At 42.5% G+C, this 72089-nt stretch overlaps 1 protein-coding gene across 6 annotated transcripts; it reads left to right on the top strand.

Moving 5' to 3' along the window:
- Positions 1-25143: 25143 nt before the first annotated feature.
- LOC124015796 (zinc finger protein 501-like) lies at positions 25144-49471 on the top strand. 6 transcript variants are annotated; one of them, XM_046331267.1, is made up of 2 exons: positions 25144-25725; positions 45312-49471. In XM_046331267.1, the coding sequence occupies exons 1-2, from the start codon at positions 25398-25400 to the stop codon at positions 46346-46348; spliced, it is 1365 nt and encodes a 454-aa protein (XP_046187223.1). In that variant the 5' UTR covers positions 25144-25397; the 3' UTR covers positions 46349-49471. The 6 variants fall into 6 exon arrangements, with proteins under 6 accessions (XP_046187223.1, XP_046187226.1, XP_046187225.1 ...); XM_046331270.1 differs by lacking the exon at positions 45312-49471 and adding an exon at positions 26609-26752; XM_046331269.1 differs by lacking the exon at positions 45312-49471 and adding an exon at positions 26582-26752.
- Positions 49472-72089: the final 22618 nt, after the last annotated feature.

Genomic DNA, 72089 nt, shown 5'->3' with positions numbered 1-72089 from the left:
GCTGCAGGACTCAATGGAGGACAGAGCAGGGAACGAACCAAACAAGACAGGCTTTTGAAAAATTAACTATTTTTTCATAAAATTGTACAGTTATCTTAGCTAGGTGAATTGCTAGCAGAATTGTTTACTTGTTGCTAGGGACTCTCCTGGAAGAAGCTAGCTAGCTTACAAAGAATAACAACAAAAAATATCTAGTTAACAGAAGAAAGGAAGACAAAATAAGGACAAAAGAAGGACAGAAGAAAAAGGAAAAGAAAGAGGACAACAAAGTGAAACAGTCAGCACTTCTATTGCAACTTCGTATTTCGTCGTCCTAACGTAGTCTACACTGCTATCTGCCCAGCAGCTAGCCAGCTAGCAAACGTCCACCGTCTACCGAATAGCAGCACTGTAGAAACTATTACACTCAACTGAACGACTTGATTAGTGTAGTGTTAGCTAGCTACATAGTTGTCTTTGCTGTCTTCGTATCCAAGATAATTGTGTAGTTTAGAGCGTGTAGTCTTAGAGTGATTATCTTAATTTACCGAGGTTAGCTAGCCAGCTATTTGTCGTCCTTAACTTAGGAGACACTGCTAGCTAGCCAACAGCTAGCCAACGTCTACTGAATAGAACTTCCGCACTCAACAACCCGGTCGCATTCCGCTTCGCTCCACAGGTTGTATCACATTTTTCATTTCATTTCATTACAGCACAACGGTTTGATTTGTTTGATCGTAGCTAGCTACATAGCTAGCTACATAGCCGTCTGTGTATCAAAGATAATTGTGTAGTCTAGAGCGATTTTCTAGGTTAGCTAGCCAGCTATTGTCGTTCTTTTAACGCAACGTAACGTAATCAACACTGCTAGCTAGCCAGCTAGCCCCCGAATAGCAGCACTGTAGAAACTACTACACTCAACGGAACGACTTGATTAGTGTAGTGTCAACAACGCAGCCACTGCCAGCTAGCCTACTTCAGCAGTACTGTATCATTTTTAATAATTTTAGTCAATAAGATTCTTGCTTTTTAAGCTTAACTTTCTGAACATTCGAGACGTGTAGTCCACTTGTCATTCCAATCTCCTTGCATTAGCGTAGCCTCTTCTGTAGCCTGTCAACTATGTGTCTGTCTATCCCTGTTCTCTCCTCTCTGCACAGACCATACAAACGCTCCACACCGCGTGGCCGCTGCCACCCTAATCTGGTGGTCCCAGCGCGCACAACCCACGTGGAGTTCCAGGTCTCCGGTAGCCTCTGGAACTGCCGATCTGCAGCCAACAAGGCAGAGTTCATCTCAGCCTATGCCTCCCTCCAGTCCCTCGACTTCTTGGCACTGACAGAAACATGGATCACCACAGATAACACTGCTACTCCTACTGCTCTCTCTTCGTCCGCCCACGTGTCCTCGCACACCCCGAGAGCTTCTGGTCAGCGGGGTGGTGGCATAGGGATCCTTATCTCTCCCAAGTGGTCATTCTCTCTTTCTCCCCTTACCCATCTGTCTATCGCCTCCTTTGAATTTCATGCTGTCACAGTTACCAGCCCTTTCAAGCTTAACATCCTTATCATTTATCGCCCTCCAGGTCCCCTCGGAGAGTTCATCAATGAGCTTGATGCCTTGATAAGCTCCTTTCCTGAGGACGGCTCACCTCTCACAGTTCTGGGCGACTTTAACCTCCCCACGTCTACCTTTGACTCATTCCTCTCTGCCTCCTTCTTTCCACTCCTCTCCTCTTTTGACCTCACCCTCTCACCTTCCCCCCTACCCACAAGGCAGGCAATACGCTCGACCTCATCTTTACTAGATGCTGTTCTTCCACTAACCTCATTGCAACTCCCCTCCAAGTCTCCGACCACTACCTTGTATCCTTTTCCCTCTCGCTCTCATCCAACACTTCCCACACTGCCCCTACTCGGATGGTATCGCGCCGTCCCAACCTTCGCTCTCTCTCCCCCGCTACTCTCTCCTCTTCCATCCTATCATCTCTTCCCTCTGCTCAAACCTTCTCCAACCTATCTCCTGATTCTGCCTCCTCAACCCTCCTCTCCTCCCTTTCTGCATCCTTTGACTCTCTATGTCCCCTATCTTCCAGGCCGGCTCGGTCCTCCCCTCCCGCTCCGTGGCTTGACGACTCATTGCGAGCTCACAGAACAGGGCTCCGGAAGGCCGAGCGGAAATGGAGGAAAACTCGCCTCCCTGCGGACCTGGCATCCTTTCACTCCCTCCTCTCTACATTTTCCTCCTCTGTCTCTGCTGCTAAAGCCACTTTCTACCACTCTAAATTCCAAGCATCTGCCTCTAACCCTAGGAAGCTCTTTGCCACCTTCTCCTCCCTCCTGAATCCTCCCCCCCTCCTCCCTCTCTGCAGATGACTTCGTCAACCATTTTGAAAAGAAGATCGACGACATCCGATCCTCGTTTGCTAAGTCAAACAACACCGCTGGTTCTGCTCACACTGCCCTACCCTGTGCTCTGACCTCTTTCTCCCCTCTCTCTCCAGATGAAATCTCGCGTCTTGTGACGGCCGGCCGCCCAACAACCTGCCCGCTCGACCCTATCCCCTCCTCTCTTCTCCAGACCATTTCCGGAGACCTTCTCCCTTACCTCACCTCGCTCATCAACTTATCCCTGACCGCTGGCTACGTCCCTTCCGTCTTCAAGAGAGCGAGAGTTGCACCCCTTCTGAAAAAACCTACACTCGATCCCTCCGATGTCAACAACTACAGACCAGTATCCCTTCTTTCTTTTCTCTCCAAAACTCTTGAACGTGCCGTCCTTGGTCAGCTCTCCCGCTATCTCTCTCAGAATGACCTTCTTGATCCAAATCAGTCAGGTTTCAAGACTAGTCATTCAACTGAGACTGCTCTTCTCTGTATCACGGAGGCGCTCCGCACCGCTAAAGCTAACTCTCTCTCCTCTGCTCTCATCCTTCTAGACCTATCGGCTGCCTTCGATACTGTGAACCATCAGATCCTCCTCTCCACCCTCTCCGAGTTGGGCATCTCCGGTGCGGCCCACGCTTGGATTGCGTCCTAACTGACAGGTCGCTCCTACCAGGTGGCGTGGCGAGAATCTGTCTCCTCACCACGCGCTCTCACCACTGGTGTCCCCCAGGGCTCTGTTCTAGGCCCTCTCCTATTCTCGCTATACACCAAGTCACTTGGCTCTGTCATAACCTCACATGGTCTCTCCTATCATTGCTATGCAGACGACACACAATTAATCTTCTCCTTTCCCCCTTCTGATGACCAGGTGGCGAATCGCATCTCTGCATGTCTGGCAGACATATCAGTGTGGATGACGGATCACCACCTCAAGCTGAACTTCGGCAAGACGGAGCTGCTCTTCCTCCCGGGGAAGGACTGCCCGTTCCATGATCTCGCCATCACGGTTGACAACTCCATTGTGTCCTCCTCCCAGAGCGCTAAGAACCTAGGCGTGATCCTGGACAACACCCTGTCGTTCTCAACTAACATCAAGGCGGTGGCCCGTTCCTGTAGGTTCATGCTCTACAACATCCGCAGAGTACGACCCTGCCTCACACAGGAAGCGGCGCAGGTCCTAATCCAGGCACTTGTCATCTCCCGTCTGGATTACTGCAACTCGCTGTTGGCTGGGCTCCCTGCCTGTGCCATTAAACCCCTACAACTCATCCAGAACGCCGCAGCCCGTCTAGTGTTCAACCTTCCCAAGTTCTCTCACGTCACCCCGCTCCTCCGCTCTCTCCACTGGCTTCCAGTTGAAGCTCGCATCCGCTACAAGACCATGGTGCTTGCCTACGGAGCTGTGAGGGGAACGGCACCTCAGTACCTCCAGGCTCTGATCAGGCCCTACACCCAAATAAGGGCACTGCGTTCATCCACCTCTGGCCTGCTCGCCTCCCTACCACTGAGGAAGTACAGTTCCCGCTCAGCCCAGTCAAAACTGTTCGCTGCTCTGGCTCCCCAATGGTGGAACAAACTCCCTCACGACGCCAGGACAGCGGAGTCAATCACCACCTTCCGGAGACACCTGAAACCCCACCTCTTTAAGGAATACCTAGGATAGGATAAAGTAATCCTTCTCACCCCCTCCCCCCTTAAAATATTTAGATGCACTATTGTAAAGTGGTTGTTCCACTGGATGTCATAAGGTGAATGCACCAATTTGTAAGTCGCTCTGGATAAGAGCGTCTGCTAAATGACTTAAATGTAAATCTTTGTAGGGAGTTGAAAGTCCGTGTTGCCCAGCAACAGCACCAAAACATCACTGCTCTAGAGGAGATCTGCATGGACGAGTGGGCCAAAATACCAGCAACAGTGTGTGAAAACCTTGTGAAGACTTACAGAAAACTTTTGACCTCTGTCATTGCCAACAAAGGGTATATAACAAAGTATTGAGATAAACTTTTGTTATTGACCAAATACTTATTTTCCACCATAATTTGAAAATAAATTAATTAAAAATCCTACAATGGGATTTTCTGGGAAAAAAATCTCATTTTGTCTGTCATAGTTGAAGTGTACCTATGAAGGAAATTACAGGCCTCTGTCATCTTTTTAAGTGGGGGAACTTGCACAATTGGTGGCTGACTAAATACTTTTTTGCCCCACTGTATGTATGTATATATATATATATATATATATATTAAATAAATATTGAAAGATAAATGGCAATGACATACAATGTAATGTAAAATAGAAGAATATATTGGAGAAAGCACTAGCCAATACAGTACTGCCATACAGGCCTAATATCACATTTCAAGATCTTTGTACACAAATTGTCTTTGTACACAAATTGTTCAAAAGAGGTAGTCTTGACACTGTATTAATACCATTATGCATTTGAACAGCTACCATATAAGATATTATTTTCCCTCCACAAGGGGGGTGGACATGCAACGTCTCCAAAATGGGACAGTATTGTACATGTAATGTTTCCAATATATGGGAAAGAATATAGTTCACGAAATAATCCAAACCTAGTTCTGCCTAGTTAGGACATAACGTTATCGAGCTAGATAACGGTACTGTACTGTAGCTCATACAACGCCGACGGTCAAACCCGGCTTTCTAATATTTACCATAATTAACTATAGTAACATTATGGAAGATATTCACAGAAAACCACCATTGTCTTTGTTATTCATTATTAGTATGTTATATTATTATATATAAATTATTTTAAGACATATTCAGAGCCAAACTTCAACCCAACTTAACCTTTTTAACTGTTGTCTCATCCAAACTTGTCACCATCGTTTTCAGTTGTAATTGCGAAGTTCCCGGAAGAAGTCCAGCAACAACGGAGGTTCCTCGATGAACTTTTGGGGCTGTTTTACATTGACCAAGAATCCTACGGTTCTTAGGGGATCTGAGAACAACTCCAGTTGATCCCTTCATTTTTAGAGTTGTAGTCGGCTCTATTTACTCTCAGATTCAAAACATGCAGATTAGCATCAACGATCAAGTCAGCTGCTGCTGCTCCAATACAGTATGAGGTGAGACGATGAACTGACGTTGGACTGGGCAGTCAGTCATTCATTCTGTACTATGAGTCTGGTCTGTCATTGTTGGTATTGAAAAAGCCTATTGCACATAGTGGTGGAAATTCTAACCAATCTGGAGAGACACTGTCATTTCTTTAAAAAATCAACCTTTATTTGATAAGAATTGCAATAATGTAGCTGGTCAGCCCTACACTCTGAGGTGGAAGGCCGAGAGCTCAATGACACAAGGAGTTCAGAATCCTTATATAGTCAAACTATCTTGTGCATATAGAAAACACGTGATCTTGGTATGTGTCCGTGTGTGGAGAACGAGACACAGATTAACTGTGAATTGGTCGTCTCATTCTGTAGCAACAGCTAGTTATTCTAGTTTACCAGTGAGGTGTCAAAATAACAGGAAATCACTCTCCACACAGTTCCTCTGAAGTAGATCAATGGTTCCTTGAATTGGACCAAGCAAGCGCCTTTGGCCTGTCTGCCCAGAAGGTGTTTCTAGAGCTCATCTGGAGATAAATCAGACCCAGTCTGAACTGTGTGATGTAGTAGGGAGTTCTAGTTTGTAAGTCGCTCTGGATAAGAGCGTCTGCTAAATGACAAATGTAATGTAATATAGTTTCTTATGATATAAATCAGACCGACTGAACTGTGTGATGTAGTAGAGAGTTGTAGTTTCTCATGATATAAATCAGACCCAGACTGAACTGTGTGATGTAGTAGGGAGTTGTAGTTTCCAACTGGCCAATGTTCTACATAGTTTAGCGCATAAAACATTGTAATTAACTACAATGACCATAATCAACTGCGCGCCAACTTGTCTTGTCTGTGTTTCTTTTACACCTGTGTTAAGTTCTAAATAAAGAGTAAAAACTCAAGACGATAAGTAAAGCTCAAACCAAGTTTATTCACCCACTGAGTCACACAGCTGCATAAGACCAAGACATATTCACACAAGCGCTGGTATTTAACCCTTTATGCTGAGTCTCCTCCTTACTGGTATTTAACCCTTTATGCTGAATCTCCTCCTTACTGGTATTTAACTCTTTATGCTGAGTCTCCTCCTTACTGCTATTTAACCCTTTATGCTGAATCTCCTCCTTACTGGTATTTAACCCTTTATACTGAGTCTCCTCCTTACTGCTATTTAACCCTTTATGCTGAATCTCCTCCTTACTCGTATTTAACCCTTCATGCTGAGTCTCCTCCTCACACCTCTGTTGCTAGGCAGAACTTTAGTCACATCAGTTCTTCCTCACTTCATCTGACCACAGCCTAAATTCCTCCCACCTCACGGCTGTCCTGTTGACTTGTTGACTGTGGCCCTTCTCCATCATATCTCATGGCTATCCTGTTGACTTGTTCTCCTTCCATAGGATCCCTGATATCTAACAATAACACATTTGGACAGAAGGTAAACGTTCTAAATTCCCCTCTCTCAAACAGTGACATGAATAAGGATATTTAATATTTTTAAGTTCAGAACCCATCACTTGCTATGTTAAAGAGAGAAGAATGCACAATGGTCAATGCTATCCAGGATCATTGGGGCATCCCTACCCTAAACCCTGCCTTAACCCTTTTAAATGTCAACTTCAATGGGTTAGGGACGTCCCAAGGATTTATCTCTACCTAGAAAAAAGCATTTTCTAAGTGATTGATAGTTGGTATTCAGCAGTCATAAAGCCTTATTTACTTGAATGAACTATTAAAATAGTCATTTTGTCAGACAGTAGCTCTACACTTTATTGACTGACTGATCCATTCATCTTTCCATCCCTCCTCAGCCTTCCTCTCCTCTGAAGATCCAGTGAGGGTGAAGCTCAATCAGAGAGCTGTTGAGGGACTGGTTAGGAAGAACACTTCTACAGCCAGAGAGGTGTGAGGTCACACATGGTTTAGATGGTAAATACTTATGTCCCCTTAGCAGTTCATCGTGTCAGCAAAAGGTAATATGTTCCATCTATGTTTATTTACATTAGTGCAAATTGACCACTGATATTGGTGTAATTTCTCACCCCTTTTGGCTGTATGAATGTTAATTTCCTCTCAGCCACACACATTTGAAACTAGCTCCCTGGTACACAGAAAATACCCGAGCTCTGAAGCAAGCTTCCAGAAAATTGGAACGGAAATGGCGCCACACCAAACTGGAAGTCTTCCGACTAGCTTGGAAGGACGGTACCGTGCAGTACCGAAGAGCCCTTACTGCTGCTCGATCATCCTATTTTTCTAACTTAATTGAGGAAAATAAGAACAATCCGAAATTCCTTTTTGATACTGTGGCAAAGCTAACTAAAAAGCAGCATTCCCCAAGAGAGGATGACTTTCACTTTAGCAGTGATAAATTCATGAACGTCTTTGAGGAAAAGATTATGATTATTAGAAAGCAAATTACGGACTCCTCTTTAAACCTGCGTATTCCTCCAAACCTCAGTTGTCCTGAGTCTGCACAACTCTGCCAGGACCTAGGATCAAGAGAGACGCTCAAGTGTTTTAGTACTATATCTCTTGACACAATGATGAAAATAATCATGGCCTCTAAACCTTCAAGCTGTATACTGGACCCTATTCCAACTAAACTACTGAAAGAGCTGCTTCCTGTGCTTGGCCCTCCTATGTTGAACATAATAAACGGCTCTCTATCCACTGGATGTGTACCAAACTCACTAAAAGTGGCAGTAATAAAGCCTCTCTTGAAAAAGCCAAACCTTGACCCAGAAAATATAAAAAACTATCTGCCTATATCGAATCTTCCATTCCTCTCAAAAATTTTAGAGAAGGCTGTTGCGCAGCAACTCACTGCCTTCCTGAAGACAAACAATGTATACGAAATGCTTCAGTCTGGTTTTAGACCCCATCATAGCACTGAGACGGCACTTGTGAAGGTGGTAAATGACATTTTAATGGCATCGGACCGAGGCTCTGCATCTGTCCTCGTGCTCCTAGACCTTAGTGCTGCTTTTGATACCATCGATCACCACATTCTTTTGGAGAGATTGGAAACCCAAATTGGTCTACACGGACATGTTCTGGCCTGGTTTAGATCTTATCTGTCGGAAAGATATCAGTTTGTCTCTGTGAATGGTTTGTCCTCTGACAAATCAACTGTAAATTTCGGTGTTCCTCAAGGTTCTGTTTTAGGACCACTATTGTTTTCACTATATATTTTACCTCTTGGGGATGTTATTCGAAAACATAATGTAAACTTTCACTGCTATGCGGATGACACACAGCTGTACATTTCAATGAAACATGGTGAAGCCCCAAAATTGCCCTCGCTAGAAGCATGTGTTTCAGACATAAGGAAGTGGATGGCTGCAAACGTTCTACTATTAAACTCGGACAAAACAGAGATGCTTGTTCTAGGTCCCAAGAAACAAAGAGATCTTCTGTTGAATCTGACAATTAATCTTAATGGTTGTACAGTCGTCTCAAATAAAACTGTGAAGGACCTCGGCGTTACTCTGGACCCTGATCTCTCTTTTGAAGAACATATCAAGACCATTTCGAGGACAGCTTTTTTCCATCTACGTAACATTGCAAAAATCAGAAAATTTCTGTCCAAAAATGATGCAGAAAAATTAATCCATGCTTTTGTCACTTCTAGGTTAGACTACTGCAATGCTCTATTTTCCGGCTACCCAGATAAAGCACTAAATAAACTTCAGTTAGTGCTAAATACGGCTGCTAGAATCCTAACTAGAACCAAAAAAATTGATCATATCACTCCAGTGCTAGCCTCTCTACACTGGCTTCCTGTCAAAGCAAGGGCTGATTTCAAGGTTTTACTGCTAACCTACAAAGCATTACATGGGCTTGCTCCTACCTACCTCTCTGATTTGGTCCTGCCGTACATACCTACACGTACGCTACGGTCACAAGACGCAGGCCTCCTAATTGTCCCTAGAATTTCTAAGCAAACAGCTGGAGGCAGGGCTTTCTCCTATAGAGCTACATTTTTATGGAACGGTCTGCCTACCCATGTCAGAGACGCAAACTCGGTCTCAACCTTTAAGTCTTTACTGAAGACTGATCTCTTCAGTGGGTCATATGATTGAGTGTAGTCTGGCCCAGGAGTGGGAAGGTGAACGGAAAGGATCTGGAGCAACGAACCGCCCTTGCTGTCTCTGCCTTGCCGGTTCCCCTCTTTCCACTGGGATTCTCTGCCTCTAACCCTGTTACGGGGGCTGAGTCACTGGCTTGCTGGGGCTCTCTCATGCCGTCCCTCGGGGGGGGGGTGTGTCACCTGGGTGGGTTGATTCACTGTTGTGGTCAGCCTGTCTGGGTTGGCGCCCCCCCCTTGGGTTGTGCCGACCTGAGCCCTAGGACCATGCCCCAGGACTACCTGACATGATGACTCCTTGCTGTCCCCAGTCCACCTGGCCATGCTGCTGCTCCAGTTTCAACTGTTCTGCCTTACTATTATTCAACCATGCTGGTCATTTATGAACATTTGAACATCTTGGCCACGTTCTGTTATAATCTCCACCCGGCACAGCCAGAAGAGGACTGGCCAACCCACATATGCTCTCTCTAATTATCTCTTTCTTTCTCTCTCTCGGAGGACCTGAGCCCTAGGACCGTGCCCCAGGACTACCTGACATGATGGCTCCTTGCTGTCCCCAGTCCACCTGACTGTGCTGCTGCTCCAGTTTCAACTGTTCTGCCTTATTATTATTCGACCATGCTGGTCATTTATGAACATTTGAACATCTTGGTCATGTTCTGTTATAATCTCTACCCGGCACAGCCAGAAGAGGACTGGCCACCCCACATAGCCTGGTTCCTCTCTAGGTTTCTTCCTAGGTTTTGGCCTTTCTAGGGAGTTTTTCCTAGCCACCGTGCTTTTACACCTGCATTGTTTGCTGTTTGGGGTTTTAGGCTGGGTTTCTGTACAGCACTTTGAGATATCAGCTGATGTACGAAGGGCTATATAAATAAATTTGATTTGATTTGATATTATGAAGGTAATTTGTGTAAAATGTACTTTTCCCCACTCATTCACCCTATCTCTTTACATTGCTGATGCATATTCAGTGGCCTGACTTGTCCAGACTATGTCAAAGGCCCATCCTGGTAGATCTGAACCTAATGCAGTTTGGAGTGATCGGATGACAGAAGTCACATTTAGGTGAATGAGTGTGGCATAAGAACATGACATAAGAACATGACATAAGCAGAGCTGTGGGAGACCACCTCAAGCCCCCGGTAGAGCCGGGGGTGGTGTTAACCACTCCATCACGCCTATAGCAGGCTAGAAAAGTGGGATTGATCCATTTGTTTGTTTCTGTTTTCAGTAGTTGAATCCTTTGGGATTGATGCTGATTTTCATACTAAGGACCAAGAGTCTTTCGATTGGTCGGTCATTGCGTTCATATATACACTGCTCAAAAAATAAAGGGAACACTAAAATAACACATCCTAGATCTAAATGAATGAAATATTCTTATTAAATACTTTTTTTCTTTATATAGTTGAATGTGCTGACCATAAAATAACACAAAAATAATCAATGGAAATCAAATTTATCAACCCATGGAGGTCTGGATTTGGAGTCACACTCAAAATGGAAAGTGGAAAACACACTACAGGCTGATCCAGCTTTGATGTAATGTCCTTAAAACAAGTCAAAATTAGGCTCAGTAGTGTGTGTGGCCTCCATGTGCCTGTATGACCTCCCTACAACGCCTGGGCATGCTCCTGAGGGATCTCCTCCCAGTCCTGGACTAAAGCATCCGCCAACCCCTGGACAGTCTGTGGTGCAACGTGGCGCTGGTGGATGGAGCGAGACATGATGTCCCAGATGTGCTCAATTGGATTCAGGTCTGGGGAATGGGCGGGCCAGTCCATAGCATCAAAGCCTTCCTCTTGCAGGAACTGCTGACACACTCCAGCCACATGAGGTCTAGCATTGTCTTGCATTAGGAGGAACTCAGGGCCAACCGCACCAGCATATGGTTCACAAGGGGTCTGAGGATCTCATCTCGGTACCTAATGGCAGTCAGGCTACCTCTGGCGAGCACATGGAGGGCTGTGTGGCCCCCCCAAAGCAATGCCACCCCACACCATGACTGACCCACCGCCAAACCGGTCATGCTGGAGGATGTTGTAGGCAGCAGAACATTCTCCATGGCGTCTGTCACATGTGCTCAGTGTGAACCTGCTTTCATCTGTGAAGATCACAGGGCACCAGTGGCGAATTTTCCAATCTTGGTGTTCTCTGGCAAATGCCAAACGTCCTGCACGGTGTTGGGCTGTAAGCACAACCCCCACCTGTGGACGTTGGGCCCTCATACCACCCTCATGGAGTCTGTTTCTGGCTCTGGCAGTGCACCTCCATGCTCCTTCCTTGCACAAAGGCGGAGGTAGCGGTCCTGCTGCTGGGTTGTTGCCCTCCTACGGCCTCCTCCACGTCTCCTGATGTACTGGCCTGTCTCCTGGTAGCGCCTCCATGCTCTGGACACTACGCTGACAGACACAGCAAACCTTCTTGCCACAGCTCGCATTGATGTGCCATCCTGGATGAGCTGCACTACCTGAGCCACTTGTGTGGGTTGTAGACTCCGTCTCATAATACCACTAGAGTGAAAGCACCGCCAGCATTCAAAAGTGACACAGCTAAAAGGTCTCTCTCCTATGTGGATTGTCTGATGAATTTTAATGCCTGATGATGAGGTGAATCTCTTCCCACAATCAGAGCAGCGGTGAGTTCTCTTCCCTGTGGGTCTCTGCTGGTGTTTCTTGAGGTGTTCTGATGTGGAGAGACTCTTCTCTGCCTCGTCAGCATCATGATGTTGTTGAAGCTCCCCAGAGGATCTACGATAGTCACGATAGTCACGTCTAGAATGTATGCACACATGTATGCACACATGACTGTAAGTCGCTTTGGATAAAAGCGTCTGCTAAATGGCATATATTATTATTATTATACGTCTCTCTCCTGGATGAACAACAAAGTCAGACAGATGGTTAAAGGCCAACAACAGCAGAAATACACTGTAAAAGTTCAAATGAAAAAAAAGTTACTTAAAAAAAAGAAGTTAAAATTAGCAAGAAGTCATAGTCATATTTTGCCTTGTTTTCACATTAGGTGTAACATCGATGATTGAGTTATTCAAGTTGTGGAAAACCCTAAGCAATGTGCCAGATGACTCTTGGTCTCCAATATCGGACAATTTTGGTGTTTGCTAAAATTGCGGCACGAGGGCAATGCACACCCAATTTGGTTGTAGAAACTCCTCCCTGCTAATGAGGAAACCGCTAGTTATGGATGCAGGTGAGAGGGTGAGGTCAAAAGAGGAGAGGAGTGGAAAGAAGGAGGCAGAGAGGAATGAGTCAAAGGTAGACGTGGGGAGGTTAAAGTCGCCCAGAACTGTGAGAGGTGAGCCGTCCTCAGGAAAGGAGCTTATCAAGGCATCAAGCTCATTGATGAACTCTCCGAGGGAACCTGGAGGGCGATAAATGATAAGGATGTTAAGCTTGAAAGGGCTGGTAACTGTGACAGCATGGAATTCAAAGGAGGCGATAGACAGATGGGTAAGGGGAGAAAGAGAGAATGACCACTTGGGAGAGATGAGGATCCCGGTGCCACCACCCTGCTGACCAGAAGCTCTCGGGTGTGCGAGAACACGTGGGCGGACGAAGAGAGAGCAGTGGGAGTAGCAGTGTTATCTGTGGTGATCCATGTTTCCGTCAGTGCCAAGAAGTCGAGGGACTGGAGGGAGGCATAGGCTGAGATGAACTCTGCCTTGTTGGCCGCAGATCGGCAGTTCCAGAGGCTACCGGAGACCTGGAACTCCACGTGGGTCGTGCGCGCTGGGACCACCAGATTAGGGTGGCCGTGGCCACGCGGTGTGGAGCGTTTGTATGGTCTGTGCAGAGAGGAGAGAACAGGGATAGACAGACACATAGTTGACAGGCTACAGAAGAGGCTACGCTAATGCAAAGGAGATTGGAATGACAAGTGGACTACACGTCTCGAATGTTCAGAAAGTTAAGCTTACGTAGCAAGAATCTTATTGACTAAAATGATTAAAATGATACAGTACTGCTGAAGTAGGCTAGCTGGCAGTGGCTGCGTTGTTGACTTTGTAGGCTAGCTGGCAGTGGCTGCGTTGTTGACACTACACTAATCAAGTCGTTCCGTTGAGTGTAATAGTTTCTACAGTGCTGCTATTCGGGGGCTAGCTGGCTAGCTAGCAGTGTTGATTACGTTATGTTGCGTTAAAAGAACGACAATAGCTGGCTAGCTAACCTAGAAAGTCGCTCTAGACTACACAATTATCTTTGATACAAAGACGGCTATGTAGCTAGCTATGTAGCTAGCTACGATCAAACAAATCAAACCGTTGTACTGTAATGAAATGAAATGAAAATGTGATACTACCTGTGGAGCGAAGCGGAATGCGACCGGGTTGTTGAGTGCGGAAGTTCTATTCGGTAGACGTTGGCTAGCTGTTGGCTAGCTAGCAGTGTCTCCTACGTTAAGGACGACAAATAGCTGGCTAGCTAACCTCGGTAAATTAAGATAATCACTCTAAGACTACACACTCTAAACTACACAATTATCTTGGATACGAAGACAGCAAAGACAGCTATGTAGCTAGCTAACACTACACTAATCAAGTCGTTCAGTTGAGTGTAATAGTTTCTACAGTGCTGCTATTCGGTGGACGTTTGCTAGCTGGCTAGCTGCTGGGCAGATAGCAGTGTAGACTACGTTAGGACGACGAAATACGATAATTACGCAATTATCTTTGATACAAAGACGGCTATGTAGCTAGCTAATAAGAAATTGCTAAGATTAGACAAATCAAACCGTTGTACTATAATGAAATGTAATGAAATGTAATGAAAAAAAAATGTAATGAAATGTAATGAAAAAGTTATACTACCTGCGGAGCGAAGTGCGGATGCGACCGCTCGCTCCAACCCGGAAGTACATTATACTTTTAAAACTTTTTTTTAAACACTTCAACCAGTAAAATGCTCTTTGGCTGTTCCATCAGCCTGACAATGAGGGTTTGTTCACTAAGTTTTTGCCAAATTGGCACAAAACTTCACCTAACAACAACATAGACCTACTGCAGGACCCATAACTTAACCTAACAACAACAAAGACCTACTACGCATATAGAAGTAGGACTAGTCTACCTGACAACACATATAGAAGTAGGACTAGTCTACCTGGCCGGAGCGCAAATCTAGGCCTATAAATGTGCCCATTTGGGATGTCTGATAGTATTTCTGATTGTCTTAACGCACCACCACTAATGAGTTGTGGAGCTTCTCAAAGCAAATTTCTCTTCACCTCTAACAGCATGTAAATAATGTCTAATCAAAATCAATTGCAAATGAGAATAGTTCCTTAAAGTATATATTTTTTTAAATCCAGCTCTCGCCATTTCGATAACCACTCGGCACAAAAGGGAAAAATGTAATGCGCTGATCCAGTGGAAATGATCAAGTCAAACAGTGAGACACTTAGTGGTATTTGAGAGATAGGAGAGAAAAGGGTTACTGTTTAAAATGATAAATATATATTTAAGAAATATATAAATAGCACAGATACTTCTTAAAGTAGATAAGACACTTGACAGAGAATTGGTACAGGATTGACATGAATGGACGCCCAAGGGAGAATTGGACATGTGGAAAATGAAAGGGGCGCTCCTACATGATGATGTCAGACATAAGGATAATTTACTAATCTTACCTAAGTCATTGTTTAGAGTAGGCAAGGTTGTTACCTGGGCAGAGCCAGGTAACAAAGGGGGGATGGGTAAATTGTGTTCTAGGATAGGATGTGACTACTGGATAATAAACTAATTTTTAAAAAGCTAACAAGTAGGTATATAAGTTAACGATATAATCAGATAGAACAAATTAGAAACTGTTTGTTAACCAAACCTGTATGTCCAAGATTTTATGCACTACAGGTGAATTACAGGTGAAGTCACTCAATCCAGTCCCTGAGGCCTGTTGGGGGGACCATACCAAGGACTCCTGGTGACAGCTAGCTGAAAGAGCTACCCGGATTCATATCACACTGTGGGAGGGTAAGACAGACGACCCTGTCGAACAATAACAGTGTTCGAGAGGAGAACTGGAGGCCATCTCTCAAATTAAGATTTCCTTTCCCGTCATTCCATCCCTGTTTTTGTTCATAGAAGTGAAAGTGTGTCTGGCTCTTGCTAATGATGTGTTCTCTGGAAGAGGGTGGGGTTTTCCTTGGGGTTTTGCCTGCTACATAAGTTCTGTTATAGTCACAGACATGATTGAACCAGTTTTAGAAACGCCAGAGTGGTTTCTATCCACACCTACTAATCATATGCATATAATATATTCCTGGCATGAGTAGCAGGAAGTTGAAATTGTGCACGCTATTTATCCAAAAGTGGAAATGCTGCCCCCTATCTCTAAGAAGTTTTAACCAAGCATAAGACATCTCTTGATCTGGATAAACAGGAAGTGAGAGTGGGAATGGGAAGGATGTCTCAGTGGAGTTCTATGTAGACCAAATGGGGCCTTTGACTCCTTGGCAGTTCAGGATTAAGAGCAGCTATTATGGAAGACATCTATGCAAGTCCCTGTGTAGTTCATGGGAACAGGTTATAGCTCACATCATGTGAGAGGGCTACATAAATCTACATACCCAGTATGAAAGAAGATGGAGTGTAGTGAAAGTAAGGGTTTCAGTTAATAATCTAGTGCATTCTGGGTAGAAAAAGTTAGAGCATATAATTGCTCTATAGTCAGCGGAATACAAGCAGAATCCCCCTGACAAAGCAGATACTGACTGTGGACTTGTCCAGAGCCAAGAGCCGGTGTGGATAGTTCAGATGAAAGATTCAATATATGGCCAGATCAATAGCTAAAGAAGCATAAATCAAATTCAAATCAAATCAAATTTATTTATATAGCCCTTCGTACATCAGCTGATATCTCAAAGTGCTGTACAGAAACCCAGCCTAAAACCCCAAACAGCAAACAAGGCAGGTGTAAAAGCACGGTGGCTAGGAAAAACTCCCTAGAAAGGCCAAAACCTAGGAAGAAACCTAGAGAGGAACCGGGCTATGTGGGGTGGCCAGTCCTCTTCTGGCTGTGCCGGGTAGAGATTATAACAGAACATGACCAAGATGTTCAAATGTTCATAAATGACCAGCATGGTCAAATAATAATAAGGCAGAACAGTTGAAACTGGAGCAGCAGCACAAGCATACTATGCTTGTGCCACAGCAAACCTCAGTTGACAACCATCCTTTTTCCATCAAATGGAATTAATTCACCTAAGGGTAAAGCTATTCATGGAAGCAGGAAAGCCAGATAATAACAGTTGTAATAACTATTTATATCCACATGTTCCTCTGAAATCTAATCTTCCTCCTTTCACAGAGGCACAGACTGTTTACTGTTTGATTCGGTATAGTACTTCTGGGAAATATGTGGGGAAAATCATTCCATGCAATAGGACAGATAATGTTACTTCTGATGCAGCAAATGAGTGATTTGGCAGGCTGGTTGAGATCTGGGGATTTCAGTAAGATAAGGAGGCCCAGGGCACACATCTGGTGGTGGTTGTGTGGGGGAATGATGTTATGGCTGAGTATTACTGGCTAATTGGACAGGGGTATGTGCACTGGTACATTTGAGAATGCCTTTCACACGCATTCAACACCATGACATGATGTTGACTAAATGGGAGAAAATAAGTACTCCGTCTGGGTCTTTTGATGATAGGGTTTGTATTAACCACTTGCTCCTACCTGGCACGCAGGCATCCCATCTAGAGCTCTGGAAATGCAAATGCGCTACGCTAAATGCTAATAGTATTAGTTAAAATTTGTAAGTCGCTCTGGATAAGAGCGTCTGCTAAATGACTTAAATGTAAATGTAAATGTTAAAACTCAAACGTTCATTAAAATACACATGCAGGGTATTGAATTAAAGCTACACTCGTTGTGAATCCAGGCAACAAGTCAGTTTTTTATAATGCTTTCCACGAAAGCATGAGAAGCTATTATCTGATAGCATGTAACACCACAAAAGACCCGCAGGGGACGTAAACAAAATAATTAGCATATTCGGCGCTACACAAACCGCACAATAAAATATAAAACATTCATTACCTTTGACCATCTTCTTTGTTGGCACTCCTAGATGTCCCATAATCACTATTGGGTCTTTTTTTTCGATTAAATCGGTCCATATATAGCCTAGATATCGTTCTGTGTAGACTGTATGATAAACAGAAAAAAAGAGCGTTTCATAACGTAACGTCATTTTTTAAAATTCAAAAAGTCGATGATAAACTTTCACAAAACACTTCGAAATACTTTTGTAATGCAACTTTAGGTATTAGTACACGTTAATAAGCGATACAGTTCATCAGAAGGCGATGTAACTTCTATAGGTGTCGTCTGGAAAAAAACATGGCCGAGAGAGCTCGACCAAAACATCCGGTCGGAGAACGGAGGGAAGGAGTTCCCTTGAACCGGTTAGACCAAGAATCAATTGCGAATCAAATGACAAGACTCTAGACAACGTGTGGTAGCTGTAGGCGCTGAAACCTCGGTCTCATGTAATTCGGTTCACTATGAACAATTCCTGGAAGTAAGCGCAAGGATATTTATTTCCATTTTCAGTGATCAGGTTTTCCTGCACTATTCGATGAAACTCACGCTCTGTTAAAGTCACAGCCGTGATTTAACCAGTTTTAGAAACGTCAGAGTGTTTGCTATCCACACATACTAATCATATGCATATACTATATTTCCGGCATGAGTTGCAGGGCGCTGAAATGTTGCACGATTTTTAACAGAATGTTCGAAAAAGTAGAGGTTCGACTTAACAGGTTAATAACATTGTGGGCCAGATGAGATCAAAGCTATAAATTAGATCCTGGCAGGATTAGAGTCGATTATTTTTGATGGTCCACTCTCAATGAGAATGTGGATTGGCTCAATTATATCTATTACAAATCCACAGCGCTTCACCAATTATATCAGAGATGTAATGAATGGCTTGGCAGAATAGAATAGTCTTGGATATGTTTGCTGGCTGAAAAGGGTGGGAGTGTATGGAGGTAGTTTGGGGACCGATGACACAGCTCGGGATGGATCAGTGACCAAGGCCTTGGCTGGTTTACACACTCTAGCTCACGAGTTGGCAGTGAACTCAGGGGTGAATACTTCTCTGACTAATTGGGTTGACAGTGTGTTTGGAAGATGGAAAATTGTTATGATTACTGTGGGATGGGCTACCGTCACCTGTGTGACTGTGTTAGTTTTGTGCGGATGTGTTTTGATTGCGTGTATGAAAGTTATCATGTCCAGGACTCTGGAGAACTCAATGACACTTCAGATGGTGATATATGGACCAACCCTAAGCTCTGACCAGTGGAATACAAAATACATTCACTCGCGAGGAGACCATATTTGATGTTTAGGGAATTTAGATGTTTCAATGCATAGACTGTTTTTCATGAAGATTGTAACGTAAAATCCTGATAAGTGGAGTTAAGATTCTGATGTAGGTTAGAACAGTCATTGAAGTTGATTGTGTGTACATACATGTATTGGGTTATCTTCTTCTAGTATATCATTGATATTTCCATGTAGTGTTTAATGATGGTATGAGTTGTTAAGTCATTTTTAGGGTGGAATGTTGGGAAAGTTATGATTAAATGACTGAACAAATCATTTTAAATGGAACTGTAACTAAGTAAACTAAAACTCTGTTTTATTATATCTGATTAACAATATGAGTTCATACGATGGGATTGTGTGACACAGACAAGGTTGTTAACCTGTGGTTGAACCGACGGAACTTAGCTCTGGGGTTTTTAGATAAGACAGTGAGTGCATTCCTAGGTTTTCTGTTAATTAGAACTGTCAGCTAAGTGGTGATTAATAATGTTGAGGGGTCAAAAGTTACCTGGGAGTGTGTTAGTAAGTTAGAATGAACTTTTCACCTCACTTTGTCCCTGTCGAGAGGAGGGGTTTCTGTTAAGCAATGAAATGACGTCATGTTTTGTATATAAACTGTTGATCGTGGTGAAGTGGCAGCGCGCTCCGAGAATAAATTCTGTTACCTATTATTGAAAAGACTGGTCTCTGTCTATTTTATGTAAACAAGAATCTTACAAATTCTCATGAAATAGATTAAGGGTTTTCAATTAATGAAAACTAATTGGCATCATTAAATTACAGTAACAGTAACACATTTAGTCATATTATACAGATACACAATCGAGAGCATCCTGTCGGGCTGTATCACCGCCTAGTACGGCAACTGCTCTGCCCACAACCGTAAGGCTCTCCAGAGTGTAGTGAGGTCTGCACAACGCATCACCAGGGGCAAACTATCTGCCCTCCAGGACACCTACACCACCCGATGTCACAGGAAGGCCATAAAGATCATCAAAGACAACAACCACCCGAGCCACTGCCTGTTCACCCCGCTATCATCCAGAAGGAGAGGTCAGTACAGGTGTGCATCAAAGCACGGAACGATAGACTGAAAAACAGCTTCTATCTCAAGGCCATCAGACTGTTAAACAGCCACCACTAATATTGAGTGGCTGCTACCAACACACTGACTCAACTCCAGCCACTTTAATAATGGAAATTGATGTAAAAAATGTATCACTAGCCACTTTTAACAATGCCACTGTTAGAGGAAATTATGGTTTAGATGATTAATTATGTGTACATTATTGATTAGAACCATTTATTCTAATACTATTATGTTATGGTATGAAAAGTAAAAGTTATTGGTTAAGCTGTTACTGAAAATGTAAGCAGAATGAATTAATTGTCTGGGCCTCTTGGGAAGTTAACGGGGGAGCGAGGCTATGGCTTGTCAGACAGATAAGAAATGTCTGGGAGAGTTTCCAGACCTAACACTAACAATAGGCTCTTGTGAGAATCGGAGAGAGGGTGGGAAACTGATGATGTCATGTTCAGTTTATAACCTGTGGAAATGTGTGTAAGCATTTAGTACTCTCTAGAATTAAACGCTCTTACCTGGCTTTTAAGACTGGTCTCGATCTACTTCATGCATAATTAATGAACTTACACATCATTAATGAATTAGAAACGAGTGCGAAATTGGTTTTGGCAATTAAAACATAAAGGAATTTAGAATTCCTCTATCAGCCACTTAATATAATGTTTACATACCCTACATTACTCATCTCATATGTATATGTATATACTGTACTCTATATAATCTACTGCATCTTTATGTAATACATGTATCACTAGCCACTTTAAAATATGCCACTTTGTTTACATACCTTACATTACTCATCTCATATGTATGTACTGTACTCTACTACATCTTGCCTATGCCGTTCTGTACCATCACTCATTCATATATCTTTATGTACATATTCATTATCCCTTTACACTTGTATGTATAAGGTAGTAGTTGTGGAATTGTTAGGTTAGATTACTTGTTGGTTATTACTGCATTGTTGGAAGTAGAATCACAAGCATTTCGCTACACTCGCATTAACCTCTTCAACCTATGGGGGCGCTATGTCATTATTGGATAAAAAATGTGCCCGTTTTAAGCGCAATATTTTGTCACGAAAAGATGCTCGACTATGCATATAATGGCAGCTTTGGAAAGAAAACACTCTGACGTTTCCAAAACTGCAAAGATATTATCTGTGAGTGCCCCAGAACTGATGCAACAGGAGAAACCAAGATGAAACTTCAAACAGGAAATGAGCAGGATTTTTGACGCTCTGTTTTTCATTGTCTCCTTATATGGCTGTGAAAGCGCCACGAATTAGCCTGCCCTTTCTATCGTTTCTCCAAGTTGTCTGCAGCATTGTGACATATTTGTAGGCATATCATTGTAAGATTGGCCATAAAAGACTACATTTACCAGGGGTCCGCCCGGTGTCCTTTGTTGAAATTGTTGCGTAATCTCCAAGCTGCTCGCTTTCATCCATGTGATTGAGACAGAGAGGAGACTTCCAGGAATGATATATCATGAAGAGATATGTGAAAAACACCTTGAGGATTGATTCTAAACAACGTTTACCATGTTTCAGTCGATATTATGGAGTTAATGTGGAAGAAAGTTTGGCGTTTGGATGAATGAATTTTCGTTTTTTTTTGGTAGCCAAACATGACGCAGAAAACGGACCGATTTCTCCTGCACAAATCATCTTTCAGGAAAACTGAACATTCGTTATCTAACTGAGAGTCTCCTCATTGGAAACATCCAAAGTTCTTCAAAGGTAAATGATTTATTGAATGTTTTTGTGAAAATGTTGCCTGCTAATGCTAACGCTAAATGCTAATGCTAATGCTAAATGCTAACGCTAAATGCTAAATGCTAGTTTGCTATGGTTGAGAAGCATATTTTTGAAAATCTGAGATGACAGTGTTGTTAACAAAAGGCTAAGCTTGACAGCTAGCATATTGATTTCATTTCATATGCGATTTTCATGAATAGTTAATGTTGCGTTATGGTAATGGACTTGAGGCTGTAGTCATGATCCCGGATCCGGGTTGGCCGTCTCACCTCATACTGTATTGGAGCAGCAGCAGCTGACTGCCCAGTTCAACATCAGTTCACCGTCTCACCTCATACTGTATTGGAACAGCAGCATTTGACTTGATCGTTGATGCTAATTTTGAATCTGAGAATAAATGGATCCGACTACAACTCTAAAAATGAAGGGTTCAACTGGAGCTGTTCTCAGATCCCCGAAGAACCGTATGGTTCTTAGTCAATGAAAAACAGCCCCAAAAGGATCTTCAAAGAACTTGTTAGATGGTGGGTTCATCGAGGAACCTCCGTTGTTGCTGGACTTCTTCCGGGAACTTCGCAATTACAACTGAAAACGATGGTGACAAGTTTTGGTTAAAAAGGTTAAGTTGGGTTGATGTTTGGCTCTGAGTATGTCTCGAAAAAATGTATTATTGTAATATAACATACTAATAATGAATAACGAAGACAATGATGGTTTCTGTGAATAGCTTCCATAACTTTTCTATAGTTAATTACCGTAAATATTAGAAAGCTGGGTTCGACCGTCGGCATTGTATGAGCTACAGTACAGTACCGTTATCTAGCTAGATAACGTTATGTCCTAACTAGGCACAACTAGGTTTGGATTATTTCCCTCAACTATATTATTTCCCATATATTCTATATCGTTTCCATAAAGCCAACATGGCTTTACACTTCATTAATGTACGTTTACAATCTAGAGCAGTTCTCACTTTTGTGAGAATGAACTAGCTAACGTTAACTAACTAACTAAGGACGGTGACCTGATGTGTCAATGAACTGAATCGTCAATGGAGGTCTTCCTCTTTATATAGCAAGCTACAGCATGCAATACTATTAACACACAAGGGGTCATAACATTACATGTACAATACTATCCCATTTTGGAAACGTTACATGGACAATACTATCCCATTTTGGAAACGTTGCATGGACAATACTATCCCATTTTGGAAACGTTACATGTACAATACTATCCCATTTTGGAAACGTTACATGGACAATACTATCCCATTTTGGAAACATTACATGGACAATACTATCCCATTTTGGAAACTTTACATGTACAATACTATCCCATTTTGGAAACGTTACATGGACAATACTATCCCATTTTGGAAACGTTACATGTACAATACTATTCCATTTTGGAAACGTTACATGTCCGCCCCCTGTGGAGGGAAATTAATATCTTAGATGGTAGCTGTAGATGGGATTCAAATGCATAATAGTATTAATACAGTTTCTAGACTACGTCTTTTGTATAAATGCCCTTCAGAATCCAAACACAGTATTGCCACATAGCAAAATGTTGCGTATAATCTTTCAAGTCAGCTTGATAAAATATTGAACAATTTGTGTACAAAGATATCTGGAAATTTGATACTAGGCCTGTATGGCATTACTGTTACTTTATGGCAGTACTGTATTGGCTAGTGCTTTCTCCAATATGTTCTTCTATATTACATTACAATTGTATGTCGATGCCATTTATCTTTCAATATTCATTAAAAAAAAAAAAATTTACACAATGCAATTGGGATCAAGAATAAGGTAAAATCTGTTGTAGGACAGCTGCATTTGAAGTGTACATTTAACCTACATAGCAGTCAGTACAAACTGACATCTATTAGCATACAAATGTGTGCAAATTATCTTTTCAGATCTTCTCAGAAATGAATCAAGTCCATTGAATGGATATAGACAAAAAGAGATTTCAAGGACAAGCAGAGGTAGAGAGGCAGGGGTGAGGACATCATCCTGCTATTTTGACAGTCCTGTGGAGCGCACAGTGTCTCCAGTGCGGGTGCATAGCCCGGTGCGGTACAGCGTCTCCTTGGGCCGGCGTACATGGCACCAGCCTTACGCATGGTGTCCCCGGTTCGCCTGCACAGCCCAGTGCGTGCTATTCCACCTCGCAGCACTGGCAGGGCGACCGGGAGCATTCAACCAGGTAAGGTTGGGCAGGCTCGGTGCTCAAGAGCTCCAGTGCGCCTGCACGGTCCAGTCTATCCAGTGCCACCTACATGCATCAGCTCTCCGGTGGCAGCCCCCCGCACCAGGCTTCCTGTGCGTGTCCAGAGCCCAGTACTCCCTGTTCCTCCTCCCCGTACTCGCCCTGAGGTGCGTGTCCTCGGCCCAGTACCACCGGCACCACGCACCAGGCCTGCAGAGTCTCCCGCCTGTCCAGAGCCGCTAGAGTCTCCCACCTGTCCAGAGCCGCTAGAGTCTCCCGCCTGTCCAGAGCCGCTAGAGTCTCCCGCCTGTCCAGAGCAGCCAGAGTCTCCCGCCTGTCCAGAGCAGCCAGTCTCCCGCCTGTCCAGAGCCGCCAGAGTCTCCCGCCTGTCCAGAGCCGCCAGAGTCTCCCGCCTGTCCAGAGCCGCCAGAGTCTCCCGCCTGTCCAGAGCCGCCAGAGTCTCCCGCCTGTCCATTTACCCAGACTACAAAGCACTACAGCCACTGACAAGTTCTGCTCTTTTATTGAGGGATCTAATCTAGATTAAACCTCATAGGAAGACAGTTTTATCACGTGGAGGTTACATTCAGGTCTCTGTTTAACGAGATACTCTGTCTTTGGCAGGAGCGAGACCAGATGCTCACTCTGACAGCGGGAAGAGTCCTTCAGAGGAACCAGACCCAGAGACATCCAAACCAGTGAGACAACACCACTGCTCCCACTGTGAAAATAGTTTTCCACCAAAATTTGCAAATAAATTCATTAAAAATCCTACAATGTGATTTTCAGGATTTTTTTTCTCAATTTGTCTGTCATAGTTGAAGTGTACCTATGATGAAAATTACAGGCCTCTCTAATCTTTTTAAGTGGGAGAACTTGCACAATTGGTGGCTGACTAAATACTTTTTTGCCCCACTGTATGCCTCTGGGGTCAAAATTATCCATGTTAGAAGTATTGTTCAATGCAAATATGTAGTGGGTTTAAAGTTTGTTTTAAATTCTCACTCATTAAACACGAATCAATCAACACATGCTTCTATTTGAACGATTTAATATGATATTACACTTTTATGAAATGCATGAAAAATAAACGTTTGGTTCCTCAACTGCGTTGCCCACTCCAGTTAGCAGATGGCGATGTGCGTCTTTTTGGTTCCGGCGACGCTGCCAGTGTGACGTATAATCTAGTGGACGGGACGCTCCTTCACCAACAGCTAGGCAGACACATCGGTAGCTTTCTAGCAAACATAGCTACAACATTCACTCTCTTTACACTGTTTAGGTGTATATTAGTCGCTGTGTATTAAACACACTTCTGTCGTATGTACTTGTTGGCCCATTTAATTATATATTTACGTTGTTTGTCAGCTAGCTGGTTTGCTCAGTTAGCTTAGAACTAGGCTAGTCGCTAATGCTAGCTAGCTAACATCCCCGACCATGAGTTCACAAAGCTACTCTCCTCCTGATAAAGAAGAGGTCTGCTGGACGGAGAAAGTAACTCTCGTTAAAGAGGAGGAGGAAGAGAAAGATGTCACACTACAAAAACAAGTAGAGGGTGAGGCTGTTACCGTGAAAGAAGAGAAAGACGTTTCAGTGAAAGAAGAGGAAGACTCGTTCAGAGTGAAAGAGGATGACGTTACAGTAAAAGAAGAGGAGGAAGAAAAAGGGGAGGATGCAGTTTTTGGTGTGAAAGATGAGGAGGGGAACATGACTGTCACATTGAAAGAGGAGAAGGAAGAGGAGGTTGGAGATCTGTTTAACACCAGTAAGTACCGTCTCTGCAGTCGTTGAACCAATATGCAGTAAAGGGGTTCTACACTTTAATGTTGTTCTGTAGGAATGGCTGAAGCTACACTGTAACGTGTAGAACATTCAGAGTTACCCATCAACAAAACGTTAACAATTTATCAAATGCATCCAATGACAATGCCTGAAATACGGTAGTCCTCAATATCTCCTATTCGATTAGCCCAAGATGTAGTCTTAAAGGGGCAGTCAGCAGTTGTTACATCCATTTTGGGACTTATACATTGACGATGTGTACCCATTAGGTTCTTTAAGAATTCACTTAAAGTGACTCATAGACAGAGAGTAGCAGCAGCGTAAAATAGGGGTCTTATACACAACTCACAATGCACTATTTCTCAACATCATATGGAGGATCTACTCTGTTCAACCCAGTTTGTATGCTAGCTTGGTAGTTAGCACAATCGTGCAAACGTTAGCCACACCTCATGCTTTTCATGCACTGTGTGGTTGTGTTATCTAGTGGGAACTCGTTAGCAAGGTAGGTTCTGGTGCCTTTTCCCGTGGGCTCAAAATGAAAGAGAAAATCATACCTGCTTGCTCCTTTTATTCTGTGTTTGTACTGAGTTTAAAAAAAGCTTATATTTTGCGTTCTGATGGGAGACGACAGTTTAACATTTACAGGCATTTATAACTCTACCTACATGTAACCTCAATTACCTCGACTAACCGGTGCCCCCGCATATTGACTCTGTACCGGTACTCCCTGTATATTGCTATTGTTATTTTACTGCTGCTGTTTAATTATTTGTTTTATTTTGTATTTTGTATCTAACACTCATTTTTCTTGACTTCTTTGTTGGCTTGTAAGTAAGTCTGTAGCCTTGAGCACCGATATGCAGTGTCTTACAGGTGCATCAAGGTGCATCAAAGCTGGGACCGAGAGACTGAAAAACAGCTTCTATCTCAAGGCCATCAGACTGTTAAATAGCCACCACTAACATTGAGTGGCTGCTGCCAACACACTGTCATTGACACTGACCCAACTCCAGCCATTTTAATAATGGGAATTGATGGGAAATGATGTAAATATATCACTAGCCACTTTAAACAATGCTACCTTATATAATGTTACTTACCCTACATTATTCATCTCATATACATATGTATATACTGTACTCTACAACATCGACTGCATCCTTATGTAACACATGTATCACTAGCCACTTTAACTATGCCACTTTGTTTACTTTGTCTACACACTCATCTCATATGTATATACTGTACTCGATACCATCTACTGTATGCTGCTCTGTACCATCACTCATTCATATATCCTTATGTACATGTTCCTTATCCCCTTACACTGTGTATAAGACTGTAGTTTTGGAATTGTTAGTTAGATTACTTGTTGGTTATCACTGCATTGTCGGAACTAGAAGCACAAGCATTTCGCTACACTCGCATTAACATCTGCTAACCATGTGTATGTGACAAATAAAATTTGATTTGATTTGATTTGATTCTTAGATATATAATATTCAGACAATGTTTTTTCATACCGTTATATTAAAGGCAAAACATACGTAGGTTTGAAACCTTTGTTTTAGAACCTTTTCAAAGTTTGTTCCTTGACGGATTTGTAAAAACGGTTTGTCAAACACGTATTTATTTAAATGTAACCTTTATTTAACTAGGCAAGTCAGTTAACAACAAATTCTTATAGACAATGACTGCCTAACCCGGACGACACTGGGCCAATTGTGCGCCGCCCTATGGGACTCCCAATCACGGCCGGTTGTGATAGCCTGGATTCAAACCAGGCTATGTCTGTTGTGACGCCTCGAGCACTGAGATGCAGTGTCTTAGATCCCTGCACCACTCGGGAGCCCCAAAATCATGTTCTTGTGCTGTCACCAACTAAAATAAATCTTGGTCAACCAAGAGTCATCTGTTCTTTCTACCAATCGCCCCATGTGTTTTTATAAAATCAACTATATGTACATAACTTGTCTGATGCTTTAAGCACATTGTTTGATTAAATAATTACAGATACACACATTATTAGAGGGAGCCAGTCATCAATATAACCTAAACAGAAGAAGAAAATGATACAAAACTTTTATTGCCATTGCCAACTAGGTAAAAACGAACATTCTATCAACTGGTTCGGCCGAAACTCGCGATAGTAAGCTTGCGACATTGTATAAAATATTCTGGGCCCTCAGTTTTCCAGTGAGTTCGGGACAGACACAATTTTAGGCTATTTTTGCAAAGGATAAGAAGTAATCTTAAATATTGGATCTTGTTGTCAGACAGCTTTTTTGTATTCAGATCTCTGAAATGCACTTGAACTACTTAACATTTCGTGTCTCCTTGTTCAACTGTTATCAACTGATTCAAGAAATCATTTTCTGAATGACTGTCAAATGACAAACATCACGACATAGGTATATTTGTTGTTTGGTGACCTTATGGGTTCTACAGTAGGTCTATGCTATTGTTAGGTAACCTTATGGGTCCTACAGTAGGTGTATGTTATTGTTCGGTGACGTTATGGGTCCTACAGTAGGTCTTAGAATTGCAAGAGAAAGGGCATACTGAAAATTAGCTCCCAGGATGCAATTCCTATGGCTTCAGAGGGTGTCAGCAGTCTATGTTCAAGGTTTCAGGCTTGTAACTTCCAAAATGAATAAGAAATATCAGTTTTCGTACAGGGACACAGTCTTGGAAATTCGTGTTTGCACGCTCGACATGAAGACAGGACGCACCTGCTAAAGTCGGTTTCCTATTGAACATACTTCTTTCCGTAAGAAATATTATAGTTTGATTACATTTTACGGTATCTGAGGAGTAAATAGGAACGTATTTTCACTTGTTGAAACAAAGTTTAGGGTTTAGCTTTTTGGATTCCTTTGTCTGCATGTTGAACGAGTCGATTTCTCAACAATTGTTTACAGACAGATTATTTCACTTATAATTCAACGTATCACAATTCCAGTGGGTCAGAAGATTACATAAACTAAGTTGACTGTGCCTTTAAACAGCTTGGAAAATTCCATAAAATGATGTCATGGCTTTAGAATCTTCTGATAGGCTAATTGACATTGGAGGTGTACCTGTGGATGTATTTCAAGGCCTACCTTCAGACTCAGTGCCTCTTTGCTTGACATCATAGGAAAATCTAAAGAAATCAACGAAGACCTCAGAAAAGTAATTGTAGACCTCCACAAGTCTGGTTCATCTTTGGGAGCAATATCCAAATGCCTGAGGGTACCACGTTCATCTGTACAAACAATAGTTCGCAAGTATAAACACCATGGGACCACATAGCTGTCATACCGCTCAGGAAGGAGATGCGTTCTTTTATTTATTTTTACATTTTTATTTCACCTTTATTTAACCAGGTAGGCAGGTTGAGAACAAGTTCTCATTTACAATTGCGACCTGGCCAAGATAAAGCAAAGCAGTTCGACAGATACAACGACAAAGTTACACATGGAGTAAAACAAACAGTCATAATACAGTATAAACAAGTCTATCTACGGTGTGAGCAAATGAGGGGAGAAGGGAGGTAAAGACAAAAAAGGCCATGGTGGCAAAGTAAATACGATATAGCAAGTAAAACACTGGAATGGTAGTTTTGCAATGGAAGAATGTGCAAAGTAGAAATAAAAATAATGGGGTGCAAAGGAGCAAAATAAATAAATTAAATACAGTAGGGAAAGAGGTTGTTGTTTGGGCTAAATTATAGGTGGCCTATGTACAGGTGCAGTAATCTGTGAGCTGCTCTAACAGTTGGTGCTTAAAGGTAGTGAGGGAGAAGTGTTTCCAGTTTTAGAGATTTTTGTAGTTCGTTCCAGTCATTGGCAGCAGAGAACTGGAAGGAGAGGCGGCCAAAGAAAGAATTGGTTTTGGGGGTGACTAGAGAGATATACCTGCTGGAGCGTGTGCTACAGGTGGGAGATGCTATGGTGACCAGCGAGCTGAGATAAGGGGGGACTTTACCTAGCAGGGTCTTGTAGATGACATGGAGCCAGTGGGTTTAGCGACGAGTATGAAGCGAGGGCCAGCCAACGAGAGCGCACAGGTCGCAATGGTGGGTAGTATATGGGGCTTTGGTGACAAAACGGATTGCACTGTGATCGACTGCAGCCAATTTGTTGAGTAGGGTATTGGAGGCTATTTTGTAAATGACATTGCCAAAGTCGGGGATTGGTAGGATGGTCAGTTTTACAAGGGTATGTTTGGCAGCATGAGTGAAGGATGCTTTGTTGCAAAATAGGAAGCCAGTTCTAGATTTAACTTTGGATTGGAGATGTTTTATATAGGTCTGGAAGGGGAGTTTACAGTCTAACCAGACACCTAAGTATTTGTAGTTGTCCACGTATTCTAAGTCAGAGCCGTCCAGAGTAGTGATGTTGGACAGGCGGGTAGGTGCAGGTAGCGATCGGTTGAAGAGCATGCATTTAGTTTTACTTGTATTTAAGAGCAATTGGAGGCCACGGAAGGAGAGTTGTATGGCATTGAAGCTTGCCTGGAGGGTTGTTAACACTGTGTCCAAAGAAGGGCCAGAAGTATACAGAATGGTGTCGTCTGCGTAGAGGTGGATCAGAGACTCACCAGCAGCAAGAGCGACCTCATTGATGTATACAGAGAAGAGTCTGTCCAAGAATTGAACCCTGTGGCACCCCCATAGAGACTGCCATAGAGACTGCCAGAGGTCCGGACAGCAGACCGATTTGACACACTGAACTCTATCAGAGAAGTAGTTGGTGAACCAGGCGAGGCAATCATTTGAGAAACCAAGGCTGTCGAGTCTGCCAATGAGGATGTGGTGATTGACATTGTCGAAAGCCTTGGCCATATCAATGAATACGGCTGCACAGTAATGTTACTTATCGATGGCGGTTAAGATATCGTTTAGGACCTTGAGCGTGGCTGAGGTGCACCCATGACCAGCTCTGAAACCAGATTGCATAGCAGAGAAGGTATGGTAAGATTCAAAATGGTCGGTAATCTGTTTGTTGACTTGGCTTTCGGAGACCTTAGAAAGGCATGGTAGGATAGATATAGGTCTGTAGCAGTTTGGGTCAAGAGTGTGTCCCCCTTTGAAGAGGGGGATGACCGCAGCTGCTTTCCAATCTTTGGGAATCTCAGACGACACGAAAGAGGTTGAACAGGCTAGTAATAGGGGTGGCAACAATTTCGGCGGATAATTTTAGAAAGGGTCCAGATTGTCTAGCCCGGCTGATTTGTAGGGGTCAAGATTTTGCAGTTCTTTCAGAACATCAGCTGAACGGATTTGGGAGAAGGAGAAATGGGGAAGGCTTGGGCGCGTTGCTGTTGGGGGTGCAGTGCTGTTGACCGGGGTAGGAGTAGCCAGGTGGAAAGCATGGCCAGTCGTAGAAAAATGCTTATTGAAATTCTCAATTATGGTGGATTTATCAGTGGTGACAGTGTTTCCTATCTTCAGTGCAGTGGGCAGCTGGGAGGTGTTCTTATTCTCCATGGACTTTACAGTGTCCCAGAACTTTTTTGAGTTAGTGTTGCAGGAAGCAAATTTCTGCTTGAAAAAGCTAGCCTTGGCTTTTCTAACTGCCTGTGTATAATGGTTTCTAGCTTCCCTGAACAGCTGCATATCACGGGGGCTGTTTGATGCTAATGCAGAACGCCATAGGATGTTTTTGTGTTGGTTAAGGGCAGTCAGGTCTGCGGAGAACCAAGGGCTATATCTGTTCCTGGTTCTAAATTTCTTGAATGGGGCATGTTTATTTAAGATGGTTAGGAAGGCATTTAAAAAAAATATCCAGGCATCCTCTACTGACGGGATGAGATCAATATCCTTCCAGGATACCCCGGCCAGGTCGATTAGAAAGGCCTGCTCGCTGAAGTGTTTCAGGGAGCGTTTTACAGTGATGAGTGGAGGTCGTTTGACCGCTGACCCATTATGGATGCAGGCAATGAGGCAGTGATCACTGAGATCTTGGTTGAAGACAGCAGAGGTGTATTTAGAGGGCAAGTTGGTTAGGATGAAATCTATGAGGGTGCCCGTGTTTAAGGCTTTGGAGAGGTACCTGGTAGGTTCATTGATAATTTGTGTGAGATTGAGGGCATCAAGTTTAGATTGTAGGATGGCTGGGGTGTTAAACATGTTCCAGTTTAGTTCGCCTAGCAGCACGAGCTCTGAAGATAGATGGGGGGCAATCAGTTCACATATGGTGTCCAGAGCACAGCTGGGGGCAGAGGGTGGTCTATAGCAGGCGGCAACGGTGAGAGACTTGTTTTTAGAGAGGTGGATTTTTAAAAGTAGAAGTTCAAATTGTTTGGGTACAGACCTGGATAGTAGGACAGAACTCTGCAGGCTATCTTTGCAGTAGATTGCAACACCGCCCCCTTTGGTAGTTCTATCTTGTCTGAAAATGTTGTAGTTTGGAATTAAAATTTCAGAATTTTTGGTGGTCTTCCTAAGCCAGGATTCAGACACAGCTTGAACATCCGGGTTGGAAAAGTGTGCTAAAGCAGTGAATAGAACAAACTTAGGGAGGAGGCTTCTAATGTTAACATGCATGAAACCATGGCTATTACGGTTACAGAAGTCGTCAAAAGAGAGCGCCTGGGGAATAGGAGTGGAGCTAGGCACTGCAGGACCTGGATTCACCTCTACATCGCCAGAGGAACATAGGAGGAGTAGAATAAGGGTGTGGCTAAAAGCAATAAGAATTGGTAATCTAGAACGTCTGGAAAAGGGGGCGATAAATAGCATCAAGGTATAATGTACAGACAAAGGTATGGTAGGATGTGAATACAGTGGAGGTAAACCTAGGTATTGAGTGATGAAGAGAGAGATATTGTCTCTAGAAACATCATTGAAACCAGGAGATGTCATTGCATGTGTGGGTGGTGGAACTAATAGGTTGGATAAGGTATAGTGAGCAGGACTAGAGGCTCTACAGTGAAATAAGCCAATAAACACTAACCAGAACAGCAATGGACAAGGCATATTGACATTAAGGAGAGGCATGCTTAGTCGAGTGATCAAAAGGGTCCGGTGAGTGGAGAGGTTGGTTGGGGGTCACGGCGATTTAGACAGCTAGCCAGGCCATCGGTAGCAAGCTAGCATAGGATGGAGGTCTGTTATTAGCCACCTTGCGTTCCGTCAGTAGATTAGTGGGGTTCCGTGTGGTAGAGGGGTTAATCCAAATCACACAACGACAACAAAATAAAAACAATAGATATAGTTATAGAGGCCCAAGAAGAAAACATAATAATAATACAAATAAATAAATAAATTATCCCATTGTCTATTCAGATAGCAGCCGATAAGACAGCTAACGGTTAGCAAGCCGCAGATGGGCGTTCAGGTAACGTCGCGAAGGAGGAGCCAACCAGAGTTTAAATGTTTCGGGCTACAGTGTATGTAAACGTCTGACTTCAACTGTATATGTACCTAAATGTTTAATATCCATAATTTTTATGATTATAAATTTGAATTGCACGCCCTTCAGTTTCACTGGAAGTTGTCACGCTAGCGGGACGCCTCGGCTTAAGAATGTGAATTTAAATAGACTGAAGAAGTTCATGTGAGTTTCCTTGAGTAGGCATCCTGATCTTGCACTGATAGTGTGCTGTAATATTCAGAATACATTGTGAAAAACTAAAATCTTTGCTCACCATTTTTGCTCCAGGCAGATATGCTACATCCAAACTAGCAGTTTCCTCATTACTACATCTAGCCAGCTAACTACTCACCAGAGAACACACACAGGAAATAATCCTTATAGCTGTACTCAATGTGGGAAGAGTTCTACTCAGTTAAGCCACCTGATATTACACCAGAGAACACTTACAGGAGATAAACCGTATCAATGTGACAAGAGATACTCTGATAAAAGATATCTGATTAAACATCAGAAAATACATGCATGAAGGAGTTTTTTCATTATATCAAACATTGTAGGTGTATTTGTTTGCTGATTGTCTCAAGGGTGGGCAGTCAAACAGTTTTGTGTTTTGCTTTTAGCCAGTGCATCACAATTTATTTTGACTGCAAGTTTTTCCATATTGGAGATGAGTTTGGTTTGGGCTCGTTCCAAGGGGACGAGAGTTCTAGAAGCTAGTGAGTTTTAGGAAGAAGAGAGTTCTCGAAGCTAGTGGGGATGTGTGTTTCTTGTTTTTAATTGTTGACAGCCAGTAGACACCATGTTTATATTCTAAGTGAAGCATTGTAGTTTATTATAATGTGAAATTGAATTTGTTTTCTGTTGATGGTAAGCATTCTCTTAAGTTGTTAGTCTTTGGTTTTTCCATTTTATGTTTTGAGGTTGGACTTTAGCACGTATAGCTCATCAGCACGGAGGGTGCACTGATTGGTGTAACCTCGCTAGTCAGTATGTGTTACACCTGTGCTGGCTTGTCCATCTCATTAGTGGGAAGGTGTTTCACCTGAGCTGGTCCAGGTTATATGTAAGAGTATCTGGCCCAGTGCTCCAGTTGTCTTGATAGATGTGGAGAGTCAACACCTTTAGTTGTTCCACCCTTTTGGTTTGCTTCCTGTTTTTAAGTTTGTTGTGGGTTTTTATTTTGTTTGATGCTTGGGCAGATTTACTGGGTCTCATGGTGGGTGTCTTTTAAGTCCCAGTTGTTTTTACTAGTCAACTTTCAGTGGACACCCCGATAGTGTCTTATAACTATTGTGTCTGTGTGTTCTACTGAGGATGGGCCTCTGGGAGAAAACACTGTCAGGAGATTTACAATGTATTTTGGGTGATAAAACCTAAAGAGACCGCATTCCAGAGCTTGAATTAATGTTTCTGTTCTATATGGTACCAGGGAGAGTTGACCCCAGGGCCAGACCCGGGTCTCTTCACAAAGAGTACTCTTTTTACAGCAGATACTGTCTACTGAGAATTATAAGTGTCTTTCATACAGATCTTAACCTTGTGACCCGTTCTATACATCTGTTAGTCATCATGTAGGTTGAAAGAAGAGTATCTTGGCAATAAAATACATTTGTACTTTGTCCCTCCTTTGATGGAAGGCAGTCTGTTCTGTGTTCCATGTAGGACTAAAGATCAAGACCACCAGTGTTCCATCTTCCTTAGGATGTAACACAACAACATTTGGGACACGTCAAGGGGTGTGAATACTTTCTGAAGTCTCTGTATATATAAAACTACCCCTACACAGCAGTCTAATAGCATCAGTGAAATCTGTTGAAATAAATCCACAGATAAATGTCAAATCTAATAGCATCAGTCAAATCTGTTGAAATAAACCTACAGATAAATAGTACAATTAAACAATACATCAGAATACAGCAGAAATAGTTACACACTATAGAGATCCATTCGTGGATGTACAGGTCTGTTGGATAAATGTTCAGAAATGTCCACTGCTGATTTTTTTCCAGGTGCCTATAGCGGACACCCTGGCCCTGTGAATCCTGGCCATGGACAAAGTCAGAACACAGCCTCTCTATTCTCTCATGTGATTTCAGGTCCTCTGACTGGGAAAATGTCTTTTCACAATGAGAGCAGTGGTATGTCTTCTCCTCCTGTGTATTAGTATGTTGGAAAGGCTTTTCTCCTGTGTGTTTTCTCTCATGCTTTTTCAGGACCCATAACCACCTAAAACTCTTTCCAAAGTGGGAACAGTGATAAGGCTTCTCTCCCGTGTGTGTTCTCTCATGCATCATGCATTTTCAGGCTCCCTAACCACTTAAAACTCTTTCCACAGTGGGAGCAGTGGTATTGGTTAGGCGTCTCCATGTCTGTTTCCTCTGAGGAACTCTTCCCGCTGTCAGTCTGGTCTCTCTCCTGCCAAAAGACAAACAGATTATTTAGTTAAACAGAGAGACCTGAATGACACCTGCATTAAATAAGTGTCTTCCTCTTTTTATTTTTTATTTTTATTTCACCTTTATTTAACCAGGTAGGCTAGTTGAGAACAAGTTCTCATTTACAACTGTGACCTGGCCAAGGTAAAGCATAGCAGTGTGAACAGACAACACAGAGTTACACATGGAGTAAACAATTAACAAGTCAATAACACAGTAGAAAGGAAAAAAAGAGTCTATATATATTGTGTGCAAAAGGCATGAGGAGGTAGGCGAATAATTACAATTTTGCAGATTAACACTGGAGTGATAAATGGTCAGATGGTCATGTACAGGTAGAGATACTGGTGTGCAAAAGAGCAGAAAAGTAAATAAATAAAAAAACAGTATAAAAACAGTATGGGAATGAGGTAGGTGAAAATGGGTGGGCTATTTACCAATAGACTATGTACAGCTGCAGCGATCGGTTAGCTGCTCAGATAGCAGATGTTTGAAGTTGGTGAGGGATATAAGTCTCCAAATTCAGCGATTTTTGCAATGAGGTTTAATCTAGACTAGATCCCTCAATAACCTGAGGTCAGTTTTCACAACATTACATCATTAAAAATAAACTTGGTGACGGTGAGATTTACGAACAAATGACGTAGAGCTCCAAATCTAATTTCTCAGGGAATGTCTTGATGTCATAATAAGAGCTCTATAATAGATATTGTCATGTTTATAGGCTGAGCAGATCTCTAAAATAATAGAGTCATGTTTATAGGCCGAGCAGAGCTCTAAAATAATAGATAATGTCATGTTTATAGGCTGATCAGAGCTCTATAATAATATATAGTACTATTTCAGGCTTCATTTGATCCAACGTTTTGTTGGTGTCCCACTTCATCTCTAAAGTAATAATGACTAGCTTTTCTAAATCATCATTCTGTAGTTCAGCCTTTCCTTCAAATGGCTATTTTGCCCATGTTTTTTGTCGACTAACAAACATTTACTAATATGTTCAGTCTCCCCAAAACGCTTGTCCTTTTGCTAACATGTTTAGTCTCCCCAAAACACATGTCCTTTTCATATCAATGTTTTATTTTCTGTATTTCTCCAACATGATTTAGAAATCTGCTTTTTGCGTATTTACACACTCCATGCAAGGTCTACAATAGACACACGTCAAACGTTTCATTTATAACTTGTTTGCCATTTGTGATTTTGTGGTGGGGGGGGGGAGACTCTGATGGTATACACATGTCACAGTTAAGCAATAAGACCCGAGGAAGTGTGGTATATGGCCAATATAGCATGGTTAAAGACTGTCCTTATGCACAACGCAACACAGAGTGCCTGGATACAGCCCTGAGCCGTGGTATATTGGCCATATATCAGAAACCCGAGGTGGATTATTGCAATTATAAACTGATTACCAACGTAACCAGAACAGTAAAAATACATGTTTTGTCATACCTATGGAATACGGCCTCACATACCATGGCTGTCAGCCAATCAGCATTCAGGGCTTTAACCACCCATTTTAAAACGTAGCTTTCACATTATATAACAAATTCCTGTAGTACAGAACATTTTCAAGTATAGAATTTCAGTAGCATGCTGCTACATTCGTTCAAAAAAGTTTGGAGAGTTAGTGCCCTTTTTTAAGACAGTACTTACTGGTGGTAATCAGATCTCCTGACTCTGTCAATACGGCAGTTCTCTCTCTCTTTCTCCTCATTCACTTCAAACTGCATCCTCTTCTTTCACTGAAACGTCTTTCTCTTCTTCTTTCACTGTAACATCCTCACCCTCTACTTCTTATTTTACTGTAACATCCTCCTCTTCCTTCTCCTCTTTCACGACAACGTTCAGCCCAGAGCTTCTTTCTCCGTCCAGCAGACCTCTTCTTTAGCAGGAGGAGAGTAGCTTAGTGAGCTCATGGTCGGAGATGTTAGCTAGCTAGTTGTTAGCATGAGCGACTAGTTTAGTGCTAGGCTAACTTATAAAGCCAGCTAGTTGACTAACAATGTACGTGTAACATTTAAAACGGGGCAATTAACTAGATGTCAGAAGTATATTTAAAACACAGAGGCAAATATGCACAGAAACAGTCTAAATGTTTCGGCTGTTGGCTACCAAGGTGGCAGACTCGTTGTTGTTGATTGCAGTGTTCCGTCCACTAGATTATACGTCACGCAGGCAGCAACGCCTGAAAGACGCACATCGCCGTCTGCTGACTGGAGTGGGTAACGCAGTTAAGATACGTTTGTTTATTTTTCATTCCTTTCATTAAATAACAATATTATATTGAGACGTTTAAATAGAGCAGTGCATATTGAATGAGAATTTAAAACATACTGTCCTTCATATCTTTATATAAGGCAGTTTCATATTCATTCATTTAAAAGAAACCCACTGGTCACACTGGTTACACTGCGACTTACAGTCATGTGTGCATACATTCTACGTATGGGTGGTCCCAGGAATCGAACCCACTACCCTGGCGTTACAAGCGCCATGCTCTAGCAACTGAGCTACAGAAGGACCACGCTCTGCAGCCTAGTTTAACAGTGATCTATGTTCTATGAAAGCAGCTGGGAGCAAACTGGAGAATAGCTAGATGAAAACAAAGCTAACTGTGCATCTCCAAGCCCTGGTATATCACTAGACTGCATACAAACCTAACTGCATCCCCAGTCCCTGGTATATCATCAGACTGAATAGAAACCTAACTGCATCCCCAGGCCCTGGTATATCATCAGACTGCATACAAACCTAACTGCATCCCCAGTCCCTGGTATATCATCAGACTGAATAGAAACCTAACTGCATCCCCAGTCCCTGGTATATCACCAGACTGCATACAAACCTAACTCCATGCATAGTCCCTGGTATATCACTGCATCCTTATGTAACAGACACACTCATCTCATATGTATATACTGTACTATACCATCTACTGTATGCTGCTCTGTACCATCACTCATTCATATATCCTTATGTACATGTTCCTTATCCCCTTACACTGTGTATAAGACAGTAGTTTTGGAATTGTTAGTTAGATTACTTGTTGGTTATCACTGCATTGTCGGAACTAGAAGCACAAGCATTTCGCTGACGTGACAAATGATTTGATTTGTGACAACCCTCCCACTCTGTCTGCCGAATTCTTTCTCTTTGCTCTTGTTTTCCTTAATAGGATGTCGGTGGGCGGAACCGGGAGGGTAGTCAGTGAAATGGGACACACCTGGGCTCGGGTGTGTCCCAGGATAAATGTACCTCTTCCCCATTCATTGAGGAGACTCTTTCCATGCAGACACAGACATATTTTGGTTGTTTGCATTGGCACCTTTCAACATGTCATTGATCACGTGCTGCTGATAAAGTGATACAGGCATCCGCACACTGCTTAGAAGTTTACTGCTTAGCGATTTGGACGCATGCCGCGTAGCTCCGGGTATCAAACGTAACATCCCTACCGAAAAGTTTACAAAACAAAAAGGAGCAAGCTGGTATGATTTTCAAAACTCATGCTTCCTACACTTTAACTTGTCTGAAAATGTAATATACATTTTACTCAACTGCGTTACCCACTCCAGTCAGCAGATGGCGAAGTGAGACTTTAAGTCAATGCTGTTGGTGTGACGTATAATCTAGTGGACGGAACGCTTCTTTAAACAGCAGCAACCGTTCGTCACCCACCTCGGTAGCTTGCTATACAAAATATCCGAACCAATAAAGCTCTTTAGACGCTTTAGTGTATATTAGCAACGGTGTTTTAAACCCACTTATGTCCTCTAGTTAATTATCCGATTTAATTTAATATTTACGGTGTTGTTATTATTCAGCTAACAAGCTGGTTAAGTTAGCATTAGCCTAGCTAGCTAACATCCCCGACCATGCGGTCACTAAGCTACTCTCCTAAAGAAGAGGTGGGTATCACAGTAAAACAAGAAGTAGAGGGTGAGGCCGTTACTGTGAAAGAAGAGGAAGACACGTTCAGAGTGAAAGAGGAGGAGGATGCATTTTATGGATTGAAAGAGGAAGAGGTGGAGATGACTGTCACATCCACAAAAAAGGAGGAAGAAGAGAAGGAACCTGGATATCTGGGCCCGGTTTCCCAAACGCATCTTAAGGTGTCTGATGGTTCTAACGGTGAATTGAGAAACCGTTCCATGATTAACACTAGTAAGTACTGTCTTAAAAACAGAGGCACAAACTCTGCAGTTGTTGATCTGATGTTTGGTGTCAAAGCGGGAAATCTGCAATTGCTACATCCATATTGTGACTTTTAAATGATTCATTTATAGCCATTGATTATTGAAGAATATATATCGCATGCCTCATAAGCTTAGTTCAATTGTTGTAAACACTGTATAGCCTCAACATGGTTAGAATTATAATGTTGAAATCATGGATGGCCAGTCCTTGCATCCATAGGTCTGTCTATGAATTTGAGAGTAGTTTCATTTCTCCATCCCCATCCTTCATCTTATTAGTAACAGTGGTGGAATGACATATTTGTTATTGTTTGAACTGCTATTGCTGGGTTGTGTTTTTTTTAAAACATCAACAAAACAGCTGCCCAGAGACTTGGTTTGGTAAACAGCTGAGGGATTGGGGCTGGAGAAATGTAACCACTCTCAAATTAATAGAGAAAGCTATTGTAGCAACCGTAACCCAACACCTAACCTCATCAAGAAATTCAGACATCTTGGCGTAACAGTTGTAAGGTGTTGGCTTGACAGTCGCTGGACTCAGGTTTGAGTTCAGCTCAGGGCTACCCCCTGAATTCACTACACTATGAATACAAAGACCGGCCATCCATGAGGTCAAAATTATAATTTTAAACAGTTTGAGGCTATATAGTATATTCTAGAATTCATCCATGATGTCATAATGATAGTTTAACCAGGATTCTAGGCTATATACAGTGAGGGGAAAAAAATATTTGATCCCCTGCTGATTTTGTACGTTTGCCCACTGACAAAGAAATGATCAGTCTATAATTTTAATGGTAGGTTTATTTGAACAGTGGGAGACAGAATAACAACAAAAATCCAGAAAAACGCATGTCAAAAATGTTATAAATTGATTTGCATTTTAATGAGGGAAATAGGTTTTTGACCCCCTCTTAATCAGAAAGATTTCTGGCTCCCAGGTGTCTGTTATACAGGTAACGAGCTGAGATTAGGAGCACACTCTTAAAGGCAGCGCTCTTAATCTCAGTTTGTTACCTCTATAGAAGACACCTGTCCACAGAAGCAATCAATCAGATTCCAAACTCTCCACCATGGCCAAGACCAAAGAGCTCTCCAAGGATGTCAGGGACAAGATTGTAGACCTACACAAGGCTGGAATGGGCTACAAGACCATCACCAAGCAGCTTGGTGAGAAGGTGACAACAGTTGATGCGATTATTTGCAAATTAAAGAAAGAAAAGAACTGTCAGAACATTCTTTTTTAGATGAAGAATAAATCCTATATACACATGGTGCTAACCTATAGCTAGTACCGTAGAATTTCAACAACTTGTTCTTTTCCATTTCTCTTGATACCTTCCACATTGTACTGTTTTTTTCAATCTCCCTCGGCCTGGGGCTCCATGCAAGATCTCACCTCGTGGAGTTGTAACCACGGTCATGAGAACGGTGAGGAATCAGCCCAGATCTACACGGGAGGATCTTGTCAATGATCTCAAGGCAGCTGGGACCATAGTCACCAAGAGAACAATTGGTAACACACTACGCTGTGAAGGACTGAAATCCTGCAGCGCCCGCAAGGTCCCCCTGCTCAAAAAAGCACATATACATGCCCGTCTGAAGTCTGCCAATGAACATCTGAATGATTCAGAGGACAACTGGGTGAAAGTGTTATGGTCAGATGAGACCAAAATGGAGCTTTTGGCATCAACTCAACTCTCCGTGTTTGGAGGAGGAGGAATGCTGCCTATGACCCCAATAACACCATCCCACCTGTCAAACATGGAGGTGGAAACATTATGCTTTTGGGGTGTATTTCTGCTAAGGGGACAGGACAACTTCACCGCATCAAAGGGACGATGGACGGGGAAAAGTACCGTCAAATCTTGGGTGAGAACCTCCTGCCCTCAGCCAGGGCATTGAAAATGGGTAGTGGATGGGTATTCCAGCATGACAATGACCCAAAATTTACGGCCAGGGCAACAAAGGAGTGGCTCAAGAAGAAGTAAATTAAGGTCCTGGAGTGGCCCAGCCAGTCTCCAGACCTTAATCCCATAAATCTGTGGAGGGAGCTGAAGGTTCGAGTTGCCAAACGTCAGTCTCGAAACCTTCATGACTTTGAGAAGATCTGCAAAGAGGAGTGGGACAACATCCCTCCTGAGATGTGTGCAAACCTGGTGGCCAACTACAAGAAACGTCTGACCTCTGTGATGGCCAACAAGTGTTTTGTACAAAGTAATGTTTTGCAAAGGGGTTAAATACTTATTTCCCCCATTAAAATGCAAATCAATTTATAACATTTTTGTTGATGTTATAAAGTCTTTATGGATTTTTTTGTTTTTATTCTGTCTTTCACTGTTCTAATAAACCTACCATTGAAATTATAGACTGATAATTTCCTTGTCAATGTGCAAATGGGAAAAATCAGCAGGGGATCAAATACTTTTTTCCCTCACTGTAGTATATTCTAGAATTGCCAGTGTAGATTTCCAAATTGTTACAGCTGTTGATAAGTCATTGTATAATATTCTGCCTATTTATTTTCATGCCATTACGTTAAAGTTGAAACATACCTAGATTCAGTTACCTTCATGAATTGGTTTGAAACCTTTGTTTTATAACCTTCTCAAAGTTGGTGCCTTGACGGATTTGTAGAAAATGGTTTGTCATAAAACAATATTTTTTATTTATTTAAATGCAACCTTTATTTAACTAGGCAAATAATTTAAGAACAAACAGTTATTTACAATGACTGCCTACCCCGGACGACTCTGGGCCAATTGTGCGCCGCCCTATGGGACTCCCAATCACGGCTGGTTGTGATACAGCCTGGATTTGATCCAGGGTGTTATAGTGAGGCCTCAAGCACTGAGATGCAGTGTCCGCTCCACCACCCGGGATCCCTAAAATCATGTTCTAGTGCTGACCCCAACTAGAATATATCTTGGTCAACCAAGAGTCATCTGTTCTTTATACTAATCACCACATGTTTTAATACAATCAACTATATGTGCGTCTGATACTTTAAGCATGCTTTTTTATTAAATAATTACAGATACACAAATTACTCAAGGGAGCCATTCATCAATATCACCTAACCAGAAGTAGAAAAACTCTCCTCCTCCCGCTGCTGCTGGACGTAAATTCTGCCGTTATGCTCCTGAAGTTTTCAGTAATACACGGCACCAACGGTCGTCAAACTTTTTCCATTAATGAGTGCTAATTTATCTTACCATTTCTACCAATCTGCATGCAAGTTATGATTTTCATGTGCTCATTTTTGTGGATCAGATTCATTTAATTTATAGTAGTAGCTCAAAATCATCGTCTGTGATACATTTTTGTTCATTTATCCGTTATTTTACCAGGTAAGTTGACTGAGAACACGTTCTCATTTGCAGCAACGACCTGGGGAATAGTTACAGGGGACATTAATCTACATGCTATATGAATCTAAATGAAAATTATACAAATCGAAAATAAACTTTTATTGCCATTGCCAACTATGTAAACTCGTGATAGCAAGCTTGCAACATTGTATAAAATATTCTGGGCACTCAGAGGTTCCCGGCCAGTGAGTTTGAGACAGACACTGCTGTCTGCTATTTGTGTAAAGGATAAGAAGTAATCGGGTAATTTATGACATTTCCACTTGATCAAAGCATTACATTTTTCCCTTTTATGCTGAGTGGTTATCGAAAGGGCGAGAGCTGGAAATATTTTCTGAAAATACTTTGAGGAACTATTGTCATTCGCAATTGATTTTGATTAGACTTTGTTTACTTGCTGTTTGAGGTGAAGAAAAAATTACTTTGAGAAGCTCCAACTCATTAGTGGTGGTGCGTTAAGACAATCAGAAATACAATCAGAAATACTATCAGACATCCCAAATGTAACTTTGACTTTAATTACTCTTCCCTGAAGGAGGGAAACGAGGTACAACACCTGTTTGAACCCGCCATTTCCTGGGTCAGTGAAGAGCGCTATTAAATGTAAGGAATAAATCCGAGCCTCTCGCTCATCACCTGTGGAAGGTGGGGATTCCAACGAGGCGTGGGTTTAATAATATGTTGTACCTAGTTTCCCTCCTTCAAGGAACATTAGTTATAGTCATAACGTGTGGATTTAATAGTATGTTCCGAGTTTCCCTCCTTCAGGGAACAGTAGTTATAGTCATAACGTTAAGCTTGTCATATGATGAACTTCAACTTAAATACTGGATCTTGCTGTGGGACAGTTTCTTTTTTTGTATTCAGATCTATGAAATGCACTCTAACTATGTAACATTTAGTGTCTCCTTATGTTACGCTGGGAAAACAGTTTTCATGGGCACAGGAATTCTAAATCATTTCAGAGTTTGCTTAATCCAATGGTTCTAACAGGAGAGTCACCTTAACTTTATTGACAACACCCAAATGGATACTGTCATTTACGCGGTTCTTCAATAATTACATATCATTTTTAATACTGTTGCAATTTAGTTAGTCACATGATCAACTATCATCAGCTGATCCAGGAAATCATTTTCTGAATGACAGTCAAATGACAAACATCACGACATGCAACAACAACCAAAGTGCTTCTTCATTCATTACTCTGGTAAAGACGGTTATGACGTGCTCCACATTCGATCCAACATCCCTAACAAATTTATGTTTATAGTTATTGTCTGCTTGATTTATAGTAGGGTCTCGTTAGTCTGTTTGTACACAGAGATACTTATCTCATAATGTGTAGAGAACTGTTCCTTGATGGATAGACTATTGTACAACACACAGAGCTATTTTCCTTTATTCAGGACATTTAGAATGACAACGCATTACAGAGTAGCCTAGTGGGATTATTGACAAAATTATTTGGTGACCAGATTATGAAATGTCATGACAAAGGCATTTTAGTTTCCATGTTTCACCTGAAATATTGAATTATTTATAGTCCTTGGTATATGTTGTTGTTAGGTGAAGTTATGGGTCCTACAGTGTTGTTGTTGTTATGGGCAAATTTGGCAAACACTTAGTGTACAAAACCTCGTTGTCAGGCTGATGAAATATCTAGCAAAAAAGAGCATTTTACTGGTTGAAGTGTTTTTTTAAAAACTACAAAGCGATTGATTTGCGATGATGACACAAACATATTAAGCAGGACATTCAAGCGAGGCTTACAATTATAATCCAAAGTAGTGTGAAATGCTCTCATAAGCTTCCTGGAAATGGAGGTTACTTCCCTGAGTTTTCCCCCATTCACATACAGAATACATTGTGAAAAACTCAAATCTTTGCTCACCATTTTTTCTCCAGGCAGATATACTACATCCATAACTAGCGGTTTCCTCATTAGCAGGGAGGAGTTTCTACAACAAATTGCGTGTGAATCGACGTCATACCGCAATTTTAGCAAACACAGAAAGCGTCCTATATTGGAGAACAAAAGTCGTCTGGCACAATGCTTAGGATTTCAACAACTTTAACAGATGTCTAGCCTACAATTATCAGTTAATACTAATGTGAAAATAATCCAAAATATTCATATTCTTGCTAATTTTGTGGGCCTTTAACCATCTGTCTGACTTTGTGGTTCACGCAGGAGAGAGACGGGACTATTGTGGATCCTCTGGGGAGCCTCAACAACATCATGATGCTGATGAGGCAGAGAAAAGTATCTCCAGATCAGAACACCTGAAGAAACACCCGCAGAGACCCTCATGGAAGAGAACTCACATCTGCTCTGACTGTGGGAAACATTTCAAATTTTCATATGAACTTAAAATACACCAGAGAACACACACAGAAGAGAAACCTTATAGCTGTGCTCAATGTGGGAAGAGTTTTACTACATCTTGCAAGCGGACTAGACACCAGAGAACACACACAGGAGAGAAATCTTATAGCTGTACTCAATGTGGGAAGAGTTTTTCTCAGTCAACCACCCTGATATCACACCAGAGAACACACACAGGAGAGAAACCTTATAGCTGTGCTCAATGTGGGAAGAGTTTTTCTCAGTCAACCACCCTGATATCACACCAGAGAACACACACAGGAGAGAAACCTTATAGCTGTGTTCAATGTGGGAAGAGTTTTTCTACATCTTGCAAGCTGACTAGACACCAGAGAACACACACAGGAGAGAGACCGTATAGCTGTACTCAATGTGGGAAGAGTTTTTCTCAGTCAACCACCCTGATAGCACACCAGAGAACACACACAGGAGAGAAACCTTATAGCTGTGCTCAATGTGGGAAGAGTTTTACTACATCTAGCAACTGGTATAGACACCGGAGAACACACACCGGAGAGAAATTGTATAGCTGTACTGAATGTGGGAAGAGTTTTTCTCAGTCAACCACCCTTACATCACACCAGAGAACACACACGGGAGAGAAACCTTATAGCTGTGTTCAATGTGGGAAGAGTTTTGCTACATCTTACAAGCTGACTAGACACCAGAGAACACACACAGGAGAGAAATCGTATAGCTGTACTCAATGTGGGAAGAGGTTTTCTCAGTCAACCAGCTTGATATCACACCAGAGAAAACACACACAGGAGAGAAATCTCATAGCATTGCTCAATGTGGGAAGAGTTTTGCTACGTTTAGCAAGCGGACTACACAACCTGTAACACACACAGGAGAGAATTCTCAGCTGTGATCAGTGTTTGTCCTTGATAAAATACCTCTGATCAAACATCAGAAAATACATGGTGTTGTTTCATGATATCAATTAATTAATGTCACAGTGTAGAACGTTTCAACATTGTAGTAGGAGTATTTTAGTCATGTCACGATGTTGAACCCTAAAAGTTTGCCCCTTTTCTATTGATTTGAACTTGATAGGGATGTTAGCTTCATGGAAAATTCAGGCTCTGAATTGAAAGAGTACTATTTATGTGATTTAACAAAAATTGACGAGTTGTGTTACACTTACGACGTTGATGACCCACTTGAGTAAAAAAAGCGACACTTCAAAATGTAGCTAGCTGTTTTCTACAAATTGTCCTCTAACCAGGGATGTACACATTACACTCAGATTCTGTGTGGTTTTTGAGCTGTTAGTTTTAACAGGACGCGTAACCTCCTCTCCCTCCTGTCGCACACTTGATTTCAACATGATATTGAGGAGTTATGACAAATAAGTGTTGTGTTCCTTTGTTTAGCGACCCCTACATTATTTAAATGCATCTCTCCAAAATGTTGCTGACTGTCTTCTGCAGGTTGTCCTCTAACCAGTGAGGTAAAAGATATCTCCCATTTCCATGTGTTTTGTTTTTTAGTTGTGTTAGTTTCAACAGAACGAGCAACCTGATTTCCCCCCCCCCCCCCCCCCCAATTGATATCAGTGATTTATTGCTACTTGTCAAAACAGCGTTTCTGGTGCTTGTGCAGTTTATAAGGAGTTTGTTTAAAAAAATACAAGTAATGTGATTATTGTGGCAGATTTTTGTGTAAATAGCCCATTTTATGTTTAGGTTTTTAAATTATCACAAACTTTTTCTGCATATTGTTTATTGATTTAGACACATTAAAACTGTTTTGACATTGGGGCTATCCCACTTAGCAAAATGTAATTGAAAAGATGTTGAAAATAAGACTATGCAACCAAATATTTCATATTCACAGTTCATGTAACATTTAGTAATCATAATTATTTATGTAACCAACTGCATTTTTTTGGGCTACAATTATATTGACATTGAACCCTGATATTCTAAGCAGGGAAACATTCTCAGATGTGCCAACCCAAATGTACTAGAGCGTGACTGGGACCCGATCCAACAATATGCCTTTCTAGTGAACCCTGAAAAGAAAGAGAAGCTCCGCCGTGAGTTGGGAAGTTACTACGGATATTGCAGGAGTTTCCTCTTGAAATCAGACATGTCCTTGGTAACGACAACTTGGTTGTTGATTGTCCCAAGGGTGGGCAGTCCAAAAAGTGTTGTTTTGCGCTTAGCCAGTGAGTTGCCATGGATCACAATTGATTTTGACTGCACGTTTTCCGTATTGGAAATTATTTTAGTTTGGGCTCATTCCAAGGGGGCGGGACTTCTAGAAGCTAGTGGGGGAAACATTTTTGTCTTGTTTTTAATTGTTGATAGCCAGTAGACACCATGTTTATATTGGTGAAGGATTGTAGTTGATTATAATGTGTAATTGAAGTTGTTTTATGTTGGTGGTAAGCATTCTCTTATTAAGAGGGAAGGTGTTAGTCTTTAGTTTTTCCATTTATGTTTTGAGGTTGGACTTTCACCTGTAGAGCTCGTTAGCACGTAGGTTGCACGGATTGGGGTCACCTCGTTAGTCAGTATGTCTTACACCTGTGCTGGCTTGTCCATCTCGTTAGTGGGAAGGTGTTTCACCTGAGGTGGTCCAGGTTCTATTTAAGAGTGTCTGGCCCAGTGCTCCAGTTTTCTTGATACACCTTTAGTTGCGCCACCTATTTGGTTTGCGTCCCTTTTTTACATTTGTTGTGAGTTTTTCTTCTGTTTGCCTCTTCTTGGGCAGATTTAGTGGGTCTCGTGGTGGGTGTCTTTTTGGTCCCAGTTGTTGTTACTAGTCAACTTTCAGTGAACACAGAGCAAAACCGCAACATTATGTTATAATACTTTTATTGCATCAAATGGTTGTTTTATGCAACAGAATAGAGGAGTCTTGTAACTATAGTGTCTGTGTTCTACTGAGGATGGGCCTCTGGGAGAAAACAATGACAGAGATTTACAATGTCTTTTGGTGATAAAACCTAAAGAGACCGCATTCCAGAGCATGAGTTAATGTTTCTGTTCTATATGGTACCAGGGAGAGATGAACCCAGGGCCAGACCCTGTAGCAAAGAGTACTGTTTTTACATCAGATACTTATAATTCTCAGCAGACAGTATCTTTCATACAAATCTTAACCTTGTGACCCGTTCTATACATCTGTTGTTTGTCATGTAGGTTGAAAGGGGTGCATCTTGGCTATAAAAGACCTTTGTACTTTTGTATCGGGGCTCTCAACGAATCATCTGGGGGTGATTCGTCGACCAGCCATCATTATCGTAGACCACTCAATTGATTAACTTTGTGTACGTTGTCTTGACCTGCTCCCTTATTATTAAGTGAATAAAGATTTAGTTCAAGTATAACTGATACGTGATACGTTTGTCACCTCATTTGATATGAAAGAAATCAACAACCACATTTGGCGATGAGGGCGTGAATCTTGACTTGGTGACTGACGACCTGGCTAAATGGTGCACGAGAAATCCCTCTAACTTGGGATTTCAGGGAGTCCACACTTCGGGAATGGAGCAGATGAACCCACCTTTGATCTGAGTGGATACCACAGCTCGAACCTAGTTTTTTTTTTCAATAAAGAGGTGAGTGAAACACGCAAAGTGTCGTTTTTAGAAAAGACTCAGGCTCTGAGTGTGTATTCCTGTGTGGAGGTGTAGGCCGTCACAAGGCTGAGGCTGAGTCAGCTATCTGTAATTATTTTTAACATTTACTTGTTTTAAACCTGTACCCCATTTTAGAAGTATTAAAACATGTAAATGTATGAGTTGCATTATCCTAGGAACTAACCAGAAATGTGAAAATATTCCTGCAGGTTAAAATATTGTTGAAAACAACTAATTGATTAGGTATGTTTGGGAATAGCATTGCATCACTGTGGAAATTAGTCTTAATCTGACATTTGGATAGTAACATATAGAAATATGCTTAATCGGATGATTGAAACCATTTTGTTTCTGGTGTCCTTTGACAGCTCTTTGGTCTTGGCCATAGTGGATTTTGGAGTGTGACTGTTTGAGGTGTTTAATACAGGTGGAGGACAGAGGAGCCTCTTAAAGAAAAAGTTACAGGTCTGAGAGCCAGAAATCTTGCTTGTTTGTAGGTGACCAAATTCTTATTTTCCACCATAATTTGCAAATAAATTCATTAAAAATCCTACAATGTGATGATTTTTTTTTTAATTTTTTTTCCTAATTTTGTCTGCCATAATTGAAGTGTACCTATGATGAAAATTACAGGCCTCTCACATCTTTTTAAGTGGGAGAACTTGCACAATTGGCTGACTAAATACTTTTTTGCCCCACTGTAGGTAGAGTTATTAAAGTAACTATGCATAGATGATAACAGAGAGTGTGGGAGGCTTCCTCTGACACTGCCTGGGATAGAGGTCCTGGATGGCAGAAAGCTTGGCCCCAGTGATGTACTGTGCTTTACGCACTACCCTCTGTAGTGCCTTGCGGTCGGAGGCAGAGCAGTTGCCATACCAGGCAGCGATGCAACCAGTCAGGATCCTCTCGATGGTGCAGCTGTAGAACGTTTTGAGGATCTGAGGACCCATACTAAATCTTTTCAGTCTCCTGAGGGGGATTAGGTTTTGTCGTGCCGTCTTCACGACTGTCTTGGTGTGCTTGAACCATGATAGTTTGAGGCCCCTGTGTTGAGGATCAGCGTGGCGGATGTGTTGTTACCTACCCTTCAAAAACATGAGCTGGCGCACACCCAGAAAAATAGTGTGTGAGGAAGTGCTGACTAACGGAGAATAAACTATAAAAATAAAGTCTCCATGTCTAAACTCCCAGCAGTTTAATGGGTTTTTACCAACGTTTCAGCATCACTGTGCCTTCCTCAGGGTGATGTCATGAATACTTGAACCAGGTTATGTAGACAAACAGTGCAAATAGTAGTGTAACCAATGACAATAGTGAGGGGTGTGTCATAATTAAGTTAATTCAAATGAATTAGTGAAACTGTTAAATACTATATGGCGTATTAAATATACTACTCTTGTTATCATATAGAAATATCATGGAATATTGTACATCATATTAGCATCAGCATACATTATTGTTTCATTCTAATTTCACATAATAAGGATATTTTAAAGTACAGAAGACCGAACCCATCGCCTGCTATGTAAAAGAGACAGAATAATGCACAATGGTCAATGCTATCCGGGATCCTTGGGACATCTCTACCCTAAACCCTACCGTAACCCCTAACTTAACCATTTTAAATGTCAACTTCAACGGGCTAAGGACGTCCCAAGGATGTATCTCTACCTGAAAATACATGATCTAAGTGATTGATAGTTGGTATTCAGCAGTCATAAAGCCTTATTTACTTTAACTATAATGCAGACATGATCTAGTAGTTCATATGCATCTGGTTGAGTGACAACACAGCAGGCCAATTAGTAGTTCTATGCTCAGGTGGGAGCTCCCTCAACATTATCAGGACAGAGAAACCAGACACGCGCTCCCTCAACATGATCAGGACAGAGAAACCAGACATGCGCTCACTCAACATTATTACATTTACATTTAAGTCGTTTAGCAGACGCTCTTATCCAGAGCGACTTACAAATTGGTGCATTCACCTTATGACATCCAGTAGAACAGTCACTTTACAATAGTGCATCTAAATCTTAAAGGGGGGGGGTGAGAAGGATTACTTATCCTATCCTAGGTATTCCTTAGAGAGGTGGGGTTTCAGGTGTCTCCGGAAGGTGGTGATTGACTCCGCTGTCCTGGCGTCGTGAGGGAGTTTGTTCCACCATTGGGGGGCCAGAGCAGCGAACAGTTTTGACTGGGCTGAGCGGGAACTGTACTTCCTCAGTGGTAGGGAGGCGAGCAGGCCAGAGGTGGATGAACGCAGTGCCCTTGTTTGGGTGTAGGGCCTGATCAGAGCCTGGAGGTACTGAGGTGCCGTTCCCCTCACAGCTCCGTAGGCAAGCACCATGGTCTTGTAGCGGATGCGAGCTTCAACTGGAAGCCAGTGGAGAGAGCGGAGGAGCGGGGTGACGTGAGAGAACTTGGGAAGGTTGAACACCAGACGGGCTGCGGCGTTCTGGATGAGTTGTAGGGGTTTAATGGCACAGGCAGGGAGCCCAGCCAACAGCGAGTTGCAGTAATCCAGACGGGAGATGACAAGTGCCTGGATTAGGACCTGCGCCGCTTCCTGTGTGAGGCAGGGTCGTACTCTGCGGATGTTGTAGAGCATGAACCTACAGGAACGGGCCACCGCCTTGATGTTAGTTGAGAATGACAGGGTGTTGTCCAGGATCATGCCAAGGTTCTTAGCGCTCTGGGAGGAGGACACAATGGAGTTGTCAACCGTGATGGCGAGATCATGGAACGGGCAGTCCTTCCCCGGGAGGAAGAGCAGCTCCGTCTTGCCGAAGTTCAGCTTGAGGTGGTGATCCGTCATCCACACTGATATGTCTGCCAGACATGCAGAGATGCGATTCGCCACCTGGTCATCAGAAGGGGGAAAGGAGAAGATTAATTGTGTGTCGTCTGCATAGCAATGATAGGAGAGACCATGTGAGGTTATGACAGAGCCAAGTGACTTGGTGTATAGCGAGAATAGGAGAGGGCCTAGAACAGAGCCCTGGGGACACCAGTGGTGAGAGCGCGTGGTGAGGAGACAGATTCTCGCCACGCCACCTGGTAGGAGCGACCTGTCAGGTAGGACGCAATCCAAGCGTGGGCCGCGCTGGAGATGCCCAACTCGGAGAGGGTGGAGAGGAGGATCTGATGGTTCACAGTATCGAAGGCAGCCGATAGGTCTAGAAGGATGAGAGCAGAGGAGAGAGAGTTAGCTTTAGCGGTGCGGAGCGCCTCCGTGATACAGAGAAGAGCAGTCTCAGTTGAATGACTAGTCTTGAAACCTGACTGATTTGGATCAAGAAGGTCATTCTGAGAGAGATAGCGGGAGAGCTGACCAAGGACGGCACGTTCAAGAGTTTTGGAGAGAAAAGAAAGAAGGGATACTGGTCTGTAGTTGTTAACATCGGAGGGATCGAGTGTAGGTTTTTTCAGAAGGGGTGCAACTCTCGCTCTCTTGAAGACGGAAGGGACGTAGCCAGCGGTCAGGGATAAGTTGATGAGCGAGGTGAGGTAAGGGAGAAGGTCTCCGGAAATGGTCTGGAGAAGAGAGGAGGGGATAGGGTCGAGCGGGCAGGTTGTTGGGCGGCCGGCCGTCACAAGACGCGAGATTTCATCTGGAGAGAGAGGGGAGATATCAGGACAGAGAAACCAGACATGCTCATTGCTCACATGGAGAACTCCAAACAAAAAGACAATGAAAAAAATGGACGAATCTTGTAAATGATGGTTCAGAAATAAACCAAAACTGGTTTCTCACAAGTGTAGCAGGTTTTGAACAGAGAACGTTTCCACTCCGACAATGACAACGGTAAATAACGGTAATTAATACATGCATTAACAGAAATGAATGCTACTAAATAACAGGAAGTAACGGTACATTTACTGTAATGGGGAATTGATCAAATACACTCAATCAATTCACACAATGAAACAATGAAGCGCAAGAATTGGTGGAAGCCAGCACCACCACACAACCCTCCCCTTCTCCTTGTCTCAACATTTTAAATTATACTCAAGAAACATTATCTTCACACATATTTGAGATGCTTTTCACTGACAGCTGCAACTCAATAATCAGCGAAGCCTATTGCCACACACACTGCCCAAATAGGCATAAGCCTACAAGCTTCATTATGGGGTAATGTGATGTAATTATAGGGTATTGTGATGTCATTATTGGGTATTGTGATGACATTGTGGGGTATTGTCATGTCATTGTGGGGTATTGTCATGTCATTATTGGGTATTGTGTGTAGATTGAAGAGGGGTAAAAAATTATTTAATCCATTTTAGAATAAGGCTGTAACGTAACAAAATGTAGAAAAAGTGAAGAGGTCTGAATACTTTCCGAATGCACTGTAGCATCATTGCCTTCCTCTTGCAGGAACTGCTGACACACTCCAGCCACATGAGGTCTAGCATTGTCTTGCATTAGGGGGAACCCAGGGCCAACTGCATCAGCATATGGTCTCACAAGGGGTCTGAGGATCTCATCTCGGTACCTAATGGCAGTCAGGCTACCTCTGGCGAGCACATGGAGGGCTGTGCGGCCCCACAAATAAATGCCACCCCACACCATGACTGACCCATCATGCTGGAGGATGTTTCAGGCAGCAGAACGTTCTCCACGGCGTCTCCAGACTCTGTCACGTCTGTCACGTGCTCAGTGTGAACCTGCTTTCATCTGTGAAGAGCACAGGGCACCAGTGGCGAATTTGCCAATCTTGGTGTTCTCTGGCAAATGCCAAACGTTCTGCACAGTGTTGGGCTGTAAGCACAACCCCCACCTGTGGACGTCGGGCCCTCATACCACCCTCATGGAGTCTGTTTCTGACCGTTTGAGCAGACACATGCACATTTGTGGCCTGCTGGAGGTAATTTTGCAGGGCTCTGGCAGTGCTCCTCCTGCTCCTCGCACAAAGGCGGAGGTAGCGGTCCAGCTGCTGGGTTGTTGCCCTCCTACAGCCTCCTACAGCCTCCTACACGTCTCCTGATGGTCTGGCCTGTCTCCTGGTAGCGCCTTCATGCTCTGGACACTACGCTGACAGACACAGCAAACCTTCTTGCCACAGATTGCATTGATGTGCCATCCTGGATGAGCTGCACTACCTGAGCCACTTGTGTGGGTTGTAGACTCCGTCTCATGCTACCACTAGAGTGAAAGCACCGCCAGTATTCAAAAGTGACCAAAACATCAGCCAGGAAGCATAGGAACTGAGAAGTGGTCTGTGGTCACCACCTGCAGAACCACTCCTTTATTGGGGGCGTCTTGCTAATTGCCTATAATTTCCACCTGTTGTCTATTCTATTTGTAAAACAGCATGTGAAATTTATTGTCAATCAGTGTTGCTTCCTAAGTGGACAGTTTGATTTCACAGAAGTGTGATTGACTTGGAGTTACATTGTGTTGTTTAAGTGTTCCCTTAATTTTTTTGAGCAGTGTATTATAGTTAACCTGGAAATCAGCCAATCCTCTGTTGTTAATTCAATAGAATGGTAAAATGCTTCATTATCTAAAAGTTGAAAGTGAGTGGACGAAGGAGAGAAATAAAATGGTGCTGATGCGGGCGCTGGCCTGGGTGTGTTCTAGTGGGTCTGGGCAGGTGTGATGTAGTTAATGGAGATGGAGGTGTGTTCTAGTGGGTCTGGGCAGGTGTGATGTAGTTAATGGAGATGGTGTGTTCTAGTGGGTCTGGGCAGGTGTGATGTAGTTACTGGAGATGGAGATGTGTTCTAGTGGGTCTGGGCAGGTGTGATGATGTTAATGGAGATGGGGCTGTGTTCTAGTGTGTCTGGGCAGGTGTGATGTAGTTAATGGAGATGGAGGTGTGTTCTAGTGGGTCTGTGCAGGTGTGATGTAGTTAATTGAGATGGTGTGTTCTAGTGGGTCTGGGCAGGTGTGATGAAGTTAATGGAGATGGAGGTGTGTTCAATCAATCAATCAAATTTGATTCATATAGCCCTTCGTACATCAGCTGATATCTCAAAGTGCTGTACAGAAACCCAGCCTAAAACCCCAAACAGCAAGCAATGCAGGTGTAGAAGCACGTTGGCTAGGAAAAACTCCCTAGAAAGGCCAAAACCTAGGAAGAAACCTAGAGAGGAACCAGGCTATGTGGGGTGGCCAGTCCTCTTCTGGCTGTGCCGGGTGGAGATTATAACAGAACATGGCCAAGATGTTCAAATGTTCATAAATGTCCAGCATGGTCGAATAATAACAAGGCAGAACAGTTGAAACTGGAGCAGCAGCACAGTCAGGTGGACTGGGGACAGCAAGGAGTCATCATGTCAGGTCGTCCTGGGGCACGGTCCTTGGGCTCAGGTCCTCCGAGAGAGAGAAAGAAAGAGAGAATTAGAGGGAGCATATGTGGGGTGGCCAGTCCTCTTCTGGCTGTGCCGGGTGGAGATTATAACAGAACATGGCCAAGATGTTCAAATGTTCATAAATGACCAGCATGGTCAAATAATAGTAAGGCAGAACAACTGGAGCAGCAGCGTGGCCAGGTGGACTGCGGACAGCAAGGAGTCATCATGTCTGGTAGTCCTGGGGCATGGTCCTAGGGCTCAGGTCAGTTGAAACTGAAGCAGCAGCATGGCAGCATGGATGAAGTTAATTGAGATGGTGCAGATGGAGGTGTGTTTAATGTTTGCAAGCTTGAGCTAGATATCGACCTAGTGTGACCTTCCTGGTCCCGTCTCTCAAGTCAGTGAGTCAACACAGGAAGGTGTTCTTCCTTCTTCTTTCAACAGCAGCAACAGTTAGTCAGCCACCTCAGTAGCTTGCTAGACAAAATAGACGAACCAAGTAAGCTCTTTAGACACTTTAGTGAATATTAGCCACTGTGTTTTAAACCCACTTCTGTTGTCTAGTTAATTATCCGATTTAATTTTATATATACGGTGTTGTTGTTATTAGTCAGCTAGCGGGCTGTTTACATTAGAATTAGCCTAGCTAGCTAACATCCCCGACCATGCGGTCACTAAGCTACTCTCCTCCTGCTATAGAAGAGGAGGATATCACAGTAAAACAAGAAGTAGAGGCTGAGGCCGTTACTGTGAAAGAAGAGGAAGACACGTTCAGAGTGAAAGAGGAGGATGTTACAGTAAAATGAGAGGAGGATGCAGTTTATGGAGTGAAAGAGGAGGAGGGGGAGATGACTGTTACATCGAAAAAGGAGGAGGAAGAAGAGGAGGAAACTGGATGCATTAGCGGTTTCTCAAAACCATCTTATGGCTACGTTCATCGATGTCTGGGCCCGGTTTCCCAAATGCATCTTAAGGCATCCAATGGTTCTAACGATGAACGTAGCCATAAAATGGTTTTGAGAAACCGTTCCCCAGATTAACACTAGTAAGTACTGTTTTAAAATAAGAGGCACAAACTCTGCAGTTGTTGAACTGATGTTTGGTGTTTAAGGGGAAATATGCAATAGCTACATCCATATTTGGACTTAAGTTATTTATTTATAGCCAAACTCTTTTTTACTCCAATGTTTAGAAACAATGTAAATCAACACTGTATAGCCTCAAAATGGTTAAAACTATAATGCTGATTTCATGGATGGTCAGTCCTTGCATCAATAGGTCTGTCTATGAATTTGAAAGTAATTACATTTCTCCAACCCCATTATCTTATTACCAAAACAGTGTTTGAACTGCAGATTGGTTGATTGATTGCTGTGTGGGTTTTTTAAACAGCAACAAAACGGCTGCCCAGAGACTTGGTTTGGTAAACAGCTGAGGGATGGGGGCTGGATAAATGTAATCACTCTCAAATTCATAGAGAAAGCTATTGTTGCAAACCTTCAGGCTATTGTTGCAGGAATTAAATTCCTCGGTTTTAATACCCAATTAAAATGAATCACTCTCAATTCATAAGAGTTTGTAAGACCCTTATTTGTCTAAAATGGACAGAGACCAGTCTTTGAAATCAACCAGCTGTGTTTATTCTCGTGAGTACTGCCCATGATACATTTTATCACAGGTTATAAACTGAAAATGACATCAGCGTTTTCTAAACTGTTTCGTCTTCCCACATCGTCTAGAGCCAAGGTCAGCCAGTGTATATAAGCATTCTAGCCAGTCTGGCGATATAGTTAATTCATTTCTACCAAGGAACAGACAGTTATTGTTCTAATTCTTGATTATATTTACACACATTATATTCAGTATTAGGATTAAAAAGAAAATTCATACATATACAGTAACATAATAGTATTCTGATTAGTCAGTCCTGATGATTTAAATGTATACATAATTAGTCATTATTGATAAAAATTCCCTTAACAGCTATCCTCTGAATTCACTACACTATGAGTACAAAGACTGGCCAATCCATGAGGTCAGAATTACTCTTTTAAACAGATCGAGGCTATATAGTATATTCTAGAATTCATCCATGATGTCATAATGATAGTTTAACCAGGTTTCTAGGCTATATAGTATATTCTATAATTCATCCATGATGTCATAATGATAGTTTAACCAGGTTTATAGGCTATATAGTATATTCTAGAATGACCAGTTTAGATTTCCTGTGGGGGTCAAATTGTTACAGCTGTTGATAAGTCATTGTATAATATTCAGCCAAATTATTTCATGCCATTATGTTAAAGACGAAACATACCTAGATTCAATTACATTCATGAATTGGTTTGAAACCTTTGTTTTACCTTCTCAAAGTTGGTGCCTTGACGGATTTGAAGAAAATGGCTTGTCATAAAACATTTTTATTTATTTATATTGTAACCTTTATTTAAATATTTATTTAAGAACAAATTCTTACTTACGGCGCTGGGCCAATTGGATGCCGCCCAATCACAGTCAGTTGTGATACAGCCTGGATTTGAACCAGGGCCTCAAAAGCACCGAGATGCAGTGTGTTAGACCGCTGCGCCACTCGGGAGCCTGGAAATCATGTTCTAGTGCTGTCACCAACTAAAATAAATCTTGGTCAACCAAGAGTCATCTGTTCTTTCTACCAATCACCCCATGTTTTGATAAAATCAACTTTATGTACGTAACTTGTCTGATGCTTTAAGCATGCTTTTTGATTGAATAATTACAGATACACAAATTACTCAAGGGAGCCAGTCATCAATATAACCGAGAGAAACTCTTCCCTACTCCTCCTCCCGCTGCTGCTGGACTTTGTAAATTCTGCCGTTATGCTCTTGAAGTTTTCAGTAATTAACTACACCAGCGCTCGTCAAACCTTTCCATTTAGAGTGACAATGTATCTTACCATTTCTACCGATCTGCGTGCCAGTTATGATGCTCATTTTTGTGGAACAGATTCATTTAATTTATAATAGTATCTCAAAATCATTGTCTGTGATTAATCTACATTATTATCTAAATCTAAATAAAAATTATACAAATCTAAAAGTAACTTTTATTGCCATTGCAAACTATGTAAAAATAGCTGACACAAAGCCAACAAATAAAAACATTGCAGCCTGCAGGCAGAAAATATCCTGATAAAAATAAATATCCTATAAATCACATTGGCTGCACATGGCCTGTCTTCAACGAACTTTAAACATTGTAACAACTATCAACTGGGTTAGCCCGATACTCGTGATAGCAAGCTTGCAACATTGTATAAAATATTCTGGGCACTCAGAGGTTCCCGGCCAGTGAGTTTGAGACAGACACTGCTGTCGGCTATTTTTGTAAAGGATAAGAAGTAATCAGGTATTTTATGACATTTCCACTGGATCAGAGCATTGCATTTTTCCCTTTTATGCTGAGTGGTTATCGAAAGGGCGAGAGCTGGAAATATTTTACGAAAATACTTTGAGGAACTATTGTCATTCGCAATGGATTTTGATTAGACTTTGTTTACTTGCTGTTTGAGGTGAAGAAAAAAATGCTTTGAGAAGCTCCACAACTCATTAATGGTGTTGTCTTAAACCAATCAGAAATACTACCAGACATCCCAAATGTAACTTTGACTATAACTAGTCTTCCCTGAAGTAGGGAAACGAGGTACAACACCTGTTTGAACCCGCCCTTTCCTGGGTCGGTGAAGAGTGGTATTAAATTTAAGGAATAAATCCGAGCCTCACGCTCATCACCTGTGGAAGGCGGGGCTTCCAGCGAGGCGTGGACTTGATAGTATGTTGTACCACTATCAATGTAAATAAACATAAATGGATCATATTCCCTTTTGCTGATGTGATGAACCACTAAGGGGACATAAATATTTACCATCTAAACCATGTGTGACCTCTCACCTCTCTGGCTGTAGAAGTGTTCTTCCTAACCAGTCCCTCAACAGCTCTCTAACTGAGCTCCATCCTCACTGGGTCTTCAGAGGAGAGGAAGGCTGAGGAGGGATGGAAGGATGAATGGATCAGTCAGTCAAAAATGTGTAGAGCTGCTGTCTGACAAAATCACTATTTTAGTAGTTAACTGAAATACCACTCTTGGCTTTGGACAAAGGACCAACACAGTCCACCAGAACCTTGCTGAAAGGTTTGTCAAAAGCAGGAAGAGGCTGCAAAGGTGCAACTGGTACGGCTTGGTTCGGTTTACCTGTCCGCTGGCAAACGCCACAGGATTTACAGTGAGCCACAACATCCTGTCAACATCTGTTGACCCCAAGATGACCTGCCATACTACCATCGTGAGCCAACCTCAGTATCTCTTGTCGAAGTGCAACTGGAACAACAATTTGAGATAAACTGGGCCAATCGTCTTGTCCAGAAGTGGTGTGAGAACACCATGTGTCACACCCTGACCTTAGTTATCTTTGTTTTCTTTATTATTTTGGTCAGGTCAGGGCGTCACTAGGGTGGGTATGTTAGTCTTTGTATGTTTTTTAAATCTTTTTTATATCTAGGGGTTTTTGTAAGTCTAGGTTTATGTAGGTCTATGGTGGCCTGAATTGGTTCCAAATCAGAGGCAGCTGTTTATCGTTGTCTCTGATTGGGGACCATATTTAGGTAGCCATATTCCTTGGGTATTTTGTGGGTTCTTGGTCTATGTTTAGTTGCCTGTCTGCACTACCCATATTAGCTTCACGGTTCGTTTTGTTTTGATAGTTTGTTCAGTGTTCTTTCTTTAATTAAAAAATAATATATGCTTACCACGCTGCGCCTTGGTCTCCTCCATACAACGACCGTGACAGAAGAACCCACCATAAAAGGGCCGAGCAGTGTGTTCAGGAGGAGCAGTCAGTATGGACATGGGAGGAAATACTGGAGGGAGCAGGACTCTGGACACAGCCGGGGGAGTATCGCCTTTCTAAGGAGGAGATAGAGGCAGCGAAAGCGGAATGGCGATACTACGAGGAGAAGTACCGAGGGGACAGGACTCTGCCATGGAAGCAGGTAGAAACAGCGCAGGAGGAACGACGACGATATGAGGGGACACGGCTAGCACGGAAGCCAGAGAGGCAGCCCCCAAGAAATGTTTTGAGGGGGCACACGAGGAGATTGGCTGAGACAGGTTGGAGACCTGAGCCAACTTCTTGTGCTTACTGTGGGGAGCGTGTGACTGGTCAGGCAACGTGTTATGCAGAGATGCGCACGGTGTCTCCAGTTCGCATTCATAGCCCAGTGCGATATATTCCAGCTCCTCGCATATGCCAGGCTAGAATGGGCATCCAGCCAGGACACATTGAGCCAGCTCTAACGTCCCAGATCTCCAATGCGTCTCCACGTATCATGTGCCTGCTTCGCACACTCGCCCTGAGGTGCGTGTCACCAGCCCGGTACCAGCACCACGCACCAGGTATCCAGTGCGACTTGGCAGTCCAGAGCTTCCAGCGACAGTTCCTAGTCCAGAGCTTCTGGCGACAGTACCTAGTCCAGAGCTTCCAGCGACAGTACCCAGTCCATTTCCTCATTAGAACACCATTTCCTCGTGAGAACACCATGTCCTCGTTAGAACACCATGTCCTCGTTAGAACACCATGTCCTCGTTAGAACACCATGTCCTTGTTAGAACACCATTTCCTCGTTAGAACACCATGTCCTCGTTAGAACACCATGTCCTCGTTAGAACACCATTTCCTCGTTAGAACACCATCTTTACTCTGTTCAGCAGTCAGCTGCTTCCTAGAAACATCTTTACTCTGTTCTAGAGGTCGACATATTAATCGGAATGGCCGATTAATTAGGGCCTATTTCAAGTTTTCATAACAATCGGAAATCTGTATTTTTGGATGCCGATTGGGCCGATTTTCTTTTATATATGTTTTATTTTTTATACCTTTTATTTAACTAGGCAAGTCATTTAAGAACACATTCTTTGCGCTATAAACATTGCGCTGTTTATGACTTCAAGCCTATCATCACCCGAGATGAGGCTGGTGTAACCGAAGTGAAATGGTTAGCTAGTTAGCTCGCGCTAATAGCATTTCAAACATCACTCGCTCTGAGCCTTGGGGTGGTTGTTTCCCTTGCTCTGTCGTAAAGGGGAGCCCAAAGCGCAGCATGATTAGAATATTTTAATTATTTATTGAAGGAAGACCACGAAGAACACTAAAACAAAAACAACAAAACGAACGTGACACTATGACCAACGAGTGCAGACACAGGCAACTAGACATAGACAATAACCCACGGAATACCCAAAGAAGATGGCTGCCTAAATATGGTTCCCAATCAGAGACAACGATAAACAGCCGCCTCTAATTGAGAACCAATCTAGGCAACCATAGACATACATAAACACCTAGATAGTAAACAATCCCATAAACCTACAAAACCCCTAGACAGTACAAAAACACATAACATCACCCATGTTACACCCTGACCTAACCAAAACAATAAAGAAAACAAAGAATATTAAGGTCAGGGCATGACAGTTACCCCCCCCCCCCTAAGATGTGGATGGGCATGACTCCGAGGTGGCGGTTCTGGCTCAGGACGTGGACCCCGCTCCACTTCACCCTTACTTAATGTCTCTGGAGCGGGAAACCTCACTGCCGACTACAGACTAGAGGATGCCACTGGACTGATGGTCGAGTCTGGAGTGAGTGGCACCTCTGGATTGGAGGGAGATTCTGGCGGATCTGGACTGGAGGGAGACTCTGGCGGATCCGGACTGGAGGGAGACTCTGGCGGATCCGGACTGGAGGGAGACTCTGGCGGATCCGGACTGGAGGGAGACTCTGGCGGATCCGGACTGGAGGGAGACTCTGGCGGATCCGGACTGGAGGGAGACTCTGGCGGATCCGGACTGGAGGGAGACTCTGGCGCAGGATATCCTGGCCCGAGGAGACACACTGGCTGTCTGGAGAGCAGGGCTGACATCATCTGCCCTGGCTGGATCCACACCCTAGCCCGGCAGATGTGGGGAGCTGGGATGAATCGCACCGGGCTAAGCACGCGTACTGCGGACACCGTGCACTCCACCTCATAACACGGTGCCTGACCAGTACGACGCCTGCCACGGTAAGCACGAGGAGTTGGCTCAGGTCTCCAACCTGACTTAGCCAAACTCCTCGTGTGCCCCCACAAAAATGTCTTGGGGCTGCCTCTCAGGCAGTTTCTGTTCCTCCTGTGCTCTCTCCACCTGCTTCCATGGCAGGGTCTTGTCCCCTGCCATTACCTCCTCCCAGGTCCAGGATGTTTTACTATCCAGTATTTCATCCCGAGTCCTCGATTCCACAAAACGCTGTTCCTCCTTATCAAGCTGTTTGGTCCTTTTATGGTGGGTTATTCTGTCACGATCGTCGTAAAGGGGAGACCAAAGCGCAGCGTGATTAGTATACATTCTTCTTTATTGAAGGAAGAACACGAAGAACACTAAAACAAAAACAACAAAACGAACATGACGCTATGACCAACGAGTGCAGACACAGGCAACTAGACATAGACAATAACCCATGAAATACCCAAAGAAGATGGCTGCCTAAATATGGTTCCCAATCAGAGACAATGATAAACAGCTGCCTCTAATTGAGAACCAATCTAGACAACCATCTAGACATACATAAACACCTAGATAGTAAACAACTCCATAAACCTACAAAACCCCTAGACAGTACAAAAACACATCACCCATGTCACACCCTGACCTAACCAAAACAATAAAGAAAACAAAGAATACTAAGGACAGGGCATGACATGCTCTGCATGGGTAACGCTTCTTCGAGGGTGGCTGTTGACGATGTGTTCCTGGTTCGAGCCCAGGGAGGAGTGAGGAGAAGGACGGAAGCTATACTGTCACATTGGCAATACTAAAGTACCTATAAGAACATCCAATAGTCAAAGGTTAATGAAATACAAATGGTATAGAGGGAAATATTCCTATAATTCCTATAATAACTACAACCTGAAACTTCTTACCTGGGAATATTGAAGACTCATGTTGAAAGGAACCACCAGCTTTCATATGTTCTCATGTTAAGAGCAAGGAACTGAAACGTTAGCTTTCTTACATAGCACATATTGCACTTTTACTTTCTTCTCCAACACTTTGTTTTTGCAATATTTAAACCAAATTGAACATGTTTCATTAATTACTTGAGGCTAAATTGATTTTATTGATGTATTATATTAAGTTAAAATAAGTGTTCGTTCAGTATTGTTTAAATTGTCATTATTACAAATAAATAAATAACAAATTGGCCGATTAATCGGTATCGGCTTTTTTTGGTCTTCCAATAATCGGTATCGGCGTTGAAAAATCATAATCGTTCGAAACTGGGCCAATCATCTTGCCCAGAAGTGGCGCGAGAACACCATTTCCTCATTAGAGCGCCGTTTCCTCGTTAGAATGCCATATCTGTCACAATTACCAACACAAACTTAATTAAACTCTTCTTCTGGATGTATCTCAGCAAAAAGAGGGGAGAGGGAAACATCTCTACTACGTTCATCAATCAGCTGCTTCCTAGAAACATCTCTACTATGTTCATCAATCAGCTGCTTCCTAGAAACATCTCTACTCTGTCCAGCAATCTGCTGCTTCCTAGAAACATCTTTACTCTGTTCAGCAGTCAGCTTCTTCCTAGAAACATCTTTACTCTGTTCAGCAATCAGCTGCTTCCTAGACATCCAAGTGTCAACTGTAGGGGTCCTCTCTTCATTGAGGTTCTACAAACTCTCACCTTTGTGGTTTTCAAAGGAGAGGTCAACTCAGGAGGTTCACCGAAATCAGGATCACCCATAAATGTCTGACAGATCGACCATGGTGGGATCGCTGACATCCTAGACTTGCTCCCGGCGACTTTCTTAGACAGAGCACATGCTGGGAACACTGTAGGGTACTTTTCTGATAAACCATCAGGTTCCTCAATTCTGGGTTCCTTACAAGCGACAGGATTTGGCACAACCTTCCTCCAGCCAAATAATTTCCCAATATGAATGAGACCCCATTCACCGGTAGGCTAGGCCTCACTCCAACGACAACGGAATGAGAAATGTTTTAAGGTTATACCAAGGATAATTTTGCTATTCAATTTTGAATTGTAAGACCAATGGATGTGTCAACAAAAAATATTACATTATTTTACGTCAAAAATTTTTTGTCCGTACTGCTATAACCCATAGTAACACATTGGATAACATTCACAACATGGAACAACAGTAACCATAGTAACACATTGGATAACATTCACAACATGGAACAACAGTAACCACAGTAACATTGTTTCCCCCAAAACATCTAAAGGAAGTTTGTTGCTGTCTGTCCTATATCTGGTGTCTGTCCTATATCTGGTGTCTGTCCTATATCTGTTGTCTGTCCTATATCTGTTGTCTGTCCTATATCTGGTGTCCGTCCTATATCTGTTGTCTGTCCTATATCTGGTGTCCGTCCTATATCTGTTGTCTGTCCTATATCTGGTGTCCGTCCTATATCTGGTGTCCATCCTATATCTGGTGTCCGTCCTATATCTGTTGTCTGTCCTATATCTGGTGTCCGTCCTATATCTGTTGTCTGTCCTATATCTGTTGTCTGTCCTATATCTTGTGTCCGTCCTATATCTGGTGTCTGTCCTATATCTGGTGTCCGTCCTATATCTGGTGTCCGTCCTATATCTGTTGTCTGTCCTATATCTGTGAGATTTGTTTGGATGTCTTTAATCCCTTATTTATGTCAGTAAAGTCTTTCCACATTTTGTTACGTTACAGCCTTATTCTACAATAAATAAAAGTCCTCATCAATCTACGCACAATACCCCGTAATGAAAAAGCGAAAATATATATATTTTTTTAAGAATCACATTTATTAAAATAAAAACATGTATTATTATTATTTACATAGGTATTCAACCCGTTTGCTATGAGACTTGAAATTGAGCTCCGGTGAATACTGTTTCCATCATCGTTGAGATGTTTCTACAACTTGATTAGAGTCCACCTGTGGTAAATTAATTTGATTGGACATTTGGAAAGGCACACACCTGTCTGGCTACCACGACATTCTGAAGCATTCGTGCTTCTACACCTGCATTGCTTGCTGTTTGGGGTTTTAGGCTGGGTTTCTGTACAGCACTTTGAGATATCAGCTGATCTAAGAAGGGCTATTTAAATAAATTTGCCCAGATGCGATATGCCATCCAATCTGGTTTGCGCTTAGTGGGACTATCATTTGTTTTTCAGCAGGACAATGACCCAACACACCTTCAGGCTGTGTAAGGGCTATTTGACCAAAAAGGAGAGTGATGGAGTGCTGCATCAGATGACCTGGCCTCCACAATCATCCGACCTCAACCCAATTGAGATGGTTGGGGATGAATTGGACCAAAGAGTGAAGGAAAAGCAGCCAATAAGTGCTCAGCATATGTAGGAACTCCTTCAAGACGGTTGGAAAAGCACTCCAGGTGAAGCTGGTTGAGAGAATGAATGCCAAGTGTCATCAAGGCGAAGGGTGGCACATTTTTTTTTTTACAGTATTTTTTACAGTATTTTTATTGGAATTTCACAATTTTCACCCGTCTCTTAGTAGCTGTGTATGACATAATCAGACCCCTGGCATACGCTTTACAGGTCTCCCAAAGGAGCGAGGGGTTATCTGTTGATTGAGAGTTAATAGAGAAAAATGCTTTAAACACTGTAATAAAATATGATGTGAATGCATGGTCTTTAAGAATGGTTGTATTCAACCTCCAATGTCTTGACCGATTGAATGTTGAGTTTTATGTCCAGGATCACCTCAGCATGATCAGATATGACTATGCTTCCTATCCTAGTGGATAAAACAGACTGCAAAGACGTCCTGGGCATAAAAAAGTAATCTATTCTAGTCTGACATCCATGAGGTGCAGAGAAAAAAGTGAACTCTCTGTTGGAGAGATGGAAAGCTCTCCAGACATCCGCATACCCCAGATCATCACAAATAGCTTTAAGTGACTTAGCTTGAGGAGAGAGTGAAGCTATACCGCTGGGAAACATATCAATAAGGGGGTTCAACAAGCAGTTGAAATCTCCTCCAACCACTGCAGTGTCCGAGTTTATTCTGAAAAGTCTAGAAATACCTTAGTGAGGAAATCAGGGGGGTGAGCAGGGGGGAAGTAAATATTCATTATGGAAATGTTCTGCCCTTGTAAAGTACCATTAATTAAAACAAAGTGACCACATTTATCTTTCACACAATTCAAGACCTTAAGTGGGAAGTTCTTTTTCACCAGAATTGCTACACCTCTACTTCTGGATGTAAATGATGAGAAAAACACTTGACCAAACCTCCCTTGTTGTAATTTCAGGTGCTCCTTATCATCCAAATGAGTTTCTTGCAACAGGGCAATATCAATATTTTATTTTATGTGTTTTCATAGTTTTCAAGATTATTCTACAATGTAGAAAAAAATATAAATAAATAAAGAGTAGGTGTGTCCAAACTTTGAACTGGTACTATATATTTCATGAATGTTTTTACATTCAGTTACAAAATGTCACTTTCTTACTCCTTCTTCCATAGTCAAACATGTAAGGAAAGATTGTTTTTAAATCAAAAGGGATGCTGTCAAAAATTATATTGAATTCAAATGGATTTACCCAGCCTACAAAGCACTACAGCCACTCTGTGACGACCAGTTCTGCTCTTTTATTGAGGGATCTAGTCTAGATTAAACCTCATAGGAAGACAGTTTTATCATGTGGAGGTTTCATTCAGGTCTCTAATGAACTAGATACTCTGTTTGTCTTTGGCAGGAGAGAGACCAGACTCTCGCTATGACAGCAGGAAGAGTCCTTTTGGGGAACCAGACCCAGAGACGCCCAAACCAGCGAGACAACACCACTGCTCCCACTGTGAAAAAATATTTTCTGGATCAGGGGACTTAAAAGTTAATGAGACACACACAGGAGAAAAGCCTTTCCAATGCTCCCAGTGTGAAAATAGTCTTGTTCAGTTAGGAAGCCTGAAGGAGCATGAGTGGATGCACGCAGGAGAAAAGCCTTATCACTGTTCCCAGTGTGGAATGCGTTTAACTCAGAGGGGGCACCTAAAAGAGCACGAGAGAATACACACAGGAGAAAAGCGTTACCACTGCTCCAAGTGTAAAAATAGGTTTTCACGAGTAGGGGACCTAAAAGCTCATGAAAGTACACACACGGGATTAAAGCCATACTACTGCTTCCAATGTGAAAAGAGATTTTTCCGATCAGGGAACCTAAAAGCTCAGCAGAGGACACACACAGGAGAAAAGCCTTTTCAATGCCCCCAGTGTTAAAAAGCATTTTACTGTGTTCGCTAATCTGAAAAGGCATGAGAGAATACACACAGGAGAAATCCTTATCACTGTTCCCACTGTGGAATGAGTTTTATTCAGTTAGCGAGCCTGAAGGCGCATGAGTGGACACACACAGAAGAAAAGCCTTTCCAGTGTTCCCAGTGTAGAAAGATTTTTACCCTGTTAGCTAACCTGAAAGGGCCTGAGAGAATACACACAGGAGAAAAGCCTCATCACTGTTCCCACTGTGGAATGAGTTTTATTCAGTCAAGGAGCTTGAAGGAGCATGAGTGGACACACACAGGAGAAAAGCCTTTCCAATGTTCCCAGTGTGGAAATAATTTTATTGTGTTAAGTAACCTAAAAAGGCATGAGAAAATACACACAGGAGAAAAGCCATTCCAATGTTCCCATTGTGGAAACAGTTTTACTCAGAGAGGGCATCTACAAGAGCATGAGAGAATACACACAGGAGAAAAGCCGTACATTTACATTACATTTACATTTAAGTCATTTAGCAGACGCTCTTATCCAGAGCGACTTACAAATTGGTGCATTCACCTTATGACATCCAGTGGAACAGCCACTTTACAATAGTGCATCTAAATATTTTAAGGGGGGGGGTGAGAAGGATTACTTTATCCTATCCTAGGTATTCCTTAAAGAGGTGGGGTTTCAGGTGTCTCCGGAAGGTGGTGATTGACTCCGCTGTCCTGGCGACGTGAGGGAGTTTGTTCCACCATTGGGGAGCCAGAGCAACGAACAGTTTTGACTGGGCTGAGCGGGAACTGTACTTCCTCAGTGGTAGGGAGGCGAGCAGGCCAGAGGTGGATGAACGCAGTGCCCTTATTTGGGTGTAGGGCCTGATCAGAGCCTGGAGGTACTGAGGTGCCGTTCCCCTCACAGCTCCGTAGGCAAGCACCATGGTCTTGTAGCGGATGCGAGCTTCAACTGGAAGCCAGTGGAGAGAGCGGAGGAGCGGGGTGACGTGAGAGAACTTGGGAAGGTTGAACACTAGACGGGCTGCGGCGTTCTGGATGAGTTGTAGGGGTTTAATGGCACAGGCAGGGAGCCCAGCCAACAGCGAGTTGCAGTAATCCAGACGGGAGATGACAAGTGCCTGGATTAGGACCTGCGCCGCTTCCTGTGTGAGGCAGGGCCGTACTCTGCGGATGTTGTAGAGCATGAACCTACAGGAACGTACCACTGCTCTCAGTGTAAAAATGGATTTTCCCGAGTAGGGGACCTAAAAGCTCATGAGAGGACACACACAGGAGAAAAGCCTTTCCACTGTTCCCATTGTAGAAAGAGTTTTACTGTGTTAGCTACCCTGAAAAGGCATGAGAGAAAACACAGACGAAAAGCCGGGCACCGATGACGTGGATGTCGATTTAAGGCAGCCGCCCGCACCTCTCCAATTCAGAGGGGTTGGGTTAAATGCAGAAGAAACATTTCAGTTGAATGCATTCAGTTGTACAAATGACTAGGTATCCCCCTTTGCCTATAGAGCTTTCTGCTATAAACATGAGAGAAAGATTAGATTTTATGTTATGCATTATTATTATTATTATGGCGGCCACCAAGTTAAGAATTTATGGTATGTTCTGAAAACTGACTTCAGGTTTTTGAGGAATCTAGTCTCGCAGGAAGACAGTTTTATTTTATGAGGTTTAATTCAGTTCTCTTCTTAGTATTTAACTAAATATTCTGTCTTTGGTATGAAAGAGACAAGACTTATCACTGTTCCCACTTTGGAATTAGTTTTATTCAGTTAGGGAGCCTGAAGGAGCACGGGTGGACAAACATATGAGAGAAGCCTTACCACTGCTCCCAGCGTAAAAACTGATTTTCACGAGTAGAGGACCTAAAAGCTCAGGAGAGGACACACACAGGAGAAAAGCCTTTCCAATACTCCCAGTGTGTAAAGAGTTTTGTCTGGTTAAGGATCCTGAAGGAGCATAAGAAGACACAACAAAAAAGCCCTAACACTGCTCTCTTTCTGTGTGGAAGGACATTTTCCCAATCACAGAACCTGAAATCACATGAGAGAATAAAGGCGTTGTGTTCTGACTTATATTTTCTAACTGACAATTTGTGTTTTTGTTTATGCCACGTGAAATCATATTGTTTATGATTATACCGGTCTTTATAAGGTCCCACAGTTGACAATGCCCGTCAGAGCAAACACCAAGCAATGAGGTCGAAGAAATTGTCCACATTGACCCCCGAGACAGGATTGTGTCGAGTCACAGATCTCGGGAAGGGTACCAAAAAATGTCTTCAGCATTGAAGGTCCCCAAGAACACAGTCGTCACCATCATTCTAGAATGGAAGAAGTTTGGACCACCAAGACTCTTCCTAGAGCTGGCTGGCCGCGTGCCAAACTGAGAAATGGGGTTAGAAGGTTCTTGGTCAGGGAGGTGACCAAGAACCCAGTGGTCACTCTGACAGAGCAGAGTTCCTCTGTGGAGATGGGAGAACCTTCCAGGACAACCATCTCTGCAGCACTCCACCAATCAGACCTTTATAGTAGAGTGGCCAGATGGAAACCACTCTTCAGTAATAACAACAGGACAGCCCGCTTGGAGCCAAAAGGCACCTAAAGACTGAACTCTTTGGCCTGAATGCCAAGCGTCTTGCCTGGCGTAAAGCATGGTGGTGGCAGCATCATGCTGTGGGGATGTTTTTTCAGCGGAAGGGACTGGGAGAATAGTCAGAATCGAGGGAAAGATGAACGGAGCAAAGTACAGAGAGAACCTTGATGAAAATCTGTTACAGAGAACTCAGGACCTCAGACTGGGGCAACGGTTCACCTACCAACAGTACAACGACCTTAAGCCCACAGCCAAGACAACAGCGGAGTTGCTTCGGGACAAGTCTCTGAATAGCCTTGAGTGGCCCAGCCAGAGCCCGGACTTGAACCCGATCGAACATCTCTAGAGAGACCTGAAAATAGCTGTGCAGTGACGCTCCCCATCCAACCTGACAGAGCTTGAGAGGATCTGCAGAGAAGAATGGGAGAAACTCCCCAAATACAGGTGTGCCAAGCTTATAGCGTCATACACAAGAAGACTCAAGGCTGTAATCGCTGCCAAAGGTGTTTCAACAAAATACAAAGAGTCTGAATACTTATGTAAATATGATTTTTCAGTTTATTTTAATAAATTAGCAAAAACAATCTAAAAACGTGTTAAGGGGTATTGTGTGTAGATTGATGAGTATTTTTTATCCATTTAAGAATAAGGCTGAAATGGTAATGTAACAAAATGTGGCAAAATTGAAGGGGTTTGAATACTTTCTGAATGCACTGCGGGAGCAGGATAGACCTAGTCTGTTCATTATATACATATACATGATGTATTGTTACATCATGTAGGAGCAGTATAGACCTAGTCTGTTCATTATATACATCTACATGATGTATTGTTACACCATGTAGGAGCAGTATAGACCTAGTCTGATCATTATATACATCAACATTATGTATTGTTATGCCATGTAGCAGCAATATGGAGGTCTGTGGGGGAACAAATTGTTGACACCCTTGATAAAGATGAGATAAACGACTCTATAAAATAAAGAATTCAAATACTGAGCTATATTGTATGTAAAAACAATAAAGGGAAATTATATTATTTTATATTTTACAATTGCTCAGAGAAAAATATATAGTTTAACATGTAATTCTCAAAAGGTAGGGGTCTGAATTATTGCCACCCATGTTTTCAATTCTCCAGCACCCTCCCCTCAGAAGGATAATGACACTGAAATGGTTTATGAGATGAGAGAACACATTGGGTGGGATCTTAGACCATTCCTCCATACAGAATCTCTCCAGGTCCTTGATTGATTTAGTCTGCGCTTATGTACTGCCCTGTTCAATTCAAACCACAGGTTTTCAATAGAGTTCAAGTCTGACAACTGAGATGGCCATTGAAAATGTTGAGTTTGTGCCCAATTAACCATTTCTTCCTGGATGTTGATGTGTCTTGCTGGAAGATCCACGTATGGCCAAGTTTCAGCCTCCTAACAGATAGGTAACCAGGTTTTGGGCTAAAATATCCTGGTAGTGGGTAAAGTTTATTTATTTTATACATGTATTTTTGCTCATCTTTATCAAGGGTATCAATAACTAGGTGCTGATTTTGATATCTAGTTATTTGACTGAATCAGAAATACAGATGTAGAGTTTGTTTTAAATTCTCATAAAAACTCTGAACTACTCAAACAACACTTGTTGCTCTTTGTACGTGTTGATATAATATTCATATTTAATGGAGAGGAAAAAAAGGTTTCCCTAAACTGCTTTATAATATTATAATTTATTGAAGGAAAAAAAAGTTTTTCACCC

This window comes from Oncorhynchus gorbuscha, linkage group LG26, assembly GCF_021184085.1.
Source record: "Oncorhynchus gorbuscha isolate QuinsamMale2020 ecotype Even-year linkage group LG26, OgorEven_v1.0, whole genome shotgun sequence".
Lineage (NCBI taxonomy): Eukaryota > Metazoa > Chordata > Actinopteri > Salmoniformes > Salmonidae > Oncorhynchus > Oncorhynchus gorbuscha.
This window is presented reverse-complemented; position numbering and strand designations above follow the sequence as displayed.

What these genes read in the sequence shown, in the direction of transcription:
- LOC124015796 (XM_046331267.1), top strand. Translation starts at nt 25,398, where the DNA reads ATGAGTTCACAAAGCTACTCTCCTCCTGATAAAGAAGAGGTCTGCTGG. An exon ending in TGGAGATCTGTTTAACACCA is followed by an intron (nt 25,726 to 45,311) that starts GTAAGTACCGTC and finishes TGGTTCACGCAG; the next exon opens with GAGAGAGACGGGACTATTGT.